This window comes from Aegilops tauschii, chromosome 3 (genome assembly GCF_002575655.3).
Source record: "Aegilops tauschii subsp. strangulata cultivar AL8/78 chromosome 3, Aet v6.0, whole genome shotgun sequence".
In the NCBI taxonomy this organism is placed as follows: Eukaryota; Viridiplantae; Streptophyta; class Magnoliopsida; order Poales; family Poaceae; genus Aegilops; species Aegilops tauschii.
The window spans coordinates 58,216,544-58,288,632 of NC_053037.3; the positions used below are offsets into that span (position 1 = coordinate 58,216,544).

At 49.3% G+C, this 72,089-nt stretch overlaps 4 protein-coding genes across 4 annotated transcripts in view; 3 read left to right on the forward strand and 1 right to left on the reverse strand.

Moving 5' to 3' along the window:
* Positions 1 to 564, reverse strand: part of LOC109775442 (uncharacterized) — a 609-nt gene extending 45 nt beyond the window's left edge. The window contains exon 1 of the mRNA XM_020334194.1: positions 1 to 564. This exon is cut by the window's left edge and continues 45 nt beyond it. Coding sequence (XP_020189783.1) covers positions 1 to 564 — 564 coding nt within the window.
* A 447-nt stretch (positions 565 to 1,011) lies between these two features.
* On the forward strand, positions 1,012 to 1,828 carry LOC109775443 (uncharacterized). Its single transcript, XM_020334195.2, has one exon. The coding sequence runs from the start codon at positions 1,012 to 1,014 to the stop codon at positions 1,588 to 1,590; it is 579 nt and encodes a 192-aa protein (XP_020189784.1). The 3' UTR covers positions 1,591 to 1,828.
* A 24,113-nt stretch (positions 1,829 to 25,941) lies between these two features.
* LOC109772759 (protein FAR1-RELATED SEQUENCE 5-like) lies at positions 25,942 to 27,297 on the forward strand. The gene is made up of 2 exons (XM_020331457.1): positions 25,942 to 26,422; positions 26,978 to 27,297. The coding sequence occupies exons 1-2, from the start codon at positions 25,942 to 25,944 to the stop codon at positions 27,295 to 27,297; spliced, it is 801 nt and encodes a 266-aa protein (XP_020187046.1).
* A 90-nt stretch (positions 27,298 to 27,387) lies between these two features.
* On the forward strand, positions 27,388 to 27,978 carry LOC141042706 (protein FAR1-RELATED SEQUENCE 5-like). Its single transcript, XM_073511584.1, has one exon. The coding sequence runs from the start codon at positions 27,388 to 27,390 to the stop codon at positions 27,976 to 27,978; it is 591 nt and encodes a 196-aa protein (XP_073367685.1).
* Positions 27,979 to 72,089: the final 44,111 nt, after the last annotated feature.

The following is a 72,089-nucleotide window of genomic DNA, read 5'->3' on the forward strand; positions in this document are numbered from 1 at the left end:
GGCCGTGCGCATCTGCCCCAGCGCGGCCTCCACCACGGCCAGATCGTCGATCGCCCGGCGCAGGAGCTGCTCGGCCGCGGGTGCCCAGGCGTGGGCGACTGCTTGCGGCGATGGCGGCCTGAGCATGACGTGGAAGACGGCGTCGGCCGTATGGCCGTGCGACTTGGCGGAGAGCAGGCGCTGCGACGCCGTCTCCGCGTGGCGGGCGGCGTCGGTGTGGTGGAGTTGCCACCTGTCCCATCGCCACGGCGCGTGGCCCTGGAGCCCGATGCGCGCGACGCAGAGGGAGAAGACGTTGCCCAGCACGGCGTGGAGCCTGCTGATGCGCTTGACCCGGCCGATGGCGAGGTCGATGATGTCGCCGCCTGCGGAAGCGCCCTGGCCGGCGTTGGGCGGCGGGTGCACGCCCGGGCCGAATCCGCGGCAGTCCTCGGCGGCCTGGCCGTACTGCTGGCGGGCGCCATTATTGATGGCCTCCGCTATCGCATTCGTCTCGCCGATGTAGGTTAAGCTGCCATTCGCCGCCTCCGCCGCCATGTTCCACCACTGAGGCCACTCCGCCATTGCCGGCGTCGGTGGCGCGCTCTCTCTCCCTCCCTCTCTCTGTGACGCTGTTAATACTAGTAGGAGGAGACGTGAGGCTATCTGTTACTTGTGCTGCCGCGGGGTCGGTTGGGGCTATTTCTACCGCGCGCCGGCGAGGTAGTTTCTGGAGACGGTGGGGTAAATGAATGAGCCGTTACGGTGTGGGGCCCACTTGTCGTCACGCAGAATCGTCTCGCTGCCACGTCAGAATCCATCGCCGGGGCACGAGCAGCGAGCTAATGTAGCTTCTGATCAACTGAATACCTGGCCCCACGTTCGAGCGGCCCACCCGTCAGTGAAGATGTTGTGTCATGGCAACGGTATGTTGACCAAGCTGGGACCTGTCAGTCCATGCCAGGCTGGCTATTTCAGCGACGACGGAGAGGGGAGGGGAGAAAGAAAGAAAGAAAGAAGAGAGAGAGAGAAATGGCGCAGCCGCCGCCATGGAAGGCGATGTACCTGTATGTGGCGAGCCAGGCGCGCGACGGCTGCGCCGGCGTCAGGCAAAGAGTCGCCTCCGCGCGTGACGATCTGGCGTCCCCGCTGGTGCTGGACACCCGCGACGCCGAGGGGCGGTACACCCTGCTGCAGTCCGCGACGACCCACCTCCAGCACGCGTCCGACCACCTCTCCGCTTTCATCATCAACACGGCGGTGGCCGAGCGCCTGGCGCTCCACGGCTGCGGCCCCGTCCCGTCGCAGCCGGTGGCCCGCGTCGGCGACCTCCGCGCCGGCCACGACCACGACTGGCTTGGCCTGATCAGGCTCCAGGCCGCCAGGGAGCACGCCGAGGGCGCGCTCCGCCGAGTGGAGGGGGCCCTCGCCCTCCTGGGCTCCGTCCGGTTCATGCTTCACAGCCAGAACCCCGACGCTCCAGGGCGCCGGCAAGCCATGGAAGGGCGGCTCCACGCCCTCGACCTCCAGCCCGTGGTGGTCGGCGTGGCGAGCATGTCCGCGCTGGCCTCCATGGCCACGGAGCCTCCCATCCGCGACCGCATCCAGTGAGAGGTCGATCTCTTGTCTTGATCAGCTCTGCACGACTCTGCTTGCTTCATATCGGTCGTTCGTTCGCGCTGGCTAGCTAGGGCTACTTTGTCTCCTTGATCTTGTGATTGTGAAACCATGGATGATCTACCGGTCCGTCGAATTCGATCTACTTATCTCGGTTCTGTTGTTAGCACTTTGCAAGGATCATACCGGGGAATTAATTAGATCAGTCATGATGCCGTAGCGATTCGAACTACTACTTTGCTGTTTGTCGATCTGGAATCCCAGAATTACTTGTTGGTGATTTCGTTTGGTTAATCACTTAATTACTACTAGTACCATGCATGATGTATGATGATACGTCGATCATGCCTGCGTAGGTACGTGCGTAATGTGTTTGTTACAACTTGCAACAGACATTAGCAGTGCTTTTTTGCTTTTATGTGCAATTGCACTTTGCAGTTCTTTGAACTACCACCGGCGACCACATTCGCCTGCTTTTTACCGTGCAGTCAATTTCTTTTTTCGACGAACCGGTAAAGACTTAAGGCTTGTTCTGTCTCCACAAGCAACTCCAATACTTAGCTAATCTTGAGCGAAAAATATACCACAAAAGTAAAAAATATTTTGAAAGAAAAACTATGTTCTCCATGTAACTATGCAATTAGTTGCACTTTTTCATGGGGTAATGTTGGTCTTCAGAATGTACAGTCACCTAAATGTCATGTGTCAAATCGCAAAAAGGTGCAAAAGAATATGAGCGGTTTTAGGCTTCATTTCTGAACCCAAAACTGTAGCAACCAATCACGTGCAATTCCAGTACGAGCAAACAACCCAAGTGCACTCTAAACCTAAAAAATTGTATTATCTCAAAAACCAAAAAAAAAACATATAGTTGTGCAGCAAAATAATGTACTACCATTTCTTTACCTAAAATTTCACAATACATTTAGCCTAGGCTTTAGAATGTGCAATTAGCCCAATGCACATTTCGAAATCTAAAATTGGACAAATATTATCGGCAATTTGACGTGTTGCATGGTCCTCAATGTAATTTTTTGTATGTTTGAAGTGTTCTATTTTCTATGGACCTTTATAATAGATTCAGATTCCATTTAAAAAGCCATGAGAATCATGGTAACACATTTATACAGCTCAACACAACATTAGCGGCATATGGCAAAGTTAAAAAAACGTCAAAGCTATGGCAGTCATTGATCTTTCGAATATGGAACAAAAATGTCTCACTACTTATTTTTTGTGCCGTCATGTGTCCTTCGAGAGATTGCCTCAATACTAGCTAGACCAACCTGGTTTATGTGCACACCTTTGACGTGCTCACCAAGTCATGACATCACCCTGCCAGAAGCGCATCCTGGGGCACAACAATGTCGTTGCCATCATCAGCAACTTCCCCCAGAGCAATTGCCGGATGCAGCAGAATCCGGCGAAGAGGGAGTTTCTTCGTGCCCACTAAAGATTTTTGACACATCACGAATTGTTTAAGATAAACCGGATAATTCAAAATAGAACCTATGTTTCAAGTCTTCGACTATCACCACACATGGGCATGAATTCTTTCAAAACTAAACATGCATAAGGAGTGATATACATGGATTGGCCGGCCGTAGACGTCCTTGGAGCATGCTGATGGCCATGCGTGCTCTTTTTTAATTAGCCCATGAACATGTATGATACCTGTGTTGATGAAACGATGTGCCTCTCTTAAACAGGATGACCCACGGAGGCGTGGGTGAGGCGGCCGACGCCATCTAGGCTAGCTTGGTGCGGTGGCGGTGATAGTGCGCGGCGTATGTTGGTGGTGGGGTGGCGTGCCCGGGTAGGCGACCGGGGTAGGGTTTTACGGTGGCGTTCGGGCCAGACGACGGAAGGCACGACCGTATGGGGTGAACCGGACCGAGCTCGACTACTCAAATGGCCAAACGACACGCGTCGCCCTTCGAACGTGCAGTGCAGCTGGAGCCGATCGGCTGTTGGACTGCATAAAAAGTAGGGAGGCTTTTGGGTGAGAGAAGTGCATATTACACCCCTCAACTCTAGTCCTAGTCTAATATACACCCCCAACTCCAATACCGTCTAGTTTACACCCCCAACTCTCAAAACCGGCCAGAATTCAGCCCTTCCCTCCCCATTGACCAGTTTTGACCCAGTTGAGCAGTTTTGACCTGTTGACTGGGTGAACAGTAATTCACAAGAAATAAAAAATTGAAATAAAAAAATAGTTTTTTCACTAAGTGAACAGTACATTCAAAAAGTTTAAAATACAAAAAATATTTTTGATTTTTTAAATTTTTTTTGTCTGGGTGAACAGTAATTCGGAAAATAAAATAAATTTTTTGAATTATTTTTGCATGGACGATGTTTGAGTGCGTGATGCTCGTTCCAATTTTTAGCTTCTTCGGACATCTGAGTAGCGCTAAGCAAAAAAGACAAATGTGACGCCTGTGAAATAGTTATCTGTTCGGGCAATTTTTTTTTGTTGAGATACCACTCAAATGTCCAAACAAGTTGAAAATTAGCACGGACATCACGCACTGAAAAATCGTCCATGCAAAAAGAAGTCAGATTTTTTCTTTTGAAAAAATAGTATTTTTTTGAATTTACTATTCACCCGGTAAAAAGTCGAAATTGTTTGTTGAATTTTATTTCCAACTTTTTTCTGAATTTACTATTCACTCATTGGAAAAACGAAATTTTTAATTTTTTTAGTTACTATTCACCCAGTCAACAGGTCAAAACCTGTCAACTGGGTCAAAACCGGTCAACGGGGAGGGAAGGGCTGAATTCTGGCCGGTTTTGAGAGTTGGGGGGTGTAAACTAGACGGTATTGGAGTTGGGGGTGTATATTAGACTAGGACCAGAGTTGAGAGGTGTAATATGCACTTCTCTCCTTTTGGGTCCGTCGGCTAGCGCGCGGCTGCAACAAAGCAAGCAGTTGGACTGCAGTGACCAGACGCTGTTTGATCCGAGGCAAATTTGACAATTTTGACCTATAATAGAAATCAAATCACAGAATGAACTGGTTGCGAAACTATTTCACTCCCCTGACCCTTTTGTGTAGCGCCCGCCACGCCGGCGCCACACCCTACGGTGCAACGCCTAGCTCCAGGGCGTTGCACCTCTGTCCACCGTGGCAGCCCACGGGCCCGCACCCAGCAGTGTAACGCCTCCGAGCTAGGCGCTGCACATGTAATGTGCAGCGCCTAGCCGCTAGGCGTTGCACGTGTAATGTGCAGCGCCTAGCGGCTAGGCGCTGCACTGTGACTTATATGCAAACGCGCCAGCCCTCTCCTCCCCCACCCTCCCCATTGGCAGTTACAGAAAAAAGGGCGGCGGCCATCTGCACTCCCCCTCTCAATCCCCTCTCCCAAATCCTTCCGATCTGACGATTTGGTCCGTGCATTTGTTCACCAATCCATCGTAGAAGGTACTCTCCTCCGATCCCCTTCTTTCTATCCATAGAAAATATTATATTTTGAAGATTTGGGGAACCCTTGTTTGAATCTTGCATGTATTAGATTTGGGCAACTTTTGTTTGAATCTTGCATATATTAGATTTGGGGAACCCTTGTTAGATTAGAATGTGGTTTGGATAGATAGGTTGACATGTTATTTATATAGTTTGGATACATAGATTGACATGTTTTTTGTATGGAGAAGTAGATTGACATGTTATTTGTATGGAGAAGTAGATTGACATGTTATAGTTTGTATACATAGATTGACATGTTATTTGTATGAAGTAGGCCCAAGTAGGGGGAAGCACCATATGCTTTGGATCTTGCATGTAGTAGGCCTACTTTAGTTTTTTTGAATTGAAAAGATAATCGTGTTGACAAGAATGCTTTGTTGAAATTGTTAGGATGATTTTGGCTTCTCGATGATCACTGGGACCATCAACACCGGTCGTACGCTATGTCGGTGCAGCAGCGGGTAATACTGAAAGTGGCCGGTGTTATGAATTTCGTATGTTTTTTCAAACACAAATGCCCCATATGTAATGTTATGATTTGTTTGTTTGTAGGAGCTTGCACCTCTGAAGCTTCGGTCTCACGGGATCAGCCTTGGAGGGATGAGCTATGATGAGCGGTACACACCTTATGTTAGGGAGGCAGGACTTCTCCCTTTCATTGAGTTGGTCCGCCGGTCGACGCCACCCAACAATGCTGCAGCACTCACCGCGCTTATTGATCATTGGAGGCCGGAGACACACACTTTCCATCTTCGGACCCGGGAGATGACCGTGACGCTGCAGGATATCGCTATGATCACCGGTCTTCCTATCGATGGCAATCCTTTATGTATGAACACCGATTCTGAAGGGTGGCGCGCGCAGATGCAAGCCCTTATCGGTATGGTTCCTCCGGAGCCTCGGGAGCCAGAAAGGGAAGATAAGAAGAAGGAAAGAGTCGCAGCGGGCGCTACTTTCACGTGGATATCATCGAACTTCGCTCATTGCCCCGATGATGCTAATGAGGACATGGTGAAGACTTATGCTCGTGTCTACATGTGGTACGTGATATCGAGGACAATGTTTGCTGATGGCACAGGCAAGAATGCTCCATGGATGTGGCTGAAGGCGTTGACCGTCTTCGATAGCAAATGGAGTTGGGGTTCGGCGACACTAGCTTACTTGTATCGACAGGTATGAAGTTGTTTCCTTTTCACTTCATTGATACATTATCAATGCGCTCTTGCGGCAAATTTGACCATGTTCTTTTTTATGTGCAGTTGGACGATGCCAGTTGTAGGCACACTGGAGGTATTGGTGGTTGTCTGCTCGCACTTTCCATATGGAGCTGGGAGCGTTTGCCGGTTGGACGACCTAAGACCGTGAAGTACGAGGATTGGGACGATAAAGACGACCCACTACGGCTCCCCACTTGGGCTTACAAGTGGGATGTGTTAAATGAGACGACGGATGATCCCTCTGTAATGTACAAGTTGTACAAGAGCGAGCTGGACGCGATCACGCCTGAGCAGGTGAACCGACCTTGCATAAGTGATTATCATGCTTGTATCTTCACTCGATATCAATTTTGCATTCAATCCCATTTTGCAGGTGGAATGGGAGCCGTATGGAAAAGGAGAGAGTTTTGGTAACCCTATAGAGTTCAGGCTTAATCCGATGTGCATTAGGGATAGGGATCTCTGGCATATGTGATGCCCACTGATATGCAACTGGGCGGTTGAGCTTCACCTGCCACATCGGGTGTTCCGCCAGTTTGGTTTGTTCCAGCCACACCCGCCGGAGTGGGAGGACACGGACAAGTTGCTACACGCGTAAGATATAATTAACCTTGAGCACTTAGCAGCTTCTCGACGGTTTCGATGATGCTAATATTCTGTTTCTAACTTGCAGGTTGGATAGGAAGAAGCAGCGGAAGATCAAGGATTGGGCCAGCCATCACAGGAAGTATGTCGTGCAGTTCGCTCTTAGTGTGGAGCAAGCAAGGGCTGGAAAACGAGCCCAGCTTCGTGAGCACTGCCCGATCGCGTTCAACAACTATCTCGCATGGTTTCTTGCAAGTACCCGCGTGGAGGTATGCCAGCCGGCGTATGCTGAGGAGATTCTGGAAGAACCCACCGTTTTTGATGAGGTGGCCCAGCACCAGTACAACGCATTAGTCAGGAAAGGCAACTCGGTGATCCCTTCAGCTCCAATGATGAACTTTGTGGTTAGCCCTTTTTGCTTTTCCATTCGCACTTTTCACATCTTCGCTTGCCTAACACTTTGATACCGTTTGTGTTCATAGCGTGCCCAGATCAAGAAAGCAGCTGACGAGACCGAGACTATTCTGGAAACAACCCCGGCTGGCAAAAGCGATGGGGAAGGTGCACTTCGAGAATTCATTAAGGTTCACATCTCCTTCAAACTAGCACTTAACATTTGTTGGTACGTTCAATGTCTCATTCACTTGTACATGTTGCAGCGCCAGGGCCAAAAGTTAAGGCGGCTATCAAACCTTTTCGGTTGTCGTGACCCCGAGTATGTATCACCAGAACGGTCTAGGTCGGCGACACCATCAGATCCCGCTTCGGGGCAGAGCCATGGTGAACCTTTCGAGGATGAGGATGTGGGTGGGGTCACCCAAGAGGTATGGCATGACGATATATATCCATTTGTTGATGCATTGCTAACTATATCCTCACACACGGTCTTTCCATATCTTTTGTTGATGCATAGGTTGCTGATGATATGACCTTGGGGACGTACCGGGCTCGGTCTGCATACGAGTTGAAGCCTAGGAGGGGAATCAACAAGTACACACCTGAAGACTTCACCCAAAGAGGCAAAAGGACTGTCGGCACCTCGCGGATGGCGGCTTTGGATGACTATTTGGATGACGATGTCGAACCGAAGGCGGAGCCGGAGCCGGAGCGGGTTCCTCTTCCTAGGAAGGTGAAGAAGATAAGCGTCAAGAGGGGGGAGGACCCAGCAAGCGTGGAAAGCACTAGTCATCTTAGTTTTTTTTATAATGTTGAACTTCGAGTGTGATTTGTTATGTCGTTGAACTTGGAGTGGTCGTACCTTTTATGTCGTTGAACTTGGAGTGGTGGTAGCTCTATGGTAAACTGGAACTTATTGTGATGGTCCTTTCTATGAAATGATGTCTTTTGTGAACCCTTTGTTTCTTATACTAATTGTTATACTTGGAGAAATGATGTCGTACCTGAATGTTTGTTATACTAGTTGTTGAAATGTGGCTGAAAAAGACCCAGTAGAGGGGGGAGGAGGCACAGTAGGTAGGCTTCAAGTTTCAGGCAAAAAAATTGCTAAGTGTTTGTGCAGCGCCTAGCACGGAGGCGCCACACTCTACAGTGCAACGCCTGCGAGCTAGGCGTTGCACTGTAGAGTGTGGCGCCTCCGTGCTAGGCGCTGCATATGTCTGTAACTAGCCAAACTTCTGTTGCTTTCTGGATAGCTACAGACATGTGCAGCGTCTAGCTTGGAGGCGCCGCACTCTACAGTGCAACGCCTAGCTCGCAGGCGCTGCACTATAGAGTGTGGCGCCTCCAAGCTAGGCGCTGCATATGTCTGTAACTAGCCAAACTTCTGTTGCTTTTCTGGATAGCTACAGACATGTGCAGTGCCTAGCTTGGAGGCGCCGCACTCTACAGTGCAACGCCTCGCTCGCAGGCGCTGCACTATAGAGTGTGGCGCAGAGTGTGGCGCCTCCAAGCTAGGCGCTGCACATGTCTGTAACTAGCCAAACTTCTGTTGCTTTTCTAGATAGCTACAGACATGTGCAGCGCCTAGCTTGGAGGCGCCGCACTCTACAGTGCAACGCCTCGCTCGCAGGCGCTGCACTATAGAGTGTGGCGCCTCCAAGCTAGGCGCTGCACATGTCTGTAACTAGCCAAACTTCTGTTGCTTTTCTGGATAGCTACAGACATGTGCAGCGCCTAGCTTGGAGGCGCCGCACTATACAGTGCAGCGCCTAGCCCCCAGGCGCTGCACTGTACAGTGTGGCGCCTCCTAGCTAGGCGCTGCACTGGTCTGTAGCTATGCAGCCAGAACAGAAGGTACTTTACAGTTTGAGGCACTTGGACTTGGACTTAGTGAATTTTTTAGCTGTCCAGAGAGCCACAGCAGCTAGGCGCCACATGGTAGATAGCAGCGCCCAAGTACTTCACGACACATAGTAGTTCATAACACATAGTACTTCACGACACATAGTAGTTCTTACAACCAAATCAAGGAGGAGACATAGTAGTTCACCGCACATAGTAGTTCACACAACCAAATCGAGGAGGAGACATAGTAGTGCACGACACATAGTAGTTCACAACCAAATCACATTGGAGACATAGTAGTTCACAACCAAATCGAAGAGGAGACATAGCTCTATTGCGTAGAGCAAGGCCCCTTTCCCTTCTTCTTCTTCCTATCTTCTTCCTCTTCCTCCTCCCTTTTTCTTATGAGGTGAGCCTCCTTAACCACCCTCTCCATGAATATCTGATTGTCCCTCCTTTCTTTTTCAGCTGCAATTGCCCAAAGCTTCATGGTTCTTTCTTCAAAATCCTGTTGACGCTTCTTCTGTGCCTCCTCAACTTTCCTCATCAACGCTTGCTCCCTAGCGCGCATCGCATTTGCCGCACTCTGTTTTCGCTTCCTCTCCTTCTCAAGCTCCTCTTCCTTCTTCTTCTTTAGCTTGGCTGCATCCTCCTCTCTAAGCTTCTTCGCAGCCTTCTCCCACCATCCGGCCATCTCATCTTCGCCATCCTCCTTCATCGTTGGTTTGTTGGGTTGGGAAGCCGCCATACCTACAATGAGTGGAACATAATGGTTAGTAAGGACAATAAGAACAAATGGAAGCACATATGAAAAAGAAGAACATATGAAAAAGAAGAACATATGAAAAAACAAGAACATATGATACATTATAGTTAGTGAGGAACATACGGAAACGGTCTATCTAGGTATCCAAACATTCCTCTATAACGAACTTGCGGTTGTCCATCACCACGGCCAAGTCCACCACCAAGGCCAAGACCATCGCCAAGGCCGAGACCATCGCCACGGCCATTACCACCACGTCGAGCTCTTCCACCACCACGGCCGAGACCACCACCACCACCTCTACCACCACCACGGCCTCTTGTAAGTCCAAGTTGCCGACCTCTTTGTTGCCTAGATCCTCTTTGGCTAACACTTGGTTGGCCAGGCACTTGTTGGCTACCACTTGGTTGCCTTGGCACTTGTTGGCTACCACTAGATTGGCTAACACTTGGTTGGCTAGGCACTTGTTGGCTACCACTTGGTTGCCTTGGCACTTGTTGGCTACCACTAGGTTGGCTACCACTTGGTTGGCTCCCTTGTGTAGCTCCATGTTGGCTTGTGCTTGCATCATTTTTCTTGGACCTTTTCCTTGGTTTGGTACATTTTCTTTTGTTGTGACCATGACCTTTGCACTCCCCACAACGAGAGCTCTCACGAGGCACTTGGAATTGGTCGTTGCCCGCTTCGCGGCGCCCACCATGGCCCCATCCGTCCATGTCGCCTCTAAGACGCTTTGTCTTACGTCTACCCCGTTTAACAACCTTCAACTCCGGATCCGGCCACAGTTGAACTCCATGATACTCTGGCCATTGTGATTGGTCAAAGTATGGGTGAAAGCGGGGAGCCCATGTTTTCTTGACCGTCATGATTGAGAACTCAGACTCCCTCACGGTGCGTGGGTGATTGATGTCCACATTCCTAACGCGGCCGGCGGCATACAAATGTGAGCATGGGAGATGAAGCAACAATGGCCTCCCGCAAGAGCAATCACATTGTGTTAACGACACCTTGAAAGCCCGACCTCCATGTTGTCGGCCATCATTTGTGGTTCCTCCTGGCTCTTTCACTTCGTACTTCCACTCTTCATTGTCATATAATATAACTTCTTCCGAGTCCGCCTTCCGTGATTGAAATAGCAACCATTCATCAACTTTGGGTGGGAACTTGTACTTGTACTTCCGTGGGTTCTCACCCGCTATCTATGCATCGGTTTCCATCGAGTACTTTACAAAGTACGCATTCATCTTGTCAAATGTGTATTGAACTATTGCCGTCACGGGTAATCCACGTGCACCTTTGAGCACCCTATTGAAGCATTCGGCCATATTGCTTGTCATTTGACCGTATCTCCGGCCATCTTCATCAAAAGCACGTGCCCACTTGTTCCGGTATTGAATGTGCCTATTGAGAAACTCTTGACCCCCGGGATCAAGTTTTTTGTGTGCGAGCAATTTGTTGTACAAAGTGGCGAAGCACTTATCGGAGAAAGCGAGACAACAATCTTGAAGATCATCGGCCAACTCCTTAAGGCCACATGCCCTATAGAAGTTCGAACAAAAGTGCCTCATGCACCAGCGATGGTGCAACGGAGCATGCCCGGGAATGTCAATCTCCACGGCGTTAAGAATTCCTTGATTCCGATCCGATATGACACAAATTTCCCTTTGAGCGGGTAACACCTTCGTCCTCAAAAGATGCAGAAACCACTCCCAGTTGTCATTGTTTTCCACCTCAACCAAAGCAAATGGCAATGGCAACACCCGGTTATTGGCATCACTTGCTATCGCAACCAACAAGGTGCCCTTGTATTGTCCGGTCAAGAACGTGCCATCAATTGCGATGACCGGCCTACAATGTTCGAAAGCCCTCACACATTGCTCGAACGCCCAAAAAGCACGGCCAAATACTCTGACTTTCCTTCCTTCATGAACCGTTGTTTGGTGCCCATGAGGCTCGACCACATGAACCATGCCCGGGTTTGTCGCGGCCATGGCTAACAACAACCTAGGGATTCGGTTGTATGCTTCCTCCCATGTACCATACAACATCTTAAATGCAGCTTGCTTCGCCTTCCATGCCTTGCCGTATTTCACCTTGTAATGAAAGATGGCTTTCACAAGGTCAATGACATGTTGGACGCTCATTGTTGGAAGTGTGGATATTGAGTTGGAGAGCCTGTAAGCGATGAACTCGGACGTGAGTTGTTTGTGGTCTTCGGACACAATCTTGCCATCCACCCTTTTGCCTTGGCACATGTGAGTTGGCACACAACTCACTACATGCCAAGTAGGACCTCCTTTCCATGGTCTTGCACGCACAATCCACGGACAACCGCCACGGCGTCTTGCCACTCCTTGTTGGACCTCCTTTCCACCACCACGGCCTCTTGTAAGTCCAAGTTGGACCTCCTTTTCATCTTCACATGCACATGCAACCGTGTAGCGCACATTGACGTCTGAGTGCACCACCTTGTGTGGACGGTAATGCGTAACCGAGTAGTTGTCGAGCCACATCTTCAAATCCAACAAGCTGTCGAACTTAGAACCTTTAGCAATCCGGTTCTTGTCGTCTACCAAATCACGGTGAGAGCTTGGCCTAACCCCAAGAGGTACACATTGGCCACCATCTACCACGGCTTCATCCGCGAGACTAACATCCTTGAACAATGTAGTCCGATGATCCCGACCAAATACCTTCTCGAAAGCTTCGGCCTCCTTCACCGTGAACCCCTCCGCATCAACTTGTTCATCGGGACCATCGTCATCCGAGTCCGATGCATATGCACGGGAAAAAGGGATGGAATGGTCCATTGTCTCTTGCAAATGATATTTGTCGAGATCACCCACATTGTTGTCATGGAGATCAACTTCATTGTCATCGTCCGCATACTCATCATTGTCCTCTTGCAAAGATTCATCTTGGTTGTTTCTATACAGGCTCAATGTTGGCCTCACTTCTTGGGTCAAAAGAGGTTCAACAATTTCATCTCGCTTCAAGGATGGGGGGCTACTAGCAACCAAAGGGGAGGGGTTCCGGTTCAAGTCCAAATGCAAACTTGAATCAACCTTCTTCGTTGCAAATAACTCAAGAGCCTTGTCTAGTGATTCGGCCACCGTCTCCTTGTATGCAACCCAACGTTGCTCCGAGTTTACACGCATTGTCTTCCAACGGATGTGCATTCCAAAACCAACATTATGCCTTCCCTTCAACTCAATGATATCACTAGGGTCCATCCAATTCAAATCTTTCCTAACTTGTTGCAAGAGCTCCGCATAGCTAGGACTACTATCAAACACCATGTCAAACTCATCCGGGTCCGGTTCTTTATTGCCTTTCAAAAAGGCGTCTTTGTCCCCATGATGAACAAACACACATGTTCTTCCCATCCCTATAAGCAATGAACACAAGGTAACATTGCTTCCATGAGTACTAATCCATGGATTAACACCGAATACAAACCCTAATATATATATGAAACAACAACCCTAACCCTAACCATAACCCTAACCCTAACCATAACCATAACCCTAACCATAACCCTAGCCCTAAACCTAACCCTAGCACCAACATAAGAACACCCATAAGAATAACCCTAGCATACTAACAAAGCCTAATCATAGATATTGGCAAACAAACATCTCACATCTCCATGCAAATCTCTAGATCCAAACAAAACTAGGGTTTCCCCTAACTACCAACAAATGAGCAATGGGAGAACTTTACTTCGATCAAAGAAATGGGATCGGCGATTATTACCTTCAGGGAGTGTTTGACTTCGAAATCCACGGACAAATTCTTCAAATTTGCAAGATTTGGAAGAAGATTTGAGAGGGGGGGAGAGCGGGAGAGGGGGCAAAGCTCGGGGAGAGAGTGAGAGAGTGTGTGGTTGGGGGGGGAGGGGGGCCCAGCCAAGTGGCTGGATAAGTCACAGTGCAGAGTACAGGTGCAGCGCCTAGCTCGGAGGCGTTGCACTGCTGGGTGCGGGCCTGTGGGCTGCCACGGTGGACAGAGGTGCAACGCCCCGGAACTAGGCGCTGCACCGTAGGGTGTGGCGCCGGCGTGGCGGGCACTACACAAAAGGGTTAGGGGTGTGAAATAGTTTCGCACCCAGTTCATTCTGTGAATTTATTTCGTTTTCAGGTCAAAATTGTCAAATTTGCCTTGATCCGATCGTCATCATTTTGGATTGCAGTTCCATGCTGTCATGTGTCTATTTTGTGGCATTGCCAGCCATCCACGGATGGACCGGTAGGCGTGGAATGCACGGGGGCAGCCTGCGTGTCGCGTGTGGTGTTTTTTCTTCTCTTGCGTAGCTGCCTTGGTCGAGGCGATCCCCATTTTCATGGCTGCCCAATGCACCGAATGACGACTCTCATGGTCATTAACCCTTTTTCTTTTTTGTGGGTGAAGGTCATTAAAACTTGTGCACGGGGCAAACCTAGCGCGCGATCCTACAACAGCTAGCTATCTATGCGGAGTGTGTTGATGTGGCTACGACAATTCGGAAGGTCCACTTGGTTCGGCCAAATTGTCAATTTGTATCACCTCGCAAAAAAAGAAGAAGTCAATTTGTATTTCAACCATCGAATGAAAAATAAGAGCTCTCAGACAAGTGATTTTTATTTTTGCATGAGCTTCTCACGTGTCCAAACATCACAAAAATAATTGCACGCACATAAGCAACTTGGATGCCTATTTTTTTTTTTTTTTGAATTTACCACGAGCGGGTATAGCTGAGCCTGGAGTAAAATCTCCGCTTCCCTCCTATGTTGATAATTCAAAATGGGTCCCATGCTCATCAACACTCGGTGAATAGTAATTAAAAATACAAAAAATCTGAAATTCTTAGGACTCCAAGCTGCTCATGTTCGCGCTCGTGATACGTAAATCGAGTTGAGACCTGCTGCCAGTTGCAACGAGCCCCTTTTGCGCGAGACGTGATGAGTTGACCGAGCCGGTTGGTTAGCTATGGATTAACAGCCCCCTTGATGTTGCGCGTGTGTATGCCGCGGTGGGGGTCGGATGATCAGGACCCCCGTGGTAGCTTGGTGCTGGATGAACATGACCCCGATCGATCGAGGAGGCCACGCCGCTATACGCCACACCGTGGTCGGTTGAGGGTTGATAAGCAGGACCCCGTGAAGGCCGTAGGCAGTTGGCCGTTCTACGGTACGTCACAACCAGCCAATTGTGGGGGGGGGGGGGGGGGGGGTGAACATGGCCCCGTATCGGCCGTTCCGGCCCAGCGGGTTGGCTTCCGGTCAACAGGACGCCGTCTTGGCCGTTCCGATCTAGCCGGTTGGCTCCCGATGAACAGTTGTTGTTTCGTTCATTTCGACCAAGCCAGTTGACTTTCGATAAACAAGACACGTAGCACTAGGGAGCAGTGAAATTACCCAAAGGTGAAAATCGTAACAGACTGGGTTGCTACGATAATGTCATGGAATGATCTACGACTTGCAGCATGAACTTGCATCTAGCAAGAAGGAATTTATGAATTAATTATAGTGTAGAGATATTTTGTTTGGAATTATGTCTCTCTCTATATCCGTGCCGGTCACATATATGTTCCGTTACCGTGGCATACTCAGTTCCGTAGCGGCCGAGTTTCCGTTTCCTCCGATCGATCGCTATATAGGAGTATGTCCATAGGAGGACATATTTCCCATGGCCAACAATTGATAGAGGTGGTTTAGTGGCATATATAGTAGGACGGGTGGTCTCCTCGTTGCCATGTCTTGGGGCTTTCAGTGGTGAGTGTTGTCTTCGTCAGAGGGGAGAATAATGAACTCTTTGGTTGGCGCCGGAAGGCTGAGAAGGTCTCACTGTCTGGTGCAGCCGTCTGTTGTCTCTACCCTTGATGTAAGAACCCAGCCGTGTATATATGTACATAGGGCAGTGATCTGCGCCGGCGCACCGGCCCAACGGTTGGGCCGGTCTAGCCCCAGCCGTCAGATCTGGTCCCCTGCACCGTCAGATCCGTTCCTCCCCTCACCTCCTTCTTCAACCTCCCGTACGGGGAAAAGGACGGGTCCCCTCGTGCGCGTCGACGCCTCAGCACGTGCCGACCGCCTCGCCTCGCCTCCTCACCGCCGGTCGCCCTCGCCGTCGGTCGCCTACGGTCGCCGCCCTCGCCGTTGGTCGTCCGCCCTCACCTATGCCGTCTTCGTTTGTTTCTGAAACCTCCATGGATGCAGCAGCGTGCGGCCATGGTTACGGCCGGTCGAGGTTGCAGCCCGCCGCGAGCCCGTAGCAGCTCGCCGGCGACCGGTTGCAGCATCCGCCCCTGCCCCCCGTGCTGGATCTCGCCGCCGGAACAGAAACCCGTGCTGGGTCGCAGCTCGGCCGTGATGGATGTAGCAAAACATTATGCCGGTTGTAGCAAAAAACGATGCTAGTTGTAGCAAAACCGCGACGCCGGCTGTGTGTTGTAGCAAAACGTGACGCTAGTTGTAGCAAAATGCTATGCCAGTTGTAGCAAAAATCTATGCCGGTTGAAGCATGTAGCAAAACTGCAGCTTCAAACTTCTTATCTCAGCTGCGATCCCGCGATGACGATGATGCCGTTTTGCTGCAACCGTAATAGATTTTTGCTACCACCGGCGATTGAATTTGCTACAACCGGTTCCAGCAAAAATTCGCCGTGGGGTGTAGTCTGCCATAGCTTACCGCTGCAGCCCGCCGTCGTCATTGTAGCAAAAAAATGTTAACCGTATGTAGCTTCTGTGGTTGCCGATTGCAGCAAAAAAATGACATGGGTGTAGCAAACACAAAAAAAAAAGTTTCCATCGTTTTCAGAAAAGCTTCGACTGTAGGTTGAAGCATTTCACACATACGATTGAAGCTTTCTCTACAACGGATGCAACTTTTCTGGTTATGCAGTGTATGGTTGTAGCTTTCTTTTTCAATGGTTGTAGTTTTTTCATCTATGGTCGAAGCTTTTCTATCAACGGTTGCAGCTTTTTTCTTTGTAGCAGCCTTGGTTAATGCTTTCTCTATCGTTTCGGGTTGAAGCTTTTTCATCAAGGGTTGTAGCATTTTATGTCGACGGTTGTAGCACTCCGCCATGCCAATGACTGCTTGCAGCTTTTGATGTATCTGGTTGAAGCTTTTTCCATCTTGGTTTGAAGCATTTTGGTTAACGGCTGTAGCATGAGGGCGTGCGGCAGGTTCTGCAATGCCTCCGCCATGTCTGCAGCGCGAGCGCCGCCGTCCTCGCAGCTCGCCGTCACCATGCTCGCCATTCATGATGGCAGCTCTCCTGGGCACCGGTTGCAGCAGGCCACGACGCGGTCCCAGCTTCCGCCGGGGCCGGCGAGCGAGGACGGCGAACGGCGACGGGGACGGCCGGCGCGGGTGACCACCGGCGATGAGGACGGCCGGCGGGGGCGGCGAACGGCGACGAGGACGGCCAACTGAGGTAGGGACCGGCGAGATGAGAGAGAGAGGAAGCAGCGCAGCCCACCCATGGGTCGCGAGATGAGATCCGCGAGATCCGCAGCGCCACGTGGTTGCTCGCGAGTGGGTCGTGGCGTACGCGCGTGGACTGGACCGGCCGAAGCTTCGGCCGGTGCCCCGGCCCCAAAAGCTGTATTTTTTGCGACGTGATTGTACATTCGTGTATACGATTTAGACGGGATTGCATGACCTGATACGTCGAGGGCTCTACTAAGACACATGTCGCTCCTTACTCCATCCCAGTTGAAAAGGGCAACAACATCTCACTTCATCTTACAAACGATACAAAATCACTGTTTTTCAGCATCCGCAAGCGAATGAATCGGTCAAACCCAAAAAAATCATCATGTTGGATTACAAAATTTTATTTTATATGACTACAACTTGTTGTAAAATTTAATTTTATATGCCTCATGTGGGCGGACATGGCAGCGTTTGGATGTTCAAATTGCACTTGACTGCTTGGAATGGAACCCCCCCTCCCCCCCACAACACGCGCAAACACCAAGCTGAAGGTGAGAAGCTAAGGCAACAGTCTTTTCTTACACAGGATAGTTGGTCGACCAACCTCACCAAAAAAGACTATCCTCCTCCTCCATCCGGCGCCATCACCGGTCCGCCTCATCTCTGACGCCCTTTGGGCCATGGATGTGTAGAGGACTTCACCCCCTACCAGCGGGAGGGACCCTGTTCTCATTCTTGTTATAGGTTCAATGTCTTGGTTGGGGTTGTGTGGCGGCCGCGATGGCGCCCCTCAGTAGGAATAAATATCTCTCACGTTCTATCCCCGTCCTGATGTGTGCAGAGCTTTGTTGGAGCGTGTGGAGGCGTGTCTTCGTTGGATCTCACAGTTCGGTCGGTGCTAGTTTTCGGTTGCTTTATTTGGATCCGGTCTTAGTTCATCTTTATTTAGGTGTTCACATGTTTGATTCTTTCAATCTATGATTTTTTCATCAGCTATTTTTGCTGCTTTAAAGCACTGGTCCTATGGGGCCTTAGCACGACGCCTTCAGATTCTCTACTACAACAAGGGTTGCCGGGCTCCGCGAGGGAGGTACGACGGCAACGGCGCGCTTTCGCCTCGCTTCGGTACTTGTAATCGTCGGCAGGTGGTCCGCGGGCAAGGTTATAATTTCTATTATTTTTGGTGTTTTCTTACTGCCATGACGTGAATTAATTGAAAGTTTTGTGGAGTAAAAAAAAGAGGTCGGGCAACCTCTGCATGCATGCATGCAGTCTCGTGCTGGGAAAATTTCACAAGTATACCCACCACAAATTTCAAAGGCAAAAAAGGGGGGCAGGATTTGCCACAATCCGTGTCATAGAAACACCGGCCAATGGCAGGGCGCGATATACGCACAGCGATCCGTGCCACCATCGATCTCAGCCGTCAATTATTTTGATCTTGCAACGCCTGTGCCAATCAATCTGTATACAACACAAATTACGGCAGGTATCAATCGCTAAGGGCGTGTTTGGTTGCCTGCATAGGCCTCGACCAGGCCCGCGGGAAAGTGATCAGCCTGTTTGGTAGCCCGCATACACTATTGGGCTTACATCGCACGCTTCTTAAAGCACCTCTGGGCTTGCCTCACTCGAAACGCACGAATCGGCAGTTTCTCCAGGGCCAGGCCCGAGCAGTGCACGTGGGCTGCGGCGGCTGCACGCGCGCGGCCACGCTCGAGAAGCCGTGTTGCTTCCCGAAGCGCCGGCAGTTATTAGCCTCACCGCCCCTCACCGCTCCCTCTCCCCACTCTTCCCCACTCTCCCAACTCTCACCGGCGGCGGCGGATCGGAGCAGAGGAAGAAGACCACCGGACTCCATCACCGGCGGCGCCGGATCGGAGCAGAGGAAGAAGACCACCGGACTCCATCAATGGCGGTAAGCACTTCTCTCTCTTCGACATGCACGCTACATTCGATCCACGGTGGAGGGGAATGGGGAATAGAGGTGGATAAGCATAGGGGTAGTTCATACTAGTTCATAGCAGTTCATGCGAGTCCATACATGCAAGATCGGAATGCAGAAGGGGGATTGGGGGATAGGGGGATAGGGGGATTGGGGGTGGACAACGGACACCGGCTGACCGTGGCGGCCATCACCGGCGTGCGGAGCGGCTGGTCGAGCCGCTGGCCTTCATCTTCTTCTTCATCGCCGTGCGGGTCGGCGGGTCGTCGTCGTCGTACTCGGCGGAGTCGAGGTCGATCTGCCAGGTACGTCGGCCTGGCTCCGGTGCCCTCGCTAGCATGTGCACCGCTTCTTGTTCCTCCTCCTTAGACTCCCCGCCAATGACCGCCGGCGGCGCGATAGCCGTCTCCCAATACACTGCGGCACGGCGGTCATTAGGAGCCCAGGAGGTCTTGTACTTGCACCACTTCTTCCTCTTTTTAGCGTCGTCGGAGATGGCCTGATTCATGGCCCAGCGAATGATGTCAACTGCCATCGCGCCCTTCGCTGGGTCAGGAATAAGCGTCTTCAGCTCTTCTTTAGTGGCCTTCATGAGCACTGCGTTAGATTCGTTCTGCATGTCCGGCATGGAGCCGAAGTTCGAGCACACCCCCATGGTGTTCTCGAACTTGGTGTGGTCACCAGCCGACCACCCGAGGAAGAAGGCCCTCCAGCCAATACCCCAAGGGAAGGGGTTGGCGTTGGAGCTGGAGCTAGAGCTCATGGCGATGGGGAGGAGGAAGGTTGACAGTGAGAGAAGAGAGGGGGTGGGTAAGTAGTGGTGGGAAGGGTGAGTAAATATAGGGGGATGGAGAGGAGGAGAAGAGTGACAGTCATGCCGTCTTAACTACAAGCTCTTCAATTAGCCATGAACTCTGTGATGTGCGTGACTCCATGAATTGTGTGCAGATTGAGGAGAGCAATGAGATGGGCTTGGAGGTGCTCCCGGCCGTTGACAACAAGGGCAAGCAACCCCTTCACCCAATGCCCGACGTGGTTGTGCTGCCGCCCACCGCCGAGGAAGACCCGAAGACGCCTGAGGGTGGCGACGACGAGGGCATGGAGGAACCCCCCAGCAACAAGAGCCGCAACTACGGCCACTACCATCAGGAGGATGGCCCAACTCACTTCTGCAAGGTCATCCTTGCACCGAAGCTTGAGTGCATCCCCATGCCCCTAGACTTCACCAAGCACTTCGTCACGGTGCAGATGGAGTTCAAGCTCAGGAACAACACCGGCTGCTCCTGGAAGGTGATGGTCAAGCTGATGAACGGCAGGGTGACCCTGGATCAGGGTTGGGCCACCTACGCAGCCGTTCATCAGATCAAGATCGGCTACATGGTGACGTTCAAGCTCCTCACTCCCGACACCCTCAAGGTCATCATCTTCGACGATGATGGCATTGAGGTCGTCAACAAGTACGGGAAGCACGACGAAGCCTTCGCCGCCAAGGAGTAGGGCCGGGCCACCTCTTTCTAGCGTACTATCGAGTCTGCTTTGAACATGTTTATGGTTTATGCGTTGAACTGTTATGAAGTGTGGTACTGCTTATATCTGAATTATGCTAGTTGATGCTCTGTTGTGCTTAGGATGTGTGCTGCCGAAGTGTGGTGGTAACCTCACCAACTAGCCAAAGAGGTTACCACACACCAGGCGTTGCATACAACCAAACACCATGCCTTGGGTTTGTCCACTAACATGCAGGCAACCAAACACCAGGCAGTGTGGTTCTGCCCATGCAGGCAACCAAAAAACATGCTGATGGTGCATTTGAGGCTGCATTTGCATAGCCAGGTTGGGTGGAGAAGTGTATGCAATGCGGGTACTGTAGCGCACGGCAACCAAACACGCCCTAAGTCAGTTCGTTCGTGCGGCCGCTACTGTTAGGACCACCTATAAATACCCCTGCATCTCGCTGTTTCTCCCACAGAAGACAGAACAGGGTTTCAACCGGTCAACGTGTGCGAGCGCAAGGCACAACAACCGTGAGAGGTACACAATTTCAGCACGTCTAATTCTTGTGGTTGGTTGTACTTTAGCGTTATTTACTTCTTCCGGCGGTAATTTGTTGTTTTCTTTCAGCATGTTGGTCTCGTTTCAAGTTGCATGCATAGTTTAGCCCATGCACCACCTCTGCTTTTCTAGCTAACAATCACTGATATAAATCTGGGATGCGTCTAGTGGGCGGCCGGCTACCCACTAGTGCGATCGAGCGGCCGGCCTGAAAAGGAAACTCCCTGTCACCTCGCGGTCCTGCGCTCTAGAAAAGGAAACCGACCACCAAACCCACGCGATCAAGCGGCCAGTCCTGATAGGCCCAAACAGAAGGAGAGAAAAGTCTCCCCACGCTCCAACGCAGGGCCGGCCCTGGGGGGGGGGGGCCAGGGGCGGCCGCCCCGGGCTTCCAAAATCCAGCCCCCCGAGGTATGTATGTAGGCTATAGACCTATGGCCCATACTGGGCAGATGCGTTCCAGGGAGCCGCAGCCCGATCTCCCGATCCCAGCGACCAGCGGAATTTCCTTTCACGTACAAAAATTAGCGATCAATCAGCGGCCTGGACGATTCCTTTCCTATTCTGTTGGATTGCTCGTTTGATCCATCACGCAGAGTCATGCAAGCGCAATGATTCCCAGGTCCCGGCCCTAGCTGCTAGCTGCTGACGCCGCCGTACATGCACGCACGAACTCCCGCGTCGGTGCCCCTGGTCATTTCCTTCCTAATTTGTATATATTCTCCGCTGATTTCAATTCTGGGGTCCTCTTTGGCATTCGCTCAATTGTTCTCTTCTCAACCCTCTGTAGAATCTATGCGCTGTGCAGTCCCCTGTGTATTGTATACGCACATGCAATGAAGTTTGGCCATCACTCCATCAGGTATTGAGGATTTGAGGTATGTAATATTGATACAAAAAATTCCTTTGATTCATAGCGGGCACTGTTCAACAATTGATAGAACAAATTGTTTTCTTTTCAGCATTGTGTGTGTGTTATTATGACGTTCTCCAGTAAGAGGAACTATCCATCATGTAGCTCTAAAAGGAAAAAGAAGAAGGAAGTGGAGAAATTGATACACACGCAACGCGAAGGTATTCACCAATTTCTCAAGCCGACTAATATTGGTGCTTCCACTGCTTCGACAAACCCAGATGATGCATTGGCGATTGTTGCTATAGTGGAAGAGCAACAAACTAATGAGAATTCGGACACTAATGAGCAAAAAGAAAATATCAACACCAACACCGGCGATAACAATGTAAGTGGCTCTGAGAATGTAGGTAATTCGTCAGATGCACATGCCCAATCTGCTAGTGTTGATGAACAACCAGTTTATACTGCCGATATTTATGATCCAAGAGATTGGGATAATCTTGGTAATAAAGCAAGAGATGCGTTAGTTGAGAAAGGGCCTATGAGATAGGGAAAACTGGAATACAAGGTAGATGATGCAGGAAGACATTTTTCGTATGCTCATTATCATAGAAAATTAAGCAATGGAGAGGAACATGATAGAAAATGGCTAGTTTATTCAAAAGATGTCAATAATATTTTTTGCTTCTGTTGTAAGATATTCAAGTCTAGCATCAACAGGAGTTAGAGTTCCTTAGCACATGATGGACTAGGACATTGGAGGCATATTAGTGACAAGCTTAAAGAACATGAAAACATCATCGAGCATATTAATAACATGAACAAGTGGAATGAATTGAGGGTTAGACTACGGAAAGAGGAAACTATTGACAAGGAATTGCAACATCAAATAACAAAGGAGAAAGAACGTGGCAGGCAAGTTTTGTTAAGAATAATAGTTGTTGTGAAATATCTTGGTAAACGCAACTTGGCTTTTCGCGGAAATAGTGAGCAGCTTTACAAGGATGATAATGGTAATTTCTTAGCTTGCATTGAGATGATTGTAGAATTTGACATGGTAATGCAGGATCATCTTAGAAGTATTGAGAATAAAGAAATCCATTATCATTATCTCAGTCACAAAATATGGAATGAGTTGATATCTCTATTGGCTTCTGACATCATATGTTCTATTATAAAGGTTGTTAAAGAGGCTAAGTATTTCTCTGTTATCCTAGATTGTACCCCTGATGTTAGTCATCAAGAACAAATGACTTTTCTAGTCCGATGTGTTAATCTGTCTGATGGCAAAATAAAAATTGAGGAGTACTTTTTGGGGTTCTTGAAAGTGGATGACACTTCTGGCTTAGGGATTTTTAAAGCATTGCTTCAATCTATTGAGTCTTTTGGCCTAAATATTAATGATATAAGGGGTCAAGGATATGACAATGGTTCTAATATGAAAGGAAAATACCGAGGGGTACAATCTAGGTTACTTGATATGAATCCAAGTGCATTATATATGCCATGTGCTTGTCATAGTCTCAATCTCACTCTTTGTGATATGGCAAAATCATGTGAGAAAGCTGTTTCATTTTTTGGAATTGTTCAACACATATATGTATTATTTGCTGGCTCTACAAAAAGTTGAAATTATTGAAGAATTATTTGAGGTCAACAATGACTCAAGAGAGGTTAAATGGTTTGGCTACATTATGCATCGAGAAGAAATTATTGGATGAGATTGACATCGACCCCATCATAAGTGACTTTGCATCGAGGAATGTTAGCAGAAATGTTTAAGGTAATATGTATGAATCATTTGATATGCATACCGATTTTGGATGCATTTAAGTATTACTAATAATAATTTATGTATACATTTTCTTGAGACAAATATACATATATATATATATACACACACACATGCGCACGTATAATTACAATGACTTGTATATTAAGGGCCCCCAATTTTTAGTTCACCCCGGGCCCCCGAAATCTCAGGACCGGCCCTGCTCCCACGTGGCCAGCTGTACGTACCCAGCCCCTCCCATGCCCGCTCGCCGTCACGCCACCATGGTGTCTTCTTCTTCTCCACGAAAGAAGGGGATCCAAGGCCCTTCTTCCTCCTCCTACACAGCCGCCATGGCAGCCCCAAAGTAGAAAAATAAGCTGCTTCAAAAAAGATCTAAGGGCAGGGTGGTCAGAGCCATACCAGGCAGCAACATCAGGGCAGGTAAATTCCCTCCCTCTGCCCCTCTTCACTTCCCCCCTTCTTCTACTACATTATGTCAACCCCCTTCTCCATGGATCTAGCAGAAATCCATGGAGAAGCTGCTTCAAAAAGAGGTGGATCTGGCACATAACCCCAACCTCCCCCCATGATTGTCATATCTGCAACTGAAAACAAGTACCATGAATTACTGTGAACTAACCATGGATAGAAGCCTACTATTTCCTGGTTTGTGCAACTAAACACAAGTCATTAGGTTTAGTTGCACAGCTTCCTAGTTGCACACTAAACATGGTTTGAGACCAACTTTACTGAACATTTTTCTAACATGCATGCCAACCAAGTTTCCCCCACCTAGATATGTTAAACAAGCCAACTAAAGCAAGTTCTCTGGCCAACCGAAACATGATTCTAGCCAACTCAACATGCATTGTAGCCAAAAACCTAAATATGCATTGTAGCCATCGGAAAATGCATAACTGTGCAACTATACATGCATCCCAGCCAACTGAACCTATATTTTGGCAACTCAGCATGCATGCTAGGCAAACTGAACATGAATCCTGAACATATATTCTGAGTGAACACTATAGAAAACCTGAAGTATATGTGCAATAAAAACATGTATCCTGGCCAACTGAACATGCATGCTGGCCAACTGAATATGCATCATGGCCAACCGAAACATCTATTCTAGCCAACTAAACACATTGACTGTCCAACTGAACATGCATGCTGGCCAACTGAAAATATGCATCCTGGCCAACTGAGACATCTACTCTAGCCAAAACCAAAAATCTGTAGTGCGACAGCGAAAACACAAGAAACTTTTGTACATAGCTAATGAAACCACAAACCATATTTAAATAGTCACATATATATTCTTGTCCCACACATATATTCTGGTCCCACACCTATTGCAAAGCTATGGTGTAAAAAATATGTTCACTATACTAGAAGTAAAAACAGAAACGGCGATGAAAAACATATATCTATAATCTGTCATCCAATTCTTGTCTCTTCTTTCATCTGGATTTCTCCGTCTCAATTGTGGCATCAAATTATGTCCAAATTATGTGCAGAAAATCTAAATTAGCTCCTTGCCAAACAGAAAACTTGCGGATCATTGCAACAAAACAGAGGAAAAAGTCAGAAAAACTTTGTAGTAAAAAAAAGTCATGTTCTTGCCAGCTATTTACTGCAAACTGTGCAACTAACATAAAAACTCTGTGAAAAAAAACATACCTGTTATAATAAAGATTCTGCTATAGACATGTTGCTTTTGGAACTAAGATTGCCATAATGGTGTGCAACGTTATGTAATAAGCTTTTAGGTTGTTTGGAAACACTCTTTCATGATTAAACTGATGACATCACTTCCTTCTTTTTTATATGAAGGGGATGTGTGGCAGCAGCCAAAAAAAGGGAAAAATATGCTTGATCCCAATGAGTTGCCTCCTGATCTCAATGAGCTTCCTTATGATATCGATCAGCAGCAACCCAGCATACCACAAGGAAATTTGACAGAAAATGGGCGCTCTGTTTACTACACGCAGACAAGTCGTGGGCCTAACCCTATGGGCCATGACAATGTAGCAGGGCAGTCATCAACCCGTGGTGCCCCTATAGTGGTGTCTTTGCAGTCAGAGAGCCATACTCTTGGTGACACGGGCACTGCGGCAAATGTTCCTGGTCCAACCAGGACTGAGCTCGGAGCTGGTGCTGTGCAAGGAGAAGAAGGAGAAGATGAGGCTGGTTCTCAACCGATGGAACCCTATGTTGGCATGAGGTTTGACACCCTTCAAATTGCTAAGGATCACTACAACAGCTACGCCCTATGGATGGGTTTCTCTGTAAAAAGGAACACCTCTAGGCGGACAGCTCGCACAAATGTATTGGTAAAACAGCAGTTTTGCTGTAACAAGTACAAGAAGCCAAAAGCTGATGATGGAGGAGCTGAGGCTCCTCGTGTCCTGGACCATATACCAGATCCAAAACCTATTGACAGTGATGAGGAGATGGAAGATGAACCTCCAATATTTGCTAAAGAGGAGGCTGGTACTAGTAAGAAAAAGAAGAAGCGTAAACGCGAGACAATAAAGCAGACTCAATGCAAGGAAAAATTGTTGGTGAAGCTGATAGATGGGCGATGGCAGGTGACGCACTTTGTTCGTGACCACAATCATCCGCTAGTGAACAAACCTTCGTTGTCCAAATACTTGAGATCCCACCAAGGCATCTCTCCTAATGAAAAGGAGTTTTTGCGCATCTTATATAACTGCAACTTGACTACAGGTGTGTTTCTATATCCCTTACAGAATTAAGTTTCCCTCTAGGCAGCCCAGTGTGCAACTAAAATGCCTTAAGTGTGCAACTAGTACCTTCACTGTGCAACTACATAATGTCCTGTGCAACTAGATTACCTTCACTACGCAACTACATAATGTCCTGTGTGCAAAATGAAAGTGTTTTCTAAAAGGTGCAGCTGGTTGTCCATTTCCTGCAACTATCTTCTGTGCCAACACATGCATATTACTGTGCAGCTGGATATGTGCATTCGTGCGACTAAAAAAAGATATATTGTTTCTTTTTATATCATGCATGTAATGGCAGAGTTCTATGGATCTGAGATGATGGTGCCGTTCGGACCAAAGGCAATAACAAATCTGTGTACAAGTTTCCGTAGAGATGACACAAAGGAGGGTGACATGATTGAGACAATTGCGCACTTCAAGGATATACAAAAAACCGATCCAGACTTCTTCTATAAGGTAAAATATGATGAAGAGGACAGAGTTGTCAACATATTTTGGATGGATGGCTCAGCTCGAAAAGCTTATGCGGAGGCGTACCACGATTGCATATCGTTTGACACCACCTACATGACCAACATGTACAATATGCCGTTCGCGCCCTTCATCGGAATAAACTGACATGGCCAATCTTTCATGCTGGGTTGCTCGTTTGTGAGGCAGGAGTTGGCATCGAGCTTTGATTGGGTCTTCCGAGCATTCCTAGAGGCTATGAGTGGCAAACCTCCTGACAACTTCATAACCGATCAGGATGGTGCAATGAGGCAGTCAATACAGAGCATCTTTCCAACCACAGTGCATCGTTGTTATCGATGGCACATCATGAAAAAGGCTCGGGAAAAAGTTGGTTGGCCGTCGTGCCGGAATCCAGGGCTCTCTGATGATTTCAACTACTGTGTTGACTTCAGCTTCACTATAGACGAGTTTGAGCAGAATTGGGCTGGGTTAATGATGAAGTACGAGGCTATGACACACACGCACTTTGAGGAGTTGTACGAATACATGTCAACTTGGGTGCCGTGCTACTTCAAACACAGGTTCTTCCCCTTCCTGCAGTCTACACAGCATAGTGACGGGTTCAACGCCGTCCTAAAAAGATATGTGAACCCACACAACTCAATGCTGAACTTCGTCAAGCAATATGAAAAAATTCAGAACCACATCCTTGCCAAGGAAGGCTGCAATGATTACAGGACAGAACACCTTGAGATTGAGCTATGGTCCAACTTCCCAATAGAGAGGCAAGCTTACGAAACCTACACTAGGGACCTTTACCGCAAGTTTGAGAAGAGTTTGAGCTGATTGGATGTTATAATGTGTTCCAAGTTGGTGCTGACCTTTTTGAGCTCAGACCGAACCAGGAATTTGTTGCCAAATATGGTTCTCGAAACTACTTGGTGTAGGCAAGGGTGGCTGAGGGTTCCTATTTGTGTGAGTGCTGCAAAATGGACAAGGACGACATGCTCTGTTGCCACATCCTCAAGGTGTTCACCCATATTGGAGTTGATGTCATACCGGAAAGGTACATGCTAAGACGGTGGACACCTACTGCTGTCCCTAGTGCGCCAGGGACCGGGTATGAGCAACTGGATGAAATGCCTCCTCAATCAAAGAAGAAGATAAGGGAGAGAAACATGATATACGATTTTTGGAAACTAGCCAAGTTTGCCAGTGGGCCTGATGCAGCACAGGCCATTGTATACAAGCATATGCACGGAGCACGTACCGAGATCGGCCACCTGAACAAGTCCAAGAAAAAGAAAAAACCGGCTGCTGCTACGGGGCCATCAGATGATGGCAACCCTCGAGGACCTCCTCCACCTCTAGGCCCTACACGGCATGCTCCGCCACCTCCTCCCCTACCTGGCCCGACAAGCAGTGCCCCGCGTGCTCCTCCCAATGGCTCTACAGGCAGTACTCAGGGGGCTCATCTGCTGGAATTTTATCTATTTATGGGCCTAGCCCAATAACAATTTCAGAAATTCCTAATAAATCCTAGAGGCCCACTTAGCCCATTCGTGCAAGGCAAGGGACACTACTAAAGTTTAGTCCCACATTTCTAGTTTAGAGGGAGTTGGACCTCTTTATAAGGGAGGTTCTTTCCCCGTATGTATGAGCATGAGAATAAGAGGGAAATCCACGCGCGCTCCTCCTCCGCTGCCCGCCTCGCCACGCCACGCCTCGTCACGACGCGCCGCGCCGCGCCGCACCGCGGGTTGCGGGAATGAGCGGAATGTTGCACCCTTCGGCTGCTATCTGTTCGTTTCATCTGCCTCGTTCCCTTCAGCTCCCGACGCAGCCTCTCGCCTCCTTCTCCTGCGCCTATAAAAGGGAGGTCGCTCCTCTCAGAGAGACGTACCAGAACTCATTCTTCCTCTCGCCACCGGTTCCTGAACACTGCGCTGTTGCTACGATCTTCCTCATCCCGGCTTGCGGCGTGCACCGCAGGTCGGGACAATATGCCTCCGAAACCGCACCTCTTTGAGTCCTGTACGGGAGAAGGGTGATAAGGTTTTTGGGGAGTGCTCTGCGCGACTACTGACTTCTTCTTCACGGACACCCCGGACTCCGACGACTACTTCCCCGACGTCGACAACCTCCTCCCCGACATGGCTACCGAGGACACCGACCCCAAGTCCAGTGCTACTGTTGCAGCTGCTGTCCCGTACGTGTTCTTGTTTTTCCTGTTAGAGGTTCTGCCACAGTTCCTTGTTCTAGTCCTTGCCCTACACATGATAGGTTCTACTTCATATATGCTACTTGGTCTACTGTCTACTCTAGAGATGTTCGGTTCTAGTTTATATTTGCAGATGTTATCTACCTTCTCTTTGTCAGATTGCATGACTTGCTTTATCTCTGCTACTTTAGTCATGCTTTATCTAGTATTTCCGTTAATAAAATCATATGGTAAATTGCTCATATTTCCAACAATCCAAAAACCTTATTATAGGCAATTTACACCAAGTGGTTTTGCTGCTTCCATGAGACCTCCTATGTTTGAGGGTATCCACTATAAGAGGTGGCGCGTGAGAGCAGTCTTATGGTTTCAAACCATGAGTTGCTATGATGCCACTCTTGGCAAACCTGAAGGAGAGCTTGATGCTCAACATGCACAAGCTTTTCAGAAAATGGATACTCTGTTTAAGGCTGCTCTCTTGAGTGTTCTTGGTGAGAACATAGTTGATGCTTATGCGTCAATTGATAATGGAAAAGATATGTGGGATGCACTCAAGGCCAAGTTTGGGGTCTCGGATGCTGGCACTGAGCTGTACATCATGGAGCAATTCTATGATTACAGGATGACTGAAGAGCGCTACGTGGTTGAGCAAGCTCATGAGATATAGTCATTTGCTAGAGAACTTGAGCACTTCAGTTGTATGCTACCAGACAAGTTTGTTGCCGGAGGTATCATCAATAAGCTTCCTCCTTCATGGAGGAACTTTGCTACCTTACTGAAGCATAAGAGGCAGGAGTTTTCCGTTCCGGATCTCATTGGCACTCTTGATGTGGAAGAAAAGGCGAGAGCAAAGGACACACGTGCTCGAGGTATTGAGGGAGGATCTAGTGCCAATCTGGAACAGAAGAAGAACTTCCAGCCCCACAAGTTCAAGAACAAGGGCAAGTTTGATGGGAAGATGTAACATCCCAAATTTCCAATTTGGAATGTTATACATTAGATAATCATTGCATAGCATATTTTATTGCATTTTGGCAAATCCTCGATAAATCCTAAGCAACTCAAGGACCCTCGGAGAGAGTTGGGGATTTTCCCGATTTTTCATATTTGATTTTATCAAATAATAAAAACGAGGATTTTGGTTTTAATTATTTTTCTCTACGAAAAATATTTCATATTAAAATAAATGAGAGGAGAAAATATGAATTCTCCAAAAAAATTGAAATATTGGAGGAAAAAATATTAAAATCATATATGGGATTTTATTCGGATTTTATTTGCAATTTTACTTGCATAAAAAAAATTGCACGTTTTCAAAACTGCATTTTTGTGTCAAAAAAATGTTCACCTTGTTCTAATTATTTTAATTAGACGGGGAAAATTTGTTTTATCATTTTTGGATTTTTCTTTATTTTTCTGCGATTTTTTTAGATTCGGCGGAATTTTTTTTAAAAAAAACACCGCGCCCGACCGGGCCGAGGCCCAGCCGAGCCGGCCGGCCCACCCCGCGCCGTCTCCCTCGCGCGCACGCCTGCGCCGCCGCCCGAGTCCGAGGCGAGCACGCCATCGCCGCCGCCCGAGTCCGAGGCGAGCACGCCATCGCCGCCGCCTTGCCCCCTCCTCCAAGAAGCCCCCCTCTCTTATATACCCACCTCCGCCGCCCCCTCCCTCACCCCGAGCCCCGCCCAAGCCGCCGCCGCCGGAGCCCGCAGCGCCGCTGCCCGCAGCTCGCCGCCGCCCCACGCCGCCCCGAGCCGCCGCCCGAGCCCCGCCACCCCGCCGCCCTCGCCGACCCCCGCCGGAGCCCCAAGCCGCCCCCCCGGAGCCCGTCCCGACGAGGTACCGAGCCGCCGCCGCCCTTGCCGGTTTTAAAAAAAACCGTTCCTTTTTTTCTAAACCCTAGATCGGCTTATATATTTTTTGGTTTTATTATTTAGTGAACGTTCACCGACCCGTTCATTTTAACGAACGTGTTCGTCGGATTTTTGCTGTTAACGAACGTCCGTTCGTTTAACTGTTCGTCAGTTATCTTTTTCGTTGGATTTTTCCGCGATTTTTCCAGATCTCGATTTCTGATCAGATCTTCGTTTTCGTTTAACTTTTCGCTCGTTTATCGGAATCAGGTGATTCAAGCGCCTAGATTTTCGTCTCGAAATTCTCTTTCCGTTTAACCAACTCAAACAAGTTTTTGATACTGTAAAATTTGACCTAGATCCAGATTAGTAAACGAAGCTCGTTTCTTTCGCCGTTTGGTTTTCGTTGCTTCGTTCGATTTGATTCTTTTTGCAAACCGGAGATTCTTAAGTTGAACTTTCTGGTTAGTTCTTCTATTTGAGTTTTACTAGTGCATTAGATGAGTACTCATTGTTTGCTTGTTTGTTTGCGATAGAGTACCCGGAGTGCGCCGCTTGTTACTTCGAATCTCTAGGTTTCACAGATCATCAGCAAGGCAAGTAACACTTTGATCATACTTTTCCATACCCAGTTTTTATTGCATTAGATCAATTCTCAAACATTGCATGGTTAGGATCTAATTAAACCGTGGGTATTGGGATGTAGTTGAGGTAGTACCTATTACCTGTTTTATTTATCAAACCCTTGGGAGTTACTTCTACGTTGCTTATATTGCCATGCTATGCTCGTAGACGTGGATTGGGTGTGAGAGATATTCACGACAGATGTGAGATTGTTAATTAATGGTTTACCTAAGGTGGCAACTAAAACTCACATCTGGGTGGATTGAGGCACCTAGAGAACCCAGTGTTGTCTGTTTTTATAAGGACCGCCACCCAGGCTCAAAGGGATCATAAGATTATTCATGCTAGAAACTTCCGTGTGCAGCCACAAGCTATTATGGGCTCTAGCATAGTTGAGTAGGTTACATGATCACTTGAAGAGGTGGGCTAGCAGATGTAGGGGAAAGTAGGTGTAACTGTCCATCCGGAGTAAAGGGTGATTGTTTCTGAAAGACTGTGTCTCGGTCATCCGTTTCTCAAACACCTTGAAGTGCGAGAATCCCAACGGAGGCGATCGAGTCTTGTGGGGAAAAGTGCACAAACCTCTGCAGAGTGTATAAACTAATCATGGTTAGCCGTGTCCCCGGTTATGGACAACTTGAGTATCTAGTACTTGGATTATCATGTGAATCTCATCACCATGTTACTTTAATTAATATTGTTGGGTTAATGATGATACCTAATTGGGATTGAGTTGGAGGTACCTTCTCAATGTTTAACAACCACCATGATAGTTAAATAAAATTTATTCCTTTGCAGTAGGGAAAAATTGGCTTTCCGCAAAACTGTAACCATAGAGCTTTCCCACCAGCCATATATGCATGTAGTATAGCATTATTATGTTCCTTATTCTCTATGTGTTACTTTGCCAGCATATTCCATGTGCTGACCCGTTTTCGGGATGCAACGTTTCATGTTGCAGATTTTCCAGACGACGAGTAAGGTGCCTTAGGTCGTGGTCTTATACTCAGTGATGCCGTTGGAGTTGATGGACTCACTTATCTTCCAAGCCTTCCGCTGTTATCATTTTTAGATGGCCTTAAGCCATATTTATCATACTTATGCTCTTTTGAGATATTCGTTGTAATAAGTGTGTGATTGCTACTCTGTTATAAATCCTCCATTTGTACTGTGCGTGTCAGCATTACTGATCCAGGAATGACACTGGTGCACAGCAGCACAGACTGTTTGAGGTCTGGTCGCTACAGAAGAACAAGGCTATGCAACACACGAACTTCAAGCAGAATAATGACAAGAAGAAAGGTGCTTGTCATGTGTGTGGGGATCCTGATCATTGGGCTCCTAGTTTCCCTAATCGCTATGACAAGCGTCATCCTTGGAAAGGCGGCAAGACCGCTAATGTTGTCATTGGAGACACTGACATAAAGGATGCTGGGTATGGTATATTTCCCACTATTCTTTCAGTATGTCATTCTCCTGATTGGTTGATTGACACGGGTGCTAATGTGCATGTATGCGGTGATATTTCCATGTTTTCATCTTATCAGACCGCAGGGACTTCAACCGTGCTGATGGGCAACGGTTCAAGTGCTTCTGTTCATGGTGTTGGCACGGTCGATCTGAAGTTTACTTCGGGGAAGATCGTGCGGCTGAAGAACGTGCATTATGTCTCCTCCGTCAATAAAAATCTTGTTAGCGGATCTCTTCTGTGTAGAGATGGCTACAAGCTTGTCTTTGAGTCGAATAAATTTGTAATATCCAAGTATGGAACCTTCGTTGGTAAAGGCTATGAGTCAGGAGGCCTGTTTCGTTTATCCTTATCAGACATTTGCAATAAAGTTGTTAATCATATTTGCAACAATAGTGAATCAAATGTGGCATTCACGTCTTTGTCATGTTAACTTTGGTTGCATGTCGCGACTAGCAAAGTTGAACTTAATCCCTAGTTTCACCACTGTCAAGGGATCTCAGTGTCCAGTGTGTGTGCAAGGTAAGCAACCTCGTAAGTCTCACACGACTGCGGAAACGAGAAATTTTGCACCACTCGAGCTCATACATTCAGATCTATGTGAAATGAATGGTGTTTTGACAAAAGGTGGAAAGAAATATTTCATGACATTAATTGACGACTCCACTAGATACTGTCGTGTGTATCTTCTGAAATCTAAGGATGAGGCTTTGAACTTTTTCAAGATCTATAAAGCTGAAGTGGAAAACCAACTTGATCGAAAAATCAAGAGGCTTAGGTCCGACCGTGGTGGAGAGTATTTTTCCAATGAATTTGATGCTTTTTGTGCGGAACATGGTATAATCCATGAGAGGACGCCTCCCTACTCACCTCAGTCAAATGGGGTGGCCGAAAGAAAGAACTGTACTCTAACTGATTTGGTTAACGCCATGTTAGACACATCGGGTCTCTCCAAGGCATGGTGGGGGGAGGCGATATTGACGACATGTCATGTCCTAAACCGAGTCCCCACAAAGAACAAAGGGATAACTCCATTCGAGGAATGGGAGAAGAAAAGGTTAAAACTCTCTTATCTGCGAATATGGGGTTGTTTGGCAAAAGTCAATGTTCCAATTCCAAAGAGGCGGAAGCTTGGACCAAAGACTGTGGATTGTGTTTTCCTGGGATATGCTTTTCATAGTATTGGCTATAGATTCTTGGTTGTAAAATCCGAGGTACCTGACATGCATGTCGGTACGATCATGGAGTCGAATGATGCGACTTTCTTTGAAGATATCTTTCCCATGAAGGATATGTCTACCTCGTCTAATCAGGAGATACCTAGTTCATCGAATCAGGAACTAGTTACAATTACTGAACCTGCCATTTCGATGGAACACTTTGAAAATTCTGTGGAGGAGAATAATGAAGTTCCTACTAGGAGCAAGAGACAGAGGATTGCAAAGTCCTTTGGTGATGATTTTCTTGTGTATCTCATAGATGACACTCCCAGTTCTATTTCAGAGGCCTATGCATCTGAAGATGCTGACTACTGGAAGGAAGCGGTTCGTAGCGAGATGGATTCCATCTTGGCGAATGAAACTTGGGAGATAACTGATCGTCCGTATGGGTGCAAACCTATAGGATGCAAATGGGTATTCAAGAAGAAGCTTAGGCCCGATGGTACTATTGAAAAGTACAAGGCTCGGCTCGTGGCTAAGGGTTATACCCAAAAGGAAGGTGAAGGCTTCTTTGATACTTACTCACCTGTGGCTCGACTGACCACTATTCGAGTTCTACTTTCACTAGCTGCCTCACATGGTCTTCTTGTTCATCAAATGGATGTTAAGACTGCTTTCCAAAATGGAGAGTTGGATGAGGAAATTTATATGGAACAACCAGATGGGTTTGTACTAGATGGCCAGGAAGGAAAAGTGTGCAAGTTTCTAAAGTCTTTGTATGGACTCAAGCAAGCACCCAAACAGTGGCATGAGAAGTTTGAAAGAACTTTAACCGCTGCAGGCTTCGTTGTAAACGAAGCTAATAAATGTGTGTACTATCGCCATGGTGGGGGCGAAGGATTTATTCTTTGCTTGTATGTTGATGACATACTGATTTTCGGAACAAATCTGAATGTTATTAAGGAGGTCAAGGATTTCCTATCTCGTTGTTTTGAGATGAAGGATTTAGGAATGGCTGATGTCATTTTGAACATCAAGTTGTTGAGAGACGATGATGGTGGGATTACATTGCTTCAATCTCACTATGTGGAAAAGATCTTGAGTTGCTTTGGCTATAGTGACTGCAAGCCCTCTCCAACACCATATGATGCGAGTGTGTTACTTCGAAAGAATCAAAGAATTGCTAGAGATCAATTAAAATATTCTCAGATTATTGGATCGCTTATGTACTTAGCCAGTGCTACAAGACCTGACATCTCTTTTGCTGTTAGCAAACTGAGTCGGGTTGTCTCAAAACCAGGAGATGTGCATTGGAAAGCTATAGAGAGAGTTTTGCGTTATTTGAAAGGCACTGCGAATTATGGAATTCACTACACTGGGCACCCAGAGGTGCTTGAAGGGTATAGTGACTCAAACTGGATCTCAGATGCTGATGAGATAAAGGCCACGAGCGGTTATGTATTCACTCATGGAGGTGGCGCTGTTTCTTGGAAGTCTTGCAAGCAGACCATCTTAACGAGGTCAACAATGGAAGCAGAACTCACAGCACTAGATACAGCTACGGTCGAAGCAGATTGGCTTCGCCGGCTCTTGAATGACTTGCCGGTTGTTGAGAAACCTGTACCGGGTATCCTTATGAACTGCGACAATCAAACTGTGATCATGAAAGTGAGCAGCTCAAAGGATAACATGAAGTCATCAAGACACGTTCAGAGAAGGTTACAGTCTGTCAGGAAAATGAGAAACTCCGGAGTTATTGCATTGGATTATATCCAAACGTCTAAAAATCTGGCAGATCCTTTTACTAAGGGTCTATCACGTAATGTGATAGATAATGCATCGAGGGAGATGGGTACGAGACCCACAATATGAGTTGTTCACAGTGGTAACCTATTCTTTGTGATCAGAGATCCCGTGAATTAGATGTGGAAGACAAGCTGTTGATCAACTAAGAGGAGAGTATCCTTACTATTAACAACACCACTCCATGAAGATGCAATACTCTCCTAAAACTGTATGGCAGGTTGATGTATATCTTAATGTGTTCTAAGTGGCTCATTTAAGCAGAGATGTTGTCCTGCAGAACATCTTTTGAAGAACACACCTATATGAGTCTGATTGTTAAACGTCGCAATCTATGAGAGTAGGGTTCTCTCTAGTAAACTCATGAAAGGTCTCAGACACTACTAGAAAAAGGGCTATTGATGGGATTGACACTAATGGCGCACCAGACAAGCGGTGCGCCATTAGTGTATACTAATGGCGCACCACCTTCTGATACGCCATTAGAGTTGAAACTACTAATGGCGCACGTATCAAATTTTTTTTTAACTAGTGCGCCTGTCCAAACATACTAATGGCGCATCCAGACACAGTGCGCCATTACTAGTTGTAACTAGTAATGGCGCACCTGCCGGAAAGTGCGCCACTAATGTTGTTTTTTCTATTATATTTTCTATTCCCTTTTTTGCAAAACTACTAATGGCGCACTTTTCCACCGTGCGCCATTACTAGTTTAAACTAGTAATGGCGCACAGTGCGCCATTAGTATGTTTTTTTTGCAAAGCTACTAATGGCGCACCACCAGAAGGTGCGCCATTAGTAACCTGGATTACTAATGGCGCATGTAGAGTTGGTGCGCCATTAGTAAGTGGGCAGCAACAAGATATTTTGGACAGCCTCTCCTACCCACACTCACTTTCTCCCCACTTCATTCTCTCCACCTCCTCCTTGTCTCGGGTGCCTCCTCTTTTTCACCTCATTTCCACCATAGATTCATTCAATTTAAGTGGTTAAATTACCTTGTTTTGATAGGTAAGTAAGGGGGGAAGCTATATTTATGTTGTTCTCCCTACAACAATGTGCACATGCACTTTTTATGGCCTAGCTAGATCTATGTATGTTCGTGGTGTTGCATATGTTTGTGGTGTTGCATATGTGTTTGTGTTTGGAGGTGTACCGGTATTTGAAATGCGATAGTTGCCAATATTTTGCCGGAATGTTGATTCATTTCCGTTTTGGCGAGAATTTTGGCATTAAGCATTCCTTTTTGTCCTATTTTTAGGGAAAGTCATGCCAAAATTTTTCTTGGTTCTAAAACATCGTTTTGCTCTACCCCGCAGGCGACCATGGTCCACATGATGACCGAAGGCATCGTGAATAGGTTTTTGAGGTCCGCGAAGGCCGAGATGCTTCAAAAGAACGAGACGGAGATAAGATGTCCATGTCGAAGATGCAAGCTGAAGAGCCTTATTGCGGACCCGGAATCCGGGCAGGTGCGGGACCACCTGCTCTTGCGTGGTTTCATGGATGGCTATCGGTGGCAAGGTGATGAAGATGACTACGAAGTCGTCCATGGGGGCCGGGCAAGAAATGAGGAAGGGCAGCAAGACAACCACCGCGGCTCGGGCGGGCGAGAAGACGAAGAATCCCCAGGAGATGATCACGACGGTGATGCTGTACACAGTCATCATGTAGAAGATGCAAGACATGATGATGAGGAAGATGCTGGAGCAGACGACGGGCATGATCATGAAGATGATGATGCCGGCGGAGCAGACGACGCTGGACCATCGATGGGCTGGGTGCAGGACCCTCATATTCAAGAGCTGCTTCTCAAGCAGACGGATAACGCAAGAGCTGCCGCCCGAGAGAAAGCCAAGATGGATCAACTTGAGTTAGACGCGGTTACTCCATTGTATGAAGGATGCAGGCCCGAGGATACCCGCCTGAAAGTAACGCTCATGGCTCTGGAGATGAAGGTAAAACACAAAATGACCGACACATGCTTCGACGAGAACATGTCATTCTGGCAGGAACGTCTTCCCAAGGGGAACAAGTGTCCGACCAGTTTGGAGGAGGCGAAGAAAATCGTGTGTCCTCTGGATTTACCGCACGTGAAATACCATGTGTGCATGAACAATTGCATCATTTATCGGGACGAGCACGCGGAGTCTACCATATGTCCGGTGTGCGGCGTCACTCGATACAAGAAGAGGAAGAAAGCTCCTCGAAAAGTGGTGTGGTACTTTCCGATCACTCCTCGTCTGCAGCGGTATTTCGCAGACCCTAAGGTAGCAAAGCTCCTGCGTTGGCACGCGGATAGGGAGGAGAAGAAGCGAGAAGATGACGCAAATGATCCGGAGATATATAAAAAAGACAAGATGCTGAGTCACCCTAAGGATGCGAGCCAGTGGCAAGCGTTGAACTTCGAAGACCTAGAATTTGGGAACGATCCAAGGAACATCGTGCTGGGCGCGAGCACCGATGGAGTCAATCCGTTTGGCAGCCAGAGAAGCACACATAGCACCTGGCCTGTGTTTGTGTGGATGTACAACCTTCCCCCCTGGTTGTGCATGAAGAGGAAGTACATTCACATGAGTATGCTAATTGAAGGACCGAAACAACCAGGGAACGACATCAATCTATATCTGGGGCTGTTGAAAGAGGAGCTTGACACGCTGTGGAAAATGCCAGCCAATATGTGGGACGCCGCAGAGAAAGAATATTTCCCTATGAGAGCCGCGCTGCTCACGACGGTGCATGACTATCTCGGTTACGGATATGTCGCGGGGCAGGTGGTCCACGGATTTTCTGGATGCGTCAGGTGCATGGATGACACAACGTATCGCCAGCTAGATAGAGATCCCGGGTCTTCGAAAACCGTGTTCATGGGACATCGAAGGTGGCTTCGCGATGATGACCCGTGGAGAAAACGCAAGGATCTATTCGATGGTGAAACCGAACCCCGAGGACGCCAGCGTACGAGGAGCGGCGAGGAAATAGACGAGCTGTTGAAAAATTGGAAAGACTGCCCACTGCCGGGAAAGAAGCAAAAGGCGCCAGAGCCGGGAAAGAAGCGAAAGGCGCCAGAGCAGCTGCTGAAGGTATGGAAAGCGAGGTCTGTTTTCTGGGACTTGCCGTACTGGAAGATCCACCGTGTGCCTCACAGCCTTGATGTCATGCATATCACGAAGAACGTGTGCGAGAATCTGCTTGGTACCCTGCTCAACATGCCAGAGAGGACCAAAGATGGGCCGAAAGCAAGGGCAGACTTGAAATCAATGGGCATCAGGCAGGAGCTTCACGCTATATATGATGATGATGATGAGGCGAAGCAGGACACAGAAAGTCGTCACAAAGGCAAAAAGGCCAAGAAGACCGGAAATGACTACCCTCCCGCGTGCTTCACTCTAAGTCAGGAGGAGATCGAGCAGTTTTTCACCTGCCTCGTAGGAGTAAAACTTCCTTACGGTTACGCGGGGAAGATAAGCAGATACCTAGACCTAGCGAAGCTGAAGTTCAGCGGGATGAAGTCTCACGACTGTCACGTGCTGATGATGCAGATACTTCCAGTTGCAATCCGTGGGATCATGGACGCGCACGTCCGTGAAACGCTATTTGGCCTATGCAACTTTTTCGACGTCATCTCTCGGAAGTCTGTTGGCGTGAGGCAACTCAGAAGGCTACAGGAAGAGATCGTGGTGATACTATGCGATCTTGAGATGTACTTCCCGCCCGCATTCTTCGACGTTATGGTGCATCTGCTGGTCCATATCGTGGACGATATCATCCAACTCGGGCCGTCGTTCCTGCACAGCATGATGCCATTCGAAAGGATGAATGGTGTCATCAAAGGATACGTTCGCAACATGTCACGTCCAGAGGGAAGCATAGCCAGGGGCTTTCTGACCGAAGAGTGCATCTCCTACTGCACGAATTATCTAGGCATCGAGAACCCCGTTGGTCTGCCCGTCAACAGGCACCTCGGCAGGCTCGCTGGATGGGGTCACCGTGAGGGTCGCCGAGGCCAACAGAGGACGGACAGAGATATACTCAAAGAGCACAACTCATGTTTCACGCGTTGGTTCAAGCAGAAGCTTCTGTCGTACCCTTTACATGAGGATTCTTCCGCGGAAGAACAACTCATATTCGCCTTGTCACAGGGCGCCGAGCACAACCTGATGACCTATGAGGCGTACGATATCAACGGCTACACATTCTACACCGAGGCCAAGGACATGAAGAGCGATGGTTATCAGAACTCCGGGGTAACGATGGAATCCTACACCGGTAACGACAAGGACAGATACTACGGAAGGATCGAGGAGATCTGGGAGCTGAGGTACGCTAGAGAGAAGGTCCCGATGTTCCGTGTCAGATGGGCCAAGAGCGTCCTAAAAGAAGACCGGTATTTCACCACCATGGTTATACCCGAAGCCAAATCCAAGACCGCAGGCGCAAACGTCACCGCGAAAAAAGAGCCATGGGTACTGGCTTCCCAAGTGGACCAATGCTTCTTCATTACCGACCCGTCAAAGCCCAGTCGTGTTGTCGTGAGGAGAGGCAAAAGGAAGATCATCGGAATGGATGGAGTAGCCAATGAGCAAGACTTCGACAAGTACGGCGACCCGAGAATCGAACATGACGACGTTGATGAAGTAGCAGCATACACCACAAGAAGAAGCAGGACCACCCTACCTAAAGGACGTCCGTTCCACAGAAGAACTCCATTTGCGAAAAAGAAGGGCAAGAAGATTGTGAACAGATAGCTAGCTAAGATCGATTGTATTTAAATCGTAGCCTTCATTTCTCGATTGTATTTCATGGGCACTTTTTGAACTATCATGAATATTTTTAAATTTCATGGACACTCGATCTCGATCCCCCTCCATCTTGATCGCTATCCCACCTCGCCAGATCCGGTCCCCCTCGCCGCCGAGCACCCCCCGGTCCACCGGCCCCCCGCACCCCGCGCACCCTCCCCCGCTCCACCGGCATTACTGTTTGATGATATTTTTAAAAAAATTATGACTGTCTTATAAAAAAATATTACTGTTATGATTTAAACAAGTTTGAACATATTTAAACACAAATAAATATCAAACAACATTTTAAATGCATAAAAAAATTGTGGAGCCTGGGAATCGAACCCAGGACCTCCTGGTGTGAGAACTGGCTGCTGACCAGTCGAGCTAGTAGAGGGAACTTGGTGTGGATTAGGTCAGGTGGAAGATAACCTGTTGGCTCGAGCAGAAATCAAAAAAAAATACTAATGGCGCACCAGGGTGAGGTGCGCCATTAGTATGGATGTACTTATGGCGCACCGAGGGGTGGTGCGCCATTAGTATTGTGCCCTCGCCCTCGATCCCCTTCCCCTCTCCTATCCCCGGCCCAAACCTATCCCCTCTCTCTCCCTCGCCCTCGCCCTCGATCCCCTTCCCCTCTCCTCTCCCGACGCCGCTGCCCTGCCGCCTCGACGCCGCCCCGTCGTCCTCGTCTCCGCCCCGACACCCCGACGCCGCGACGCCGCCCTCTCCTCTCCCGACGCCGCCGCCCCGCCGCCCCGTCGTCCTCGTCTCCTCGGCGCCACTCTCCTCGTCTCCTCGGAGCACCACCACCAGCCGGACCTCGTGCCTCCCGGACCTCGTCGCACCACCACCACCCGGACCTCGTCGCCCCACCTCGTCGCCCCGTCCACACCACCGCCCCCGTGAGCTCCACCACCACCCGGACTTGTCTATTGCTTCATGTTCATTATGACAATTGCTAATTCTTGTTTGATTTAGTAGCGTCTCATTTCTTGTGCTCATGGGAAAACTAAGAAAGCTCAGGAACAAAATTGTGTTTCTTGTCTTGTTTGTTTCGGTTGCCTTTTAAAGAGAATGGGGTTAGCAAGAGAAATCAGCTTGTACACTATGAGTAGCTTATGCATGAGTCCTGATGGAATCACTATAAACACCAGGTCATTATAATTGTTTTCGAGGAGTAGTTTTGATGGTCAAGATCAGCATAAAGGAATACAACTTTATATCTGGTTTACCTTGGATTGTTTTACCTTGAGAAAATGCATTCCACTCAAAGACAGCCCATTTTGTACACTTTTTCGTTTGATAGATCTAAGGAGGCAGAAAAGTTCTCTTTTAGTCATCTTTATTGCAGTCAATGTCTCCACCACTCTGATATCCTCAGTATCATGGTTGTGCTCTGAATCTCCAAGCAAATCATATTGGTTGTGATGATTGACTGAAACATAAGAAGTTTTCAGGTGGTTGCATTGTTTCTTGCTACCAACACCCGTAGTTTCTTTCTTTGTTTAGTTGGAAGTTTGTTATACTGATAGAGTGTGCATAGGGAGTAAACGAATTCCTGCAAAACGAATTTTGTATGAGTTGTTTAGATTTGAATTCATTTATGTTCATGTGCGTCTGTCTGGCTGTGTATCCCAACTTGTGTTGATGCGCTGAAGTAGGTTTTCACTAAGAGAATTCAAAACTAAGACATGTTCTTAAACTGAAGCAGTATTTGTATCATAGAAAAAGTTCTGAAGCTGTTGAACCTTACCTTATGTATCACAAAAATAGGCAAGGAACATCATGAACAACTCTCCATGACTTAATTTTCCTATATGCATTGGCCTGTACAGCAGGTTCACTTTTCCTATATGCATTGGCCAGTACAGCAGGTTCACTTTTCAAAACAAATTAGAGCAGACCTCATACACCCAAGAAAACCTGAAAAAAATGAAGTTCAACCCCTCACTTTTCCTATATGCATTGGCCTGTACAGTTGGATTTGTTTCTGATTTTAGTGTTTTCAGTCTATTTTTCTATTTCTGCTTTAACATAACGGAATAACTAATGGTGGCTGCCTAATGATGATAGACTAAGTTTCTGATTTATTTTGTTATAGAAGTGTAGATTCATTGGTAGCAATTGTTTTCAGTGTCTCATGTTGCTTGTAGTGTTTTTCCAAAATGTTGAATGATACTGCTTGGAGATGCATATATTGTTTCACCTCTTCACATGCCAATGTATTTTCCATGTTGTGATGGAGGCCTTTTTTGCCTTGTCCACCCGAGAGGCCCTTGAGTTTGCCGGAATGTCGATTAACTTCCGTTCCGGCAAATTCGGGTACTCCATATGTCCTATTTTCAGCAAAGGTCATGCTGAAATTTTCCGTGAATTTTAGCATGACTTTGCTAAAAATAGGACATATGGGGTACTTGTGACTAATGCATGGGCCGGGGTATCTTAGTAGTTAATTAAGTAGGATCAAGTGCCCCGGCGTACTTGTGACTAATGCATGGCTTTTAGGGTGCCTCGGTGTCGATAAAAACCGAAATGATGAAAGCTTAGGCTTTTAGGGTGCCTCGGCGTCGAAAAACCCTCAATGATAAAAGCTTAGCTTTTAGGATGCCTCGGTGTCGACAAACCCTAAATGATGAGACCATGATCTTGTTCCTTGACAATAACCAACTTTTTGACCAAACTTTGTTCCTATTTAGAGAGAAACATGGCCAACAACGATGAGGCGGGGGGTTCGGGCGTCAAGGCATTCTGGAAGTTGTCCCAGGAGATGGAGGAACAACCTCACTTGTATGAGGACGCCGCCTTCCCCACCGATCCTGAGACCACTGATGGTACCGCCGAGGATGACCCCACTGATGCCACCACTGATGGTGCCACCGAGGATGCCACCACTGATGATGGCGGCGCATGCACATATGGCAGCCAACCAAAGAGGCAACGGAAGGACCGGCGCCCGACCGTGCTCCGCACCCTCAAGGAGAAAGTTACTGAAGTGGACTCCGACGGGAATCCAACGGCGCCCGAACGAATAGTCAAGGGGTACTCGCTTCAGCTCGGGTGCATTCTCCGGAGCACCGTCTCGATCAACACCGAGAACCTGAGGCATCCTGACCGAGGGAATTTGCGCAACCTCCTCTTCACGAAGCTGCACGAACGATACAAGTTCCCCGCTGAATTTGAAAACACAAGCCTCAAAGGGAATAAAGTGAACAATGCTGCCCTCACGAAGATGAACAAGGCCCTGTCTACTTGGAAAAGCAATGTGAAGAGAATGATCGAGAAAGGTGAGAGTTATGAGAAGATCAAGGAGAAAAATCCTTCGATCACCGAAGATGACTACAACGACTTCAAGATCAATTGCTCGAGCACCGCAAACTCCGAATCAAGTAAGTGGGGGAAAGAAATGCGGGAGCTGAACTTAGGGGAACACACACTCGGTCCCGGCGGTTACAGAGTGGCGGAGCCTATATGGGACAAGGAGGAGGCGGACCGTGCCGAGCAAGGCCTACCGCCCCTCTTCGATAAATACGGTGACAAGCAGACTAGGAACTTTGTCAGGGCCCGGTACAAGAAGGACCCGAAAACAAAGGAGCTTACCACGGATCCGAAGACCAGGGCGCTTGAGCTTGTTCTGGTAAGGAATACACCCCCGCGTAATTAGCTCCATATGGTTGGATTCTAATTAATGAAGCCAAATTTCTAAATGGTTCACATTCCTTCCGCAGGCGACTGAAAGCAGTAGCGCGGGGTCGACTAAGAGCAACCCTTGGCACACCACTCTAAATAGGGCGTTGAATGTAATGAAGAACAAGGATAAGCTCAGTAAGCCGACGTCAGCTGGTCGTGTGGCCGGCAAAGGCTTGTCGACAAAATGGTCGTCATACTATAACACTGGTGGGCGAAAGGAGAAAAAGACCAGCTCGGAAAGCCAGGCGCGCGAGGTTCAAGAACTCAGGGCACAGGTGGCGCGGATTCCGGAGATTGTCCAAGAGCAAGTGCAACAACAACTCGGAGTGACGATCACCGCCATTGTGCCTACCTTGATCCAGGGGATTAGTGCGTGGATTGCGGGCGGCCAACAGGGGCCGCCCCCGATTCCTAGCTTCACGGCCAGCAACTCGCAGAACGTGATGGCGGGGCCATTGGTGTCTCCGGCGGAGGCGGCATTGGTGTCTCCGACGCCGGCACGGGAGCTTAATGCACCCGGGTGTACGCCGGCCGGCACCTCTGCAGCAAGCGGCCCTTCCGTCAACTGCACGCCCGCCGTTGGCGGTGCCTCGACATTAGCCGAGCTCGACGCCATCATCACGGTAACTAATTAAGCCTCTCTCGGCCGAGGACTTAATCTCCTTGCCTTTGACTGGGCATCCCTAATGCCCTACATGTTTTCGCAGGGCGCCGCCGACGTTCCGTGCACTCTCCTGCACTTCATGAACAACGAGTTGGTCGATGTCGCCAAGGGCAAAATCGTTCAACCGGGAAACCCCTTGTTCCACGGTACCCAGATGCCACCCAACTTGTTTAGGGTTCAACTGTTCGGGTGCTGCCAGGCTGCGACGAGTTGTTACCTCCGATTCGACCCATCGGGGCCGACGATGATGACGTGATGACCCTCAGCGCGTGCCTGAGCTGGCCCCTGCTTTGGCCGAAGAGCCAGATTCGTTTGGGGGCGGGGGACACCACCCCAAAGACAACACCGCCAGTCGTGCCGGCGCCAAGTCGGCCCCATGGCAAGACCGCCGCAACGGTGCCGGACATCCCTATGCCACTGGATCCAAACATGCATATGGCACAGGATCAGAACGACGACGACGACGATACATTAGCCAACGTCGATCAGTACTTTGCCGATCATGGGTACGGTGGCGACTTCATGGGGCCTCCTTCTCAAGAACCCAACCCAACAAAAGACGTGCGCGATCTAGCTGGTACCGCGGAGAAGCCAAGTTGCAACAGGCGTCGTCTGCAGTTCAGCTCTCAGGAGACGCCTCCAGCTGCCGACTTCACCGAGCCTCAGATAGGCGAGGTGCGAAATATGATCAGCCCCAACACACTCAAGAAGGCGGTCTGTGAGCAGAACTCGGTCCCATTATGGGAGAAGAAGAAGGCACGCAAAAGAAAGACTAACAAGGGTGCGGGCCAGCCGGCACCGAGTACGATCCGTGCTCAGGATGGGCCACCTTCAACTGAGGATATCTCGAGGAGGGTGCATGTGGCGGGTAGGCCGATGCTACCGAGAAATATGCTCGATGCTGCAACCGGTGCTATGCGGAGTCTGCATGACAGTGTTCTTTCTTTGGAGAAGCGGCGTCTCGGAGAGAAGGATGTGGCATACTCGGTTTTCGCGGCCAAGGTGCCAGAGGGCAAGGGCTTTGTGGATAACTCCATCGGGGGTACGATCGTCCTGCGGTTTGATGACATCCACGCTATGTTGAACCTTCATCCGCTGCACTACACCTTCGTTCGGCTATTTTCGCTGAGTATGGAGATGCGGATCATTCGTGACAAGACCCCGGACATCGTGATAGTCGACCCCTTCTACATGCGTGCCAAGATCTTGGGCAGCGCTGGGGACCGGCAAGTCGCGAGTTCTTACCTCGAAGGCGTCATTCTGGCAAACCAAGATAAGGATAACTTCCTCGTGCCTTACTTTCCCGAGTAAGTCCTCCCCTCAACCGCCCCGTAACATATGAATTCTTAGATTTCGATCATTTTTCTTTTAACATTCCGTGTTTTCTGCAGTGACACACATTGCACGCTCATCCTCCTAAGCCCCAAATATTCCATGGCCACGTATTTCGACCCGGACCGTCAGTCGAACGTAGACTACACAAATGTCAAGAAGGTTCTTGATGATGTTCTCCCCGGCTATGTCAAATCTGGAGGCACCTTCACCAGGCCTATTCGTAAGTACGGCAAGCACGTGTTCTCCCACAATACGACGTTCTGCTGCGTCAAGCAGCCGCCTGGCGGTCAGAAGGGTGCCTACTACGCCATCCATCACATGCGGGCGATCGTACGGGACCATCATCAACTTCTGCTACCGAGTAGACACAAAGATTGGGCCGCGAGCGTGTCGGCAATCCAGGACGCGGACATCAGACAAGAATTCTTTCGCATCCAGTCGGAGTTTGCGGAAATCATCCATCAAGATGTCCTTCGTACCTCGGGGCAGTTCTACCTCAGAAATCAACCGTCCAACAGTGACATCGACACAATCCTACAAATGCAGGCTGACAACGCCCGTTGTTTCATGACTCCCACGATAGACGGCGGCTTCATCCACGCTCCGGTCCCTTGAGTCGAGTCGAAAGCAGTGATGCTGTGTCTAGTTCTGAAACATCGATTGGCTCATGTTGTAATTAAACTTTAATGAACTTGTAGTATGTCTCTTTGGTTTCGAGAGTCGTTGAACTTAGATGTAGCTATTAATGTCTTGCTTTTCTCTTCCGATCGTTCTGTTGCATACTTATATATTGCTTATGTATTGTCTGTGAATTGGTACTAACGTTTCGTTTGGCTACTGCATAGCGATGCCGTGGTATGTCGTGTACAAGGGTAAGGTTCCCGGAGTCTACGACGACTGGGAGGAGTGTCGGAGACAGGTTCACCGATTCAGCGGTAACAGTTACAAAGGGTACGCCACTAGGGCCGAGGCCGAATCTAGATACGCCCGCTATCTAGCGGGAGAGGGGAGGGAGCGTTGGAGGAACCGGATGAAGACGAGTTTCATCGTGATGATGCTCATCGTGATGACCGCAGCTCTCTTCTATGTGATGGTAGTTTAGATGATCGATATCGACTTGTAATGTGAAGACAAACTCGCGGTCTCGAGACTTGTAATATAATGTTCTATCTTTGTTCGGTCTTTTCAATTCAGAGACTAATATGATGAATTGTATTCGGAGACTAAAATGATGAATTGTATTCAGAGACTAATCTTCTATTGTATTCGATGAATCTGTTGTTGATGTGTGCTGTCTATATTTTGTCCAATTATACATTTTGTAACCTGTGCAAAAAACAGAAAATAAAAAAATAAAAAAACCTAATATTCATACTAATGGCGCATCACATCATAGTGCGCCATTAGTATGCCAAAGGATACTAATGGCGCATCACTAAACAGTGCGCCATTAGTATGCCGAAGTTACTAATGGCGCATCCTCTTGTTGTGCGCCATTAGTATGCCAAAGCACCTGGGTATAGATGGCCCCCTGGGAGGCATACTAATGGCGCACTGTTGTATATACTAATGGCGCATCTGGGGTGCGCCATTAGTATACTAGATACTAATGGCGCACCAGTGGTGCGCCATTAGTAAAATATACTAATGGCGTGGCACTAATGGCGCACCACTAATGCGCCATTAATGGCCAAATTAGGTGCGCCATTAGTAGGCCTTTTCCTAGTAGTGGGAGTATGACGCATAAGCTCCACCCGCGGGGAAGACCCACGGTAGCCATGTATCGGTCAAGGCTTTATGTGAAGCTAGATTCACAGAAAACTTGCAGTTCAAGGCCCAGTCCACTGTTCAAGTTGCTTACTAGTGTAGCATAGAGTTCTAGGTGGAAGTTCAACTTAACAGTCTCCACTGCAGTACCGGTATATAAAACAGTGTTTTGGAACTAAAGGCAAATTCTATGTGCCTCTAGGATCTGGTGGGGGATTGCTGGAATTTTATCTATTTATGGGCCTAGCCCAATAACAATTTCAAAAATTCCTAATAAATCCTAGAGGCCCACTTAGCCCATTCATGCAAGGCAAGGGACACTACTAAAGTTTAGTCCCACATTGCTAGTTTAGAGGGAGTTGGACCTCTTTATAAGGGAGGTTCTTTCCCCATATGTATGAGCATGAGAACAAGAGGGAAATCCACGCACGCTCCTCCTCCGCCGCCCGCCTCGCCACGCCACGCCTCGTCACAACGCGCCGCGCCGCGGGTTGCGGGAATGAGCCGAGCCGATGTCTAATTTTTTTGCCACGCACTACGGGTATATGAAAGGTCACTCGGGAGCTGGAAAGTTTTTGCTTTAGTGGATATTGAATACGAATGCTGCACCCTTCGGCTGCTATCTGTTCGTTTCATCTCCCTCGTTCCCTTCAGCTCCCGACGCAGCCTCTCGCCTCCTTGTCCTGCGCCTATAAAAGGGAGGTCGCTCCTCTCAGAGAGACGTACCAGAACTCATTCTTCCTCTCGCCACCGGTTCCTGAACACTGCGCTGCTGCTACGATCTTCCTCATCCCGGCTTGTGGCGTGCACCGCAGGTCGGGACAGTAGGCCTCCGAAACCACACCTCTTTGAGTCCTGTACGGGAGAAGGGTGATAAGGTTTTTGGGGAGCGCTCTGCGCGACTACTGACTTCTTCGTCACGGACACCCCGGACTCCGACGACTACTTCCCCGACGTCGACAACCTCCTCCACGACATGGCTACCGAGGACACCGACCCCAAGTCCAGTGCTACTGTTGCAGCTGCTGTCCCGTACGTGTTCTTGTTTTTCCTGTTAGAGGTTCTGCCACAGTTCCTTGTTCTAGTCCTTGCCCTACACATGATAGGTTCTACTTCATATATGCTACTTGGTCTACTGTCTACTCTAGAGATGTTCGGTTCTAGTTTATATTTGCAGATGTTATCTACCTTCTCTTTGTCAGATCACATGATTTGCTTTATCTCTGCTACTTTAGTCATGCTTTATCTAGTATTTTCGTTAATAAAATCATATGGTAAATTGCTCATATTTCCAATATCATCATCCAGGTAATTACCTGCCCCAACTTCCCATCTAACTAGGTGTGTAACTTCAGTTGCACACATCATGGTGCCCAGTTGCACAAAACAGGATACCCACTTGCACACGCTATGTTAGTTTGAGCATCCAGATGAACAACTAACTTGTTTTTCCTGTTCTGGCTATAGGTGATGGCAACCGTCGAGGACCTCCTCCACCTCCAGGCCCTACACGGCATGCTCCGCCACCTCCTCCCCCGCCTGGACCAACAAGCAGTGCCCCGCGTGCTCCTCCCAATGGCCCTATAGGCAGTACTCAGGGGGCTCATCACCCAGGTAATTACCTGCCCCAACTCCCCATGCAACTACGTGTGTAACTTGAGTTGCACACATCACGGTGCCCAGTTGCACATAATAGGCTACCCAGTTGCACGCGCTATGTTGGTTCGAGCATCAAGATAAAAAACTAACTTGTTTTTCCTATTCTGGCTATAGGTGATTACCATCCAAGTGCCATGACGGGTCGTGCTACTACAAGTTTTTTTAACTTAACTTGCACACAACAACCAGTTAGTTGCACATCATGGGCTGTGTGGTTGCAGAGAACACAACCTCGTGATGGTCCAGCGCCCACACACACTTGTCCTACTGCCCCGTTGGAGGGTGGATCCCCTGCACAAGCCTCTGATGATTTTGTGCCCAGGGATCCTCCAAGGTCTACTACAAAGGGTAGGGCAAAGAGTCGACGGTACAAATCGGCGCTGGAGCTACACCCAAAGAAGAAAAACAAAATGCAGCCACTGCCAATCTACAGAGCACACTGCTGGTGTGTGTCCACTCAGGCAGCTGTGATTCCCTTGCATCATTTGTATCTTTCTGACAAAAAGAAAAAGAATGATGGTTTTTGAGCAATGTTGGGACCAAGTGGACACATTCAGCATCTGTGCTTCTCTCTTCTCTAATTTGTTTTCCTTGAATTAGTTCATGTTGTGTGTAAAATGGTTGCTATTGTTGGCAAATGGTTTAATATTTAGTTGTTGAACAATTGTATGTCCAGTGCTCCTAAATGTGTCAACAAAAGTGATGACATTGAGTTGCAAACGGAATTACTACTAGTGTGCAACTACAAAATCTGTTAAAAAATTGTACAAACCAGCAACTACCTCCATGGGGCAGAGAATAGGAAGAGTACAGACCTAGTCCTTGTCGTATCTAAGCAACTTCCTCCATGGGCGGAGTTGTGCGTGTTGGTGACCCAATCATATGCCAGCTTCTTCCTGATGTTGAGTACTTCCTTGGGTTCGTAGTTGGGCAGTTGGCTACCGTTCCACTCAGTGGCGTTAAGCAGTGCAGACATCCCACACTCATTGCCGCGGTGGGCAAAAAAGAAAATTTGTCACAGAAATTTAAAACTAAAAAAGATAATGTACTCTATGGAACTGTGCAACTACTTATGTGCCACTGTGCAACTACTTATGTGCCACTGTGCAACTACTGATGTTCCATTGTGCAACTGACTAGATAATCCATGATAAACTCATAAAAATGAAAAACAAATCGCAAACTAGATGTGTGTCTTAAAAAACTATAGATGGTACATGTAGAAAATTTAAAAACTACAGATTGATGGTAAAAAATTGAGAAGAATGCCATACTTCTTGTTTTACTTGCCGTGCTACTTTGGTACGTCATTGTCAATAATCTGGAAGTGCTCGATGCTAAACTTTGGCTAATGCTTCCTCCATAGCTGGCGTACTGCCCTGCGATGGTAGATGCAGTGTTCATCAGCTCAATGTTGTCCAGCTTCTTGCTTGAATCAAGAACTTTGAAACGTCTCAAGTTGACATTGAAGACCCAATAATGCCTCCCTCCCGCCTTAGAGTTTATATCAGCGCACTCAAGCACTGGCAGCATGACCTGCACACATGAACGATTCAGACGCAGATACACGCTGTAGGTAAAGAAACCAGTAAAGAAATGGTGAAGTTAAAAACAGGTTGCAACAAAGTATTTGCCAACTAACAAATGTGTCATGTGCAACTGAACATGCTATGGGTGCCAACTAAAGAGATGGATCATGTGGGCATAGCACTCACCAAGTCTTGCTTGTCGAGACGGTTCTTGTAATCAAACTTCTTGTTTATCTCATTCACATTGTGGATCCTTTGCTGTAAATTGATCTGCATAGATTATAAGCATGCCTCAAACTCCTTACTAGATGAAAGGACTCCCTCAATTGGTCAACAAAAGTGCTACAAACAAGATGAGGGTAAACAAGGTTTTGAAAAAACTTACAGAAAACCTCAGTGGCATAACGACCTTCTTTGACACTTCTGGTAAGTTATCCATGATGTGTAAGATTCCAGTCTCAATAACAATTCTAGACAGCCATTGAACCGGCTTCACAGAATCAACTAACTCCTTTAAAGAAATGTAGAAAGCACCATACCTGATTATCTCAGGGCTGATTTTTTTAAAGAAATAAAAGACAAGTTAGCTTGAAGGGTCACAACAACAACAAAAAGTGTATTAAAAAAACAGTGTGCAACATGCTCTGCTTTCTGTGCAACTAAGTGGGTGGTCCTATGCAACTGAAAAAGATATGTATGTAGGCTGTGGGGAGTTGGTGTTGGGGAACGTAGTAATTTCAAAAAAAATCCTATGCACACACAGGATCATGGTGATGCATAGCAACGAGAGGGGAGAGTGTTGTCCACGTACCCTCGTAGACCGAAAGCGGAAGCGTTAGCACAACGCGGTTGATGTAGTCGTACGTCTTCACGATCCGACCGATCAAGTACCAAACGCACGACACCTCCGAGTTCAGCACAAGTTCAGCCGAGCTTTGAGGGAGAGTTCCGTCAACATGACGGTGTGGTGACGATGATGATTTTCTACCGACGCAGGGCTTCGCCTAAGCACCGCTACGATATTATCGAGGTGGATTATGGTGGAGGGGGCACCACACACGGCTAAGAGATCAAGAGATCAATTGTTGTGTCTAGAGGTGCCCCTACCCCCGTATATAAAGGAGCAAGGGGTGGGGGGAGAGGCGGCCGGCCAGGAGGAGGCGCGCCAGGGAGGAGTCCTACTCCCACCGGGAGTAGGACTCCCTCCTTTCCTAGTTGGAGTAGGAGAAGGGGGAAGGAGGAGGGAGAGAGGAAGGAAAGGGGGGCGCCCCCCTCCTTGTCCAATTCGGACTAGAGAGGGAGGGGGCGCGCGGCCTGCCCTGGCCGCCCTTCCTCTTCTCCACTAGGGCCTATCTTGGCCCATTAAACCCCGGGGGGGGGGGGGTTCCGGTAACCCCCGGTACTCCGGTAAAATCCCGATTTCACCTGGAACACTTCCGATATCCAAATATAGGCTTCCAATATATCAATCTTTATGTCTCGACCATTTTGAGACTCCTCGTCATGTCCGTGATCACATCCGGGACTCCGAACTATCATCGGTACATCAAAACATATAAACTCATAATATAACTGTCATCGAACTTTAAGCGTGCGGACCCTACGGGTTCGAGAACTATGTAGACATGACTGAGACATGTCTCCGGTCAATAACCAATAGTGGAACCTGGATGCTCATATTGGCTCCTACATATTCTACGAATATCTTTATCGGTCAAACCGCATAACAACATACGTTGTTCCCTTTGTCATCGGTATGTTACTTGTCCGAGATTCGATCGTCGGTATCTTAATACCTAGTTCAATCTCGGTACCGGCAAGTCTCTTTACTCGTTCTGTAATACATCATCCCGCAACTAACTCATTAGTTGCAATGCTTGCAAGGCTTATAATGAAGTGCATTACCGAGTGGGCCCAGAGATACCTCTCCGACAATCGGAGTGACAAATCCTAATCTCGAAATACGCCAACCCAACAAGTACCTTCGGAGACACCTATAGAGCAACTTTATAATCACCCAGTTACGTTGTGACGTTTGGTAGCACATAAAGTGTTCCTCTGGTAAACGGGAGTTGCATAATCTCATAGTCATAGGAACAAGTATAAGTCATGAAGAAAGCAATAGCAGAATACTAAATGATCGAGTGCTAAGCTAACGGAATGGGTCAAGACAATCACATCATTCTCCTAATGATGTGATCCCGTTAATCAAATGACAACTCCTGTCAATGGCTAGGAAACATAACCATCTTTGATCAACGAGCTAGTCAAGTAGAGGCATACTAGTGACACTCTGTTTGTTTATGTATTCACACAAGTATTATGTTTCGAGTTTATACAATTCTAGCGTGAATAATAAACATTTATCATGATATAAGGAAATAAATAATAACTTTATTATTGCCTCTAGGGCATATTTCCTTCAGTCTCCCACTTGCACTAGAGTCAATAATCTAGATTACACAGTAATGATTCTAACACCCATTGAGCCTTGGTGTTGATCATGTTTTGCTCGTGGAAGAGGCTTAGTCAACGGGCCTGCAACATTCAGATCCGTATGTATCTTGCAAATTTCTATGTCTCCCACCTGGACATGATCCCGGATGGAGTTGAAGCATCTCTTGATGTGCTTGGTTCTCTTGTGAAATCTGGATTCCTTTGCCAAGGCAATTGCACCAGTATTGTCACAAAAGATTTTCATTGGACCCGATGCACTAGGTATGATACCTAGATCGGATATGAACTCCTTTATCTAGACTCCTTTATTTGCTGCTTCCGAAGCAGCTATGTACTCCGCTTCACATGTAGATCCCGCCACAACGCTTTATTTAGAACTGCACCAACTTACAGCTCCACCGTTCAATGTAAATACGTATCCGGTTTGCGATTTAGAATCGTCCGGATCAGTGTCAAAGCTTGCATCGACGTAACCATTTACGATTAGCTCTTTGTCACCTCCATAAACGAGAAACATATCCTTAGTCCTTTTCAGGTATTTCAGGATGTTCTTGACCGCTGTCCAGTGATCCACTCCTGGATTACTTTGGTACCTCCCTGCTAAACTTATAGCAAGGCACACATCAGGTCTGGTACACAACATTGCATACATGATAGAGCCTATGGCTGAAGCATAGGGAACATCTTTCATCTTCTCTCTATCTTCTGCAGTGGTCGGGCATTGAGTCTTACTCAACTTCACACCTTGTAACACAGGCAAAAAACCTTTCTTTGCTTGATCCATTTTGAACTTCTTCAAAACTTTGTCAAGGTATGTGCTTTGTGAAAGTCCAATTAAGCGTCTTGATCTATCTCTATAGATCTTAATGCCAAATATATAAGCAGCTTCACCGAGGTCCTCCGTTGAAAAACTCTTATTCAAGTATCCCTTTATGCTATCCAGAAATTCTATATCATTTCCAGTCAGCAATATGTCATCCACATATAATATCAGAAATGCTACAGAGCTCCCACTCACTTTCTTGTAAATACAGGCTTCTCCAAAAGTCTGTATAAAACCATATGCTTTGATCACACTATCAAAGCATTTATTCCAACTCCGAGAGGCTTGCGCCAGTCCATAAATGGATCGCTGGAGCTTGCACACTTTGTTAGCTCCCTTTGGATCAACAAAACCTTCTGGCTGCATCATATACAACTCTTCTTCCAGAAATCCATTCAGGAATGCAGTTTTTACATCCATTTGCCAAATTTCATAATCATAAAATGCGGCAATTGCTAACATGATGCGGACAGACTAAAGCATCGCTACGGGTGAGAAAGTATCATCGTAGTCAATCCCTTGAACTTGTCGAAAACCTTTTACAACAAGTCGAGCTTTATAGATAGTAACATTACCGTCACCGTCTTTCTTCTTCTTGAAGATCCATTTATTCTCAATGGCTTGCCGATCATCGGGCAAGTCAACCAAAGTCCACACTTTGTTCTCATACATGGATCCCATCTCAGATTTCATGGCCTCAAGCCATTTTGCGGAATCTGGGCTCACCATCGCTTCTTCATAGTTCATAGGTTCGTCATGGTCTAGTAACATAACCTCCAGAACAGGATTACCGTACCACTCTGGTGCGGATCTTACTCTGGTACGAAGTTCAGTAACAACTTGATCTAAAGTTTCATGATCATCATCATTAACTTCCTCACTAATTGGTGTAGGTTTCACAGGAACCGGTTTCTGTGATGAACTACTTTCAAATAAGGGAGCAGGTACAGTTACCTCATCAAGTTCTACTTTCCTCCCACTCACTTCTTTTGAGAGAAACTCCTTCTCTAGAAAGGATCCAAATTTAGCAACAAAAGTCTTGCCTTCAGATCTGTTGTAGAAGGTCTACCCAACAGTTACCTTTGGGTATCCTATGAAGACACATTTCTCCGATTTGGGTTCGAGCTTATCAGGTTGAAGATTTTTCACATAAGCATCGCAGCCCCAAACTTTAAGAAATGACAACTTTGGTTTCTTGCCAAACCACAGTTCATAAGGCGTCGTATCAACGGATTTTGATGGTGCCCTATTTAACGTGAATGCAGCCGTCTCTAAAGCATATCCCTAAAACGATAGCGGTAAATCAGTAAGAGACATCCTAGATCGCACCATATCTAGTAAAGTACGATTACGACGTTCGGACACACCATTACACTGTGGTGTTCCGGGTGGCGTGAGTTGCGAAACTATTCCGCATTGTTTCAAATGAAGACCAAACTCGTAACTCAAATATTCTCCTCCACGATCAGATCGTAGAAACTTTATTTTCTTGTTACGATGATTTTCTACTTCACTATGAAATTCTGTGAACTTTTCAAATGTTTCAGACTTATGTTTGATTAAGTAGATATACCCATATCTGCTTAAATCGTCTGTGAAGGTGAGAAAATAACGATACCCGCCGCGAGCCTCAACATTCATCGGACCACATACATCTGTATGTATGATTTCCAACAAATCTGTTGCTCGCTCCATAGTTTTGGAGAACGGCGTTTTAGTCATCTTGCCCATGAGGCATGGTTCGCAAGTACCAAGTGATTCATAATCAAGTGGTTCCAAAAGTCCATCAGTATGGAGTTTCTTCATGCGCTTTACACCAATATGACCTAAACGGCAGTGCCACAAATAAGTTGCACTATCATTATCAACTCTGCATCTTTTGGCTTCAATATTATGAATATGTGTATCACTACTATCGAGATTCAATAAAAATATACCACTCTTCAAGGGTGCATGACCATAAAAGATATTACTCATATAAATAGAACAACCATTATTCTCTGATTTAAATGAATAACCATCTCGTATCAAACAAGATCCAGATATAATGTTCATGCTCAACGCTGGCACCAAATAACAATTATTTAGGTCTAAAACTAACCCCGAAGGTAGATGTAGAGGTAGCGTGCCGACTGATATCCCATCGACTTTGGAACCATTTCCCACGCGCATCGTCACCTCGTCCTTAGCCAATCTTTGCTTAATCCGTAGTCCCTGTTTTGAGTTGCAAATATTAGCAACAGAACCAGTATCAAATATCCAGGTGCTACTGTGAGCATTAGTAAGGTACACATCAATAACATGTATATCACATATACCTTTGTTCAGCTTGCCATCCTTCTTATCCGCCAAATACTTGGGGCAGTTCCGCTTCTAGTGACCAGTCTGTTTGCAGTAGAAGCACTCAGTCTCAGGCTTAGGTCCATACTTGGGTTTCTTCTCCTGAGCAGCAACTTGTTTGCTGTTCTTCTTGAAGTTCCCCTTCTTCTTCCCTTTGCCCTTTTTCTTGAAACTGGTGGTCTTGTTGACCATCAACACTTGATGCTCCTTCTTGATTTCTACCTCCGCAGCCTCTAGCATCGCGAAGAGCTCGGGAATCGTCTTATCCATCCTTGCATATTATAGTTCATCACGAAGCTCTTGTAGCTTGGTTGAAGTGATTGAAGAATTCTGTCAATGATGCTATCATCCGGAAGATTAACTCCTAGTTGAATCAAGTGATTGTTATACCCAGACATTCTGAGTATATGCTCAGTGACATAACTATTCTCCTCCATCTTACAGCTGTAGAACTTATTGGAGACTTCATATCTTTCAATCCAGGCATTTGCTTGAAATATTAACTTCAACTCCTGGAACATCTCATATGCTCCATGACGTTCAAAACGTCGTTGAAGTCCCGGTTCTGAGCCGTAAAGCATGGCACACTGAACTATCGAGTAGTCATCAGCTTTGCTCTGCCAGACGTTCATAACATCTGGTGTTGCTCCTGCAGCAGGTCTGGCACCTAGGGGTGCTTCCAGGACGTAATTCTTCTGTGCAGCAATGAGGATAATCCTCAAGTTACGGTCCGAGTCCGTGTAATTGCTACCATCATCTTTCAACTTTGCTTTCTCAAGGAACGCATTAAAATTCAACGGAACAACAGCACAGACCATCTATCTACAATCAACATAGACAAGCAAAATACTATCAGGTACTAAGTTCATGATAAATTTAAGTTCAATCAATCATATTACTTAAGAACTCCCACTTAGACAGACATCCCTCTAATCCTCTAAGTGATCACGTGATCCAGATCAACTAAACCATGTCCGATCATCACGTGAGATGGAGTAGTTTCAATGGTGAACATCACTATGTTGATCATATCTACTATATGATTCACGCTCGACCTTTCGGTCTCAGTGTTCTGAGGCCATATCTGCATATGCTAGGCTCGTCAAGTTTAACCTGAGTATTCCGCGTGTGCAACTGTTTTGCACCCGTTGTATTTGAACGTAGAGCCTATCACACCCGATCATCACGTGGTGTCTCAGCACGAAGAACTTTCGCAACGGTGCATACTCAGGGAGAACACTTATACCTTGATAATTTAGTGAGAGATCATCTTATAATGCTACCGTCAATCAAAGCAAGATAAGATGCATAAAAGATAAACATCACATGCAATCAATATAAGTGATATGATATGGCCATCATCATCTTGTGCTTGTGATCTCCATCTCCGAAGCACCGTCATGATCACCATCGTCACCGGCGCGACACCTTGATCTCCATCGTAGCATCATTGTCGTCTCGCCAACTTATGCTTCTACGACTATCGCTACCGCTTAGTGATAAAGTAAAGCATTACAAGGCGTTTGCATTGCATACAATAAAGCGACAACCATATGGCTCCCGCCAGTTGCCGATAACTCGGTTACAAAACATGATCATGTCATACAATAAAATATAGCATCATGCCTTGACCATATCACATCACAACATGCTCTGCAAAAACAAGTTAGACGTTCTCTACTTTGTTGTTGAAAGTTTTACGTGGTTGCTACGGGCTGAGCAAGAACCGTTCTCACCTACACATCAAAACCACAACGATAGTTTGTCAAGTTAGTGCTATTTTAACCTTCTCAAGGACCGGGCGTAGCCACACTCGGCTCAACTAAAGTTGGAGAAACTGACACCCGCCAGCCGTGTGCAAAGCACGTCGGTAGAACCAGTCTCGCGTAAGCGTATGCATAATGTCGGTCCGGGACGCTTCATCCAACAATACCGCCGAACCAAAGTATGACATGCTGGTAAGCAGTATGACTTATATCGCCCACAACTCACTTGTGTTCTACTCGTGCATATAACATCTACGCATAAAACCTGGCTCGGATGCCACTGTTGGGGAACATAGTAATTTCAAAAAAATTCCTACGCACACACAGGATCATGGTGATGCAATTCAACGAGAGGGGAGAGTGTTGTCCACGTACCCTCATATACCGAAAGCGGAAGCGTTAGCACAACGCGGTTGATGTAGTCGTACGTCTTCACGATCCGACCGATCAAGTACCGAATGCACGACACATCCGAGTTCAGCACACGTTCAGCTCGATGACGTCCCTCAAACTCCGATCCAGTCAAGCTTTGAGGGAGAGTTCAGTCAGCATGACGGCGTGGTGACGATGATGATGTTCTACCGACACAGGGCTTCGCCTAAGCACCACTACGATATTATCGAGGTGGATTATGGTGGAGGGGGGGCACTGCACACGGCTAATAGATCAAGAGATCAATTGTTGTGTCTAGAGGTGCCCCCTGCCCCCATATATAAAGGAGCAAGGGGGGAGAGGCGGCCGGCCAGGAGGAGGCGCGCCAGGGAGGAGTCCTACTCCCACCGGGAGTAGGACTCCCTCCTTTCCTAGTTGGAGTAGGAGAAGGGGGAAGGAGGAGGGAGAGAGGAAGGAAAGCGGGGCGCCGCCCCCCTCCTTATCCAATTCGGACTAGAGGGGGAGGGGGTGCGCGGCCTGCCCTGGCCGCCCCTCCTCTTCTCCACTAACGCCCATCTTGGCCCATTAAACCCCTGGGGGGGTTCCGGTAACCCCCGGCACTCCGGTAAAATCCCGATTTCACCCGGAACACTTCCGATATCTAAATATAGGCTTCCAATATAGCAATCTTTATATATCGACCATTTCGCGACTCCTCATCATGTCCGTGATCACATCCAGGACTCCGAACTATCTTCGTTACATCAAAACATATAAACTCATAATATAGCCGTCATCAAACTTTAAGCGTGCGGACCCTACAGGTTCGAGAACTATGTAGACATGACCGAGACATGTCTCCGGTCAATAACCAATAGCAGAACCTGGATGCTCATATTGGCTCCTACATATTCTATGAAGATCTTTATCGGTCAAACCGCATAACAACATACGTTGTTCCCTTTGTCATCGTTATGTTACTTGTCCGAGATTCGATCGTCGGTATATTAATACCTAGTTCAATCTCGTTACCGGCAAGTCTCTTTACTCGCTCCGTAATACATCATCCCGCAACTAACTCATTAGTTGCAATGCTTGCAAGGCTTATAGTGATGTGCATTACCGAGTGGGCCCAGAGATACCTCTCCGATAATCGGAGTGACAAATCCTAATCTCGAAATACGCCAACCCAACAAGTACCTTCGGAGACACCTGTAGAGCACCTTTATAATCACCCAGTTACGTTGTGACGTTTGGTAGCACACAAAGTGTTTCTCCGGTAAACGGGAGTTGCATAATCTCATAGTCATAGGAACATGTATAAGTCATGAAGAAAGCAATCGCAGAATACTAAACGATCGAGTGCTAAGCTAACGGAATGGGTCAAGTCAATCACATCATTCTCCTAATGATGTGATCCCGTTAATCAAATGACAACTCATGTCAATGGCTAGGAAACATAACCATCTTTGATCAACGAGCTAGTCAAGTAGAGGCATACTAGTGACACTCTGTTTCTCTATGTATTCACACAAGTATTATGTTTCCGGTTAATACAATTCTAGCATGAATAATAAACATTTGTCATGATATATGGAAATAAATAATAACTTTATTATTGCCTCTAGGGCGTATTTCCTTCAGTTGGTTTACCTAATAGCTTCATCACTTGCTCCTGGGTGATGCCTGACCCAATACAAGAGGGCATCATAAAGCTTGTTGACTGCCTCATTGGAGTTGAACGTCTTCTTCTTGTTGTAACCAATGAATGGAGACCTTTGAGATGGTACAAGCCTTATTACCCTCCTCTATCTTCGTGCAATAGGTGGTCCTGAAGAGTTGCTGGTGCCAACTGTTGGTTCTGTGCATATCGAGGTGTGGCAACTGTCTGGTGATCCAACATGTGGCTCTTGAGCTATTCCCTTGCCAGCATCAGCAGCAGCACATCCTTCGTTCACAGCTGATGGGTCCAACTCAACCTCATCTATGACAACCACACTGGCTTCCTCTGTTTGTGCTGCTGGAGCAGATGCTGGAGCAGCCTTAGCATCACCATCTATGCCCAGGTCAAAAGATGGTGCATCGCAGAACCCGTCACCATGATACACTACAAAAAAAAGACACATCCGTGACATTTTGGGCCGAACGATTTTTTTTCTGTCATGCTTATGACACTTCTATGATGATAATTTTGACAAAACCCAGTATCATCATAGATGTGGTGAGCTCCTACTTCTATGAAAAAAATCATGACAGAAAATGGGTTTTTTGTCCTGGGTGGGCCGGAGACGCAGCTGCATGACATTCTTTGGGCCGTCCATGACGGAGAAAACCATGGTAGAAGCGAGGGCGAGGAAAATATCGGGGGAGTTCCTGGTTACGGTGGGTGGTCGGGGGCCGAGGATGCACGTTTCTCTAGTACGTACGCGCGTGTGTGCGAGGCGTTGTGCTCTAACTGAACCCGAGCGAGGCGTTGGGCTCTAACTGAACCCGAGCAATTGCACTGCAGGCTACGCGTTACTGAACCCGAGCGATCGATCGATGGCTGTTAACTGAACCCGATCGAGTGATTCCTTCGCTACTGCTGCTGTCGGAGTAAATGGCCACGGGTAGCCTAACCGAATGCCCCTGGTTCTTCTGAAAAAATTATCAGGCCTTCGGGCCTCCAAGCACTCCGAGCATTGGGCCGCCTTCCCTGGCCGGCTACCTCTGAAGCCGACTCCCGGAAGGCGACCCAGCCTCACCAACTCCTCCCCAGGACGACTACGGGGTGGCCGACTCCAAGAAGCCGGCCAAGAAGGACGCCGACTCCTAGGAGCCGGCCAAGACCATAACCACCAAAGCAGTTCCCACATAACGGCGACACGACGGGGTGTGGCCACAGTGCGGCCCACTACCCCAAAGCCCGAGGCGGGCATGGCTACAGGAGGCCGTACGGGACGGACGTCTCCCGTGCGGCTCGGCACTGTAGCCATGCTGGCCTCGACGTCACCCACGACCGACTCCTGTACGGCCCGCGGGCGGCGGGCCCCTTCAGCCAGAGAGAGGCGTGAAGGCGGCCCGGCCTTTCCCAGTCGGCCAAGAGCGTAGCCGGCCTCCAGAAGCCGGCTACTCCCTTCCTCGAAGCAGGAGCCCCATTAAGGAGACAAGACGAGGTAAGGCTACAGTGAGAGCCCCCGAGGCGGCCCACTGTAGCCACGCTTACCTCGACAAAGCCCTCGTCATCAGAGGCGCGGCTACAGTAAGCAGTCGCCGACAAGACCCTAGGCGGTGGGGCCGGCCTGTCGACCAAGTAGCCGGCAGCCGGCGGGACCCACCAGCCGGCGGGACCCAGTAGCCGGCGAGCGTAGACACTGACGGCTGGGACCAGAGCCCGGCCGGATTACCATTGTACCCCCGGGGGGTAGGCCTATATAAACCCCTCGGAGAACCCATTCAAAGGGTTGGCCTCTGAGAATAGAGTTGCCTTCTAAGGATAGCACACACACCATAGATAGAGAGAAGCAAGAGCTAGCCTTGTTCTTCTTTTCCCTTGATCCCAACAGCTCTAGGAGCGATTGTAGCTACCCATTCTCGATCTAGTGATCATGCGGAGACCCCCCGCAGAGCAGGACTAGGGGTGTTATCTCCTCGGAGAGCCCCGAACCTGGGTAAGATCCGCCGGCGTGCATGTCTCCGCCTCATCCCGTTTCCAGGCACCGGCGACGTCTTATTGGCTCCCACAATGATAAGCCATCCCTTGGCATATGTCGCACCAACCACCCGACATTTGGTGCCCACCGTGGGGCCAGGTGCACCGTCGTCCGGAGACCTGTTCTGGACGGGAACCCTCTTCCTCCCCCGCAAGCGCAGCCAGCCTGCTGCGCCCGATGGCGTTTGCCTCGACGCGCTGCAAGGCGTCGACGACGCCTGCGCAGCGAGCCGCCTCGCCGATCTGCTCGGCGAGACTCGCATCTCCGACGAGCCTACGTCCGACGCAGGCACCGACTACCCCGAGAGCCGCCTCGTCAGCCTCCTCGACCAACTTCACGTCTCCAGTGAGCCTGCTGCGGACATGGAGTCGGTCGGCTCCACCGACCCGATGCTCATCGACTCCGACACCGCGTCGCTTGACGCCTACCCCTCCGACGTGGTGGTCTTCGACGACCCCCTCCCTCGAGCTGACAGCGGCAGCAGCGCTGTCACCGAAGTGCTGGTCATCAGCCACGTCTCCAACTCGGGCGAGAATGCCCGCGACGCTCAGCGAGCGGCGATGCACGACCTCTCCGTCCCCATCCCGGCCGACGCCGACGCCGAGACCCTGGAGGCACGCCGCCTTGCCCTCATCGCGGAGGGCCAGAAGATAGCCTCGATGAGACGCCTCACCGAGGCTCACCAGCGCGAAGTCGACCGCGCCGCCTAGCGGCCCGAGCTGAGCCGGCTTCGTCCAGAAGCGCGGCGCAGCCGTCGCCAGCATGCTGGGCACGGATCGCCCCGTCTATGCCACCCCGCTCGAGAATCCGTGAGCCGCTCAGGCGGCTGCAGAAGAGCTCAATGGGCTGGGAGCCGATGAGCTCCCCTACATGACGAGACGGATCCAACAGCTGCTCGACGCGGCTGCAGAACGGCACGAAGCTGGCGCCTGTGCTGATAGTCATCCCCCGCGCCGGGAGCACGCCGCGACGTCCCGCTCGCCGACTGCGAGCGGCGCGCGCCAGAAGAAAGACAAGGAGCCGGCTGCCAGCCGCAGCCGGACTCGCATCACCATCGAGCGCGACGCGGGTGGCCGCCCTCGAGCTGTAGAGCACCAAGGAAATCTGCCTCCTCCCCCGCCTCGAAGAGAAAGACGCCTCACTCCGCCGCCTATCACACACCCGACTCTTGGCGACCGACTCGGCCGCCGAGAAGGAGTCGGCGAGAACGACGCCCGCCACAGGATCGACCGCCTTGCTCGATCCTTGGCGCTAGAAGAAGAAGACGATGTCGGCCCGCCATGCTTTGGCCCCCGCATCCGCGACGAGCCCTTCCCCAAAGGGTTCTTGCTCCCCAGAGACACGCCCAAGTACAACGGCTCGGTGAAGCCGGAAGATTGGCTCATCGACTACTCCACGGCCGTCAGCATAGCCAACGGCAATCGGCGCGTCGCCGTGAAGTACGTCCCCCTCATGCTGCAAGGCACGGCACGCACATGGCTCAACAGCCTCAAGCCCTACAGCATCAACAGTTGGCTGGACTTCACCGAAGTCTTCATCCGCAACTTCACCAGCACCTACAAGCGGCCTCCCAAGCCTCGCCAGCTCTCCCTCTGCGTCCAAGGGCCCAACGAGTCGACCCGCGACTACCTCACGCGATGGGCCGAGCTCCGCAACTCCTGCGAGGGAGTGCACGAGGTTCAGGCCATCGAGTACTTCACTGCCGGGTGCCGAGAGGGCACCCTCCTCAAGCACCGACTCCTCTGCAACGAGCCGGCTACCCTCGACGAGTTACTAGTCATCGCCGACAAGTACGCCACAGCCGACTCCTCGATGAAGACCGAGCTGAGAGTAGACGCCTCTGGGAAGGTGATTGCTCCGGCTCCCAAGACGTCGACTGGCGACCCTAATCGGCGCCCCTACCAGAACAACCACAAGCGCAAGGGCCCCATGCCGACTTCCTCCAGTCGGCAGGTGGCCACAGTTGAAGACGAGCAGCCTGAAGAACGGCCCGCTCCCAAGAAGAAGGGTGGAAGGCCGGCTTGGCAGCCGTCTTTCTCCTACGAGCAAGCACTCGACGCCCCCTGCAAGTTCCACAGCGGCGCGAAGCTGTCCAACCACACAACACGGAAATGCCACTGGCTCACCCGCATCACCAAGGGCGAGGGGATGTTGCCGCCTCCGCCTCCCGGCCCGCCGCCTCCAGCCCCTCAGCAGCCAGCGGCTCGACCGGCAGTCGGCGCCATCCAAGACGAATTCCCCGAAGAGCACGCCGCCTACGTCGTCTTCACAAGTCAAGCCGACGACAAGCGCAGCCGACGCCGGCAGCACCAAGAAGTGAATGCAGTCGCCACTAGCACTCCCGAGTTCATGCATTGGTCAGAAAAGCCAATCAGCTGGAGCCAGGCTGACCACCCAGAGGTGACGCCTTCGCCTGGCTCCTATGCAATGGTCTTGGATGTCACCCTCGCGACGGAGAGGCGAGCTGCCAGATTTTCCCGCGTCCTGATAGACGGCGGAAGCAGTATCAACATACTGTACCGCGATACCATGGAGAAGCTGAACATCAAAGCGAAGCAGCTCATGCCGAGCCGCACCGTCTTCCATGGTATCGTACCCGGCCTGTCTTGCTCTCCAATCGGCAAGATCAAAATGGATGTTCTCTTTGGAGACAAAGATCATTTTCGCCGGGAAGCAATATGGTTCGAGGTAGTGGATTTGGAGAGCCCCTATCATGCATTGCTTGGCCGACCTGCTTTGGCCAAGTTCATGGCTGTGCCCCACTACGCCTACCTGAAAATGAAGATGCTGAGCTCGAAGGGGATCATCACGGTAGCCGGCGACTACAAGAAGTCCATCGAGTGCGCCATGGCCAGTAGCCGGCTGGCCGAGTCCCTCGTGGTGGCAGAAGAGAAGAAGATGTTGGAACGGGTTGTGGCCATGGCCGGCAAGCAGCCGGCCTTGTCCCCCAACCCCAAGGATTGTGATGCGCAGGGCTCCTTCCAGCCTGCAAAATAGACGAAGAAAATACCTCTGGACCCGGAGCACCCCGAGAGGTTCGCTGTCATTGGGGCGAGCTTGGACAGTAAATAGGAAGGCGAGCTCGTCGACTTCCTCCGTGAGAATCGAGACATCTTTGCATGGTCCCCAAAGGACATGCCGGGTGTCCCGAAGGATTTCGCCGAGCACAAATTACATGTCCGAGATGATGCGAAGCCGGTCAAGCAGCCCCTCCGCCGACTATTAGAAGAGAAGCGAAGAATTGTGGGAGAAGAGATAGCCCGGCTCCTTGCAGCCGGCTTATCATGGAAGTGTTCTTTCCAGAGTGGCTTGCCAACCCAATTCTGGTTCTGAAGAAGAATAACAGGTGGCGTATGTGTATAGACTACACTAGTCTGAACAAGGCCTACCCAAAGGATCCGTTTGCCCTGCCACGGATTGACCAAGTGATAGACTCCACAGCCGGATGCGAGCTGTTAAGTTTTTTGGATGCATACTCAGGGTATCATCAGATCAAGTTGGACCCAGCTGACCACCTGAAGACTGCCTTCATCACACCCTTTGGAGCTTTCTGCTACCTGACAATGACATTCGGCTTGAGAAATGCCGGTGCCACTTTTCAGCGTTGCATGCAGAAATGTCTCTTGAAACAACTCGGCAGAAATGCCCACGTCTACGTAGACGACATTGTGGTGAAGACAGAGAAGCGCGGTACCTTGCTGGAAGACCTGAGAGAAACATTTGCCAACTTGCGCCGATTCCAAATCAAGCTCAACCCCGAGAAGTGCGTGTTCGGAGTGCCAGCCGGCCAGCTGCTAGGCTTCCTGCTCTCCGAACGCGGCATTGAGTGCAACCCCGTCAAGATCAAGGCCATCGAGAGGATGGAGATTCCCACCAAGCTGCGAGATGTGCAGAAGTTCACTGGCTGCTTAGCCTCCCTGAATCGTTTTATCTGCCGACTAGGAGAAAAGGCTCTCCCCCTGTACCGACTCATGAAGAAGTCCACTCACTTTGAGTGGAATGATCAAGCCGACCAAGCCTTCCATGAGTTGAAGAAAATGTTGACCACTCCGCCTGTCCTGGCAGCGCCGACTGAGAAGGAGCCCATGCTCCTCTACATCGCCGCGACTAGCCGAGTCGTCAGCACTGTTGTTGTGGTCCAGCGCCCGGAGGAAGGCCGAGCCCAGCTGGTCCAGAGGCCGGTGTACTATCTCAGCGAAGTACTGTCCAGCTCAAAGCAAAACTACCCGCACTACCAAAAGATGTGCTATGGGGTGTACTTCGCTGCCAAGAAATTGAAGCCCTACTTCCTAGAGCACCCCATCGCGGTCGTGTGCACTGCCCCGCTCGCCGAGATCATAGGCAGCCGGGATGCATCCGGCCGGGTGGCCAAATGGGCCATTGCCTTGGCACCCTACACGATCTTCTATCAACCCCGCACCGCCATCAAGTCGCAAGCATTGGCCGACTTCCTCGTCGACTGGGCCGAGACCCAGTACTTACCGCCGGCTCCCGACTCTATCCATTGGCGGATGCACTTTGACGGGTCCAAGATGCGCACCGGCTTGGGAGCCGGCATCGTCCTCACCTCTCCCAAAGGCGACAAGCTCAAGTACACGCTGCAGATCCACTTCGCCGCCTCCAACAACATCGCCGAGTACGAGGCGCTCGTACACGGGCTCCGGCTAGCCAAAGAGCTTGGTATACGCCGGATCCTGTGCTCCGGCGACTCAGACTTGGTGGTCCAGCAATCATCTGGCGACTGGGACGCCAAGGACGCGAACATGGCGACCTATCGTTTCCTCGTCCAGCAGATAAGCGGATACTTCGAAGGGTGCGAGTTCCTTCACGTGCCAAGGGTCGACAACGACCAAGCAGATGCCCTAGCACGGATCGGCTCCACCCGACAAGCCATACCGACTGGCGTCACCCTCCAGCGCCTCCTCAAGCCGTCCATCAAGCCGTCTCCAGAGTCGGATTCCATTTTCGTACCGCCTGCGCCAGATACAGTCGGATCCGACTGGAGAAATCCCGCAGGCGGCACGGGGACTTTGACAACCGGCCCGGGGACTACCGTAGTCGCACCCGGCCTGGGGACTTCAGAACCCGGCCCGGGGACTGCAGCGGCACAAGAAGCGGTGGCCGACTCCAATGCAACACCCAACCTACCCACCCGAGTCATGGTGGCCACATTAACAGAAGAAGAAGTCACAGCTCCCTCATGGGCCCAGCCCATCCTCAAGTTCCTAGTCAGCAGAGAGCTGCCGGCTGACGAGATCTCAGCAAGACTAGTGCAACGACGAGCCGCAGCATACACAATAATCAACAGAGATCTTGTGAAGCGCAGCGTCACTGGAGTCTTCCAGCGTTGTGTCGAGCCAGAAAACGGAGTGGCAATCCTCAAAGACATCCACCAAGGCGAATGCGGCCACCACGCAGCCTCAAGATCCCTTGTGGCCAAGGCTTTCCGCCATGGTTTCTTCTGGCCGACTGCCTTGGAGGATGCTAAAGAAATAGTCAAGAGCTGCAGAGGATGTCAAGTTTTTAGTTCCAAGCAGCACCTGCCGGCTTCTGCCCTCAAGACCATTCCCCTTACTTGGCCTTTTGCCGTCCGGGGACTGGACATGGTGGGCCCTTGCAAGACAGCCCGCGGCGGCCTGACACATCTACTGGTCGCCGTGGACAAGTTCACAAAGTGGATCGAAGCTAAACCGATTAAGAAGCTGAACGGGCCGACTGCCGTGACATTCATCACCGACATCACTACTCGGTACGGCGTGCCGCACAGCATCATCACCGACAACGGCACGAACTTCGCCAAAGGAGCACTAGCACGTTTCTGCGCGACGCAGGGCATCTGACTGGACTTAGCGTCTGTTGCCCACCCACAGTCAAACGGCCAGGTCGAGCTAGCAAATGGACTCATCCTCTCCGGCATCAAGCCCCGACTGGTTGTACCACTGGAGCGATCGGCCGGCTGCTGGGTCGCAGAGCTGCCGGCTGTCCTCTCGAGTCTGCGCACTACACCCAACAAGTCAACCGGCTTCACTCCATTCTTCCTCGTGTACGGTGCCGAGGCTGTCATCCCAACAGACATCGAGTTCGACTCGCCTCGGATCACCATGTACACGGAGGAGGAAGCCAAAGAAGCAAGAGAAGACGGCGTCGACCTATTGGAAGAAGGCCGGCTGTTAGCCCTCAGCCGGTCCGCCATCTACCAGCAAGGGCTGCGCCGCTACTACAACCGCAAGGTCAAGCCAAGATCCTTCCAAGAGGGCGACCTTGTGCTCCGGCTGATCCAGCGAACAGCCAGCCAGCACAAGCTCTCGGCCCCTTGGGAAGGCCCCTTCGTCGTCAGCAAGGCACTCGGCAACGACTCCTACTACTTGATCGACGCGCAAAAACCAAGAGCACGCAAGAGAGACGACTCTGGCAAGGAGTCGGAGCGACCATGGAACGCAAACCTCCTAAGACGATTTTACAGCTGAAAAGCAGTATGTATCACGCTCCCCTTTTGTATTAAGTACAAACCAACAGGCCCCCCGAACAGTACTCGGGGACTACCTTTTATTTATCTATGAATGACGAGTGTCATATCCATGAATGTATTATTACATTTTGAATTTTTGTCCGGCACCGGGTTCGACTAGTCGGCCCGGGGACTGGCCGCCTTGAGCTATATCGAAAGTTTTTCCTAAAGTCAGAAAAGTAGTGCGCCGGCTCCCGAGTCCTCTCTTGTTGAAAGTCGCAGCTCAAAGAACTGACTGTCCGACTAGCAAGAGGAAAGACAGAAAGGACGCCCACACGAAAAACGGCTAAGGAACAACGAACCTATATAGCAAAGAGACGGCCTCCAAACATGCCTGCCGGCTACCAGAGCAACCGGCTGGCCGGCTTCCTAAAAAACTTAGCTTTAGTCCAGCAGAGCTAAAGTACTTCCCCCTCCCCAATCAGCCAGGCACTCCCCCGGCTACAGATTGCAGAGCAACTGTTTGACTGGGGAGGCGGCAACCAAGGGAGGGCGGCAAAGGAAAAAGCAGAAGGACAAAAAGCAAAAAGTACAAGGAAAGGCCGAATGCATAACTTATATACATAAAAGCCGCCAACAGGCCAGCAACAGACATAAGTTCGAATACACCCAGTGGGTGGAATTGTGCGAATTTAACCAAACATTGTTCTAAAGAGTAACAAGACAGGAAAAGCAAAAGACGGCAGACTAGGGCGCGACATGAAGGCCGAGCTGGTCGGTGAAGGCGGCCTCGCCGGCTGAAGGAGTGGCCGCCTAGCGGGTCTCGGCTTGACCACCACCTACGGCAGGCGACGCACTCGCGCGTGACGTGGTGCTGGAGGTGCGGTCAGGCTGAGGCTGGCCGGCTGCTCCACCAGCCGGCTCGGCGTCCTCACCCTCCTCCTCCTCTTCTTCACCCTCGTCGCTGGAGTCGATCTCCTCCGCCGAGTCTTCGCCATGCTCCGGGTCCAGCCCGAACCACTCCTCCGGCTGGGCGACTCCATTGTCGTCCACCTCGGGGGCGAAGACGCTAGTGTCGGTGTAGTCGGCAATCGCCGAAGCCCGCCGAATGATGGCCGGCCGCGCCGGCTCCAGCTCCGTGTCAGCTTGCTGCCGCCAGGTAGCCAGCTGGTCCAGGCTCAGGCCGGGATACCAGGCCTTGATGAACTCCAGCGCCCGCCTGGCACCGGAGCGAGCCGCCGAGGCCTTCCAAGCCTCGAAGCGGCCGACTGCCACCTCCAGCCAGTTGGCAGTCCGACTGGGGGTGCGAGGGACCACATGGCCGGGCCAGAGGGCGGCCAAGACCTGTGACCTGGCACGCTGAAGCCGGCGGAGCAGCCGGTGAGCCGGCTGGATGCGAGCCTGGATCGCCAGGAGCTGTTCCTCCAGCGAGCGGCCGACGGTTGGCGAGATCTCAAAGCCAGCCTGCCGTCGCGCCTGGTGGCGGGCCTCGATGGTCTGGTTGGCAGCAGTCGAATAGCCAGGGAAATACTCTGCGCGAAGAAGAAGAAAGGAAGAAAGGAACACCAAAATCAGAAAACAAGCCAAAGTGGCAGATGGCAAGAAAGGACGAAGAGGTAGACGGCTTACCGTCAACCAGATCTTCGATCTGGCCATAGCTGGAGACCAGAGTCTGCCTGGCCTCTGCCCAGCCGGCCGCCTCCGTCTCGAACTCGGCCTGGAGAGTGGCTTCGCGGTCCTGCGCCGCCTTCAGTGCCTCCTTGTGGCTTTCCTCTTGGTCGGCCAGCTTCTTGACCAGGCGGTCGTGCTCCTGCACCAAGGCGGCGAGCTCGGCGTCCTTGGCACGAAGAGCAGTCTGGGACTCCCCCAGCTGTGCCCTCAGACTGGCGTTGGCCGCTGCAGAAACGGCAGAAAAAGAAGAAAAGTAAGAAGTCGTCAAGGAAGATCCGACCCGACTGCTCAGCAGTCGGCCCGAATCTCGGGGACTACAGCCAGTGGGTGCGCTGACGCGCCCCCACATGAGATAAAGATCAAGTCACGTACCTCGGCTCTCAGTAAGGTCGGCGGTCTTCTGAGTCAGCTCCCGAGCCTGTGAGTTGAAGGCGGCCGCTCGAAGGTTGTGGTAGTCCTGCAAGATGGACAGAAGACCAAAGTAAGAACAAAAACAGCAAAAGCAAATCCTCCAAGAAGTTCCAAGCCGCCTGCTCAGCAGCCGACTCGGAACTCGGGGACTACACCCAGTGGGTGCGCTGACGCGCCCCCACGGAAGAAATCAAGATCAAGAAGAGAAATCAAGATCAAGAAGAAGCAAGATGGGAATACTAACCCGGATGGCCGCCCGCGTTGCGAGGAACTCGTCGGTGAACTGCCTCAGCGCCGCGGCTTGGCTTTGGAGCCGGGTCCGGACGTCTTGTGCGGCCACGTTCACCACGGCCATCCCTCCGCCTGGTGTCCACCCCAAGGTAGCGCTGGCCGCCTCCGCATCTTGGGCCGACGAGCTGG

Coding starts and splice junctions, on each gene's coding strand:
- LOC109775443 (XM_020334195.2), top strand. CDS start 1,012: ATGGCGCAGCCGCCGCCATGGAAGGCGATGTACCTGTATGTGGCGAGC.
- LOC109772759 (XM_020331457.1), top strand. CDS start 25,942: ATGGGCCATGACAATGTAGCAGGGCAGTCATCAACCCGTGGTGCCCCT. Junction 26,423..26,977: donor ATTTGCTAAAGAGGAGGCTG/GTACTAGTAAGA, acceptor ATGTAATGGCAG/AGTTCTATGGATCTGAGATG.
- LOC141042706 (XM_073511584.1), top strand. CDS start 27,388: ATGAGTGGCAAACCTCCTGACAACTTCATAACCGATCAGGATGGTGCA.